We start from the raw sequence: 72,089 nt of genomic DNA on the forward strand, positions 1-72,089 counted from the left end.
TCATAAGTAAGACAGTAAGCGCTCTAGTTGTTCTTAAGAACACTCTGGGACATTCTATCATTGGGCTATACTTGGGATACATCTGGGTGATATTTGTGCTACATTTGGGCTCTTTTGTCTCTGGTGGCCATCTTGGGAGACTTATTTGTCATGAAGTTTCCTAATTTCCTCATTTACTGCAGTCTCCTCAGTAGGAAATACTTTCAGTTTTTTACTTTGGTTCCATCAAGAAGGCATTCAGATGTGTCACACATTTGCCATAAATTCTTAATGTTAGCACTCTTGTTGCTCATTAGATGACTGTAGTAAAGCTACTGCTCACCAGGGAAGTCTGCTGCTGGTATTCAAAGTGCATGTTTCAGTCTGCATGTCAGAATGTTTTAATGAAATAGAAGAGGGGTTGGGAAGTCAAAATGTGCCCTAATTTTTCTTTCTGCAGCACTAATCATAATTTCTATGGCATAATGAACCCCCTCATTTTGTTCCTTTCCAAATTAAATGTTATTAAGTGTGACCACTTTATTCCAATCAAGATGGCTTCAGGTGTGCCATACGTTTTTCACAAGTAAGACTGTTTAGCGCTCTAGTTGTTCTTTAGAACACTCTGGGACATTCTGTCATTGGGCTATACTTGGGCTTCTTTTGGGTGATATTTGAGCTGCATTTGGGCTCTTTTGTCTCTGGTGGCCATCTTGGGAGACTTATTTGTTATGAAGTTTCCTAATTTCCTCATTTACTACAGTCTCCTCAGTACGAAATACTTTCCCCTTTTTTACTTTGATTCCCTCAACATGCATTCAGATGTGTCACACATTTGCGATAAATTCAGAATGTTAGCACTCTAGTTGCTCATTAGATCACTGTAGTAAAGCTACTGCGCACCAGGGAAGTCTGCTGCTGGTATTGAAAGTGCATGTTTCAGTCTGCATGTCAGAATGTTTTAATGAAATAGAAGAGGATTTGAGAAGTCACTCAAAATGTGACCTAATTTTTCTTTCTGCAGCACTAATCATACTTTCTATGGCAAATTGAACCCCCTCATTGTGTTCCTTTTTAAATTAAATGTTTTAAGAGTTACCACTTTATTCCAATCAAGATGGCTTCAGGTGTGCAAAACGTTTGTCATAAGTAGGACTGTTAGCGCTCTAGTTGTTCTTGAGAACACTCTGGGAAGCTGCAGTAGAACACAAAGGAATCAACTGACAGTCTCTGCCCTTGTTGGATGAACATGTTTTATTGAGAATGTCAGACATCATTCTCACATGACTGAGAAAGATAGTGTGAATTTACAGAAAATATGCTCTCACTTTAGCTTATAGATCACCTTCCAAACCTCTGTGGGAAAAACATGAGAAAATAGTTTTCTCTCAAACATGATTCATGATATCCCAGCAGAAGGCTTTTTCTCATGGTAAAATCACCTTAGAACACACCACAATTCCTAAAATGAGTATGGTACCATCAACAAATGATTTATAATGTAACTAAAGTCTTAAAACCTTATATTAACTGCAATGCTTTTTAATGAGGTGCTTTCATGTATATTGGTCCCAAGATGGCTGCCAACACTTCTTGGATGAAGTGCTCACAGCCAATCAGATCCCACGATGAGATGTGTGGTTAGGCTCCGCCCAGATATATATATTTATTTTTCCATTAATATTTTAAAAACTACTGAACAGATTTACACCATTTATCTAAAATGCACAAAACTGAACCAAGGGCTACCTTTTTGCCAAATATGGTGTAATTACGTTCAGCAGTTCGGGCTGTAGCTACGACTAAAGGCTCCCATGGAAAATTGCATGGGAAAAACACGTTTTGGGACCCCCCTTTTATCTCGGCCCCCGCTTGACGAATCACCCCGAGACTTTCAGGATAGGAGCGAACCGGAGCTGGGCAAAAGTTTTGAACATTTCGCAAAGATTTGTCAACCGGCGCCAAAGTTATTGGGAATAGAATGTTGCAGATTTCCTATGGAAAATAGGTCCTAACTATAACTACCAGCTGGCGACTGCCAGTAGGTAATATATATATATTTTCCCCCCAGCCGTTACCTGTAGGATCCGAAGCCGAGCTCGGAGTGCGGCGTTACCGGGTCGGAGGACGCGGAGCAACGCATGCGCGTGAGTGAAGGTAGGATCAGTTCAAATATTACGTGCTGGGTGAGAAGTCTAGCGGGGACAAGTGACAAGGGAGATACTATGTGTTGAGCTAACCGAGTATGGACTCTCTGCTACTCTAAGTCCCACTTCATAATCTATATTGAACCCTCAAGCAGCAAGATGTCAGCCGACATGCTCCGCGATCGGGAGACAGCTGCCCTTGAAATGTTTGATGATGCACGTAATCCCTCAGCACGCGTTGCGAATCAAAGCACTACTTTAAACAACTTAGGAACTGGTTTAAAAGAGAAAATGCGCTGCCTGGAGAAATTGATGAAAGGTGAACAAAGTAAATGGTGGGAAGCCAAGTCTCTCCAGAGCTATTTGGATCTAGGAAGAGTCCCACGAGGGCTGAGAATATTAATAGCCCCCAGCTATGAGACCCCTGACCCTAGGATGATGAAGGAGTGGGCAGAGACCAACCTTGAATCTTCAAGAAAGCTGGTTACAATCCTTGTCAAATACGCAGAAAGTGACCGTCTCAAGACGCAGGAACAGATTGATCAATTAAATACAGAAATTGAATCAATGAATCAAAAAGATGAAGAATCAAAATTACGAGCTGAAATGATGAAACGCTTACGCAAGGAAGAAGAAAAAATAAGGGAACGAAAAACTTTTGAATTTCACCGCGACAAAGTCGATTATGAATGCGGACGCATTTTTACCTTTGCACGCAAGTATGATTCCCTTAGAGTTCCGAAGGACACAGGAGCACAAACAGTTAAACCAAAAATCACTGCAAGCACCAACCTAACAACATTAGAATACTCTTCCACTTCTGATCTCAGCTCAGCTATCGAAAGCGAAACCGAACAGGAATCAAGATCCAATAACCTGGCACAGACTGCAGTTAAACATACTCTTGAGCAAGAAGTTGGTTTTTTATGCGTGGAACGACTTCAAACGCTTCACCCACGGAACCACCAACAGATGCAACAGGAAAGACCAACACCATCAAAAGAAGGGAGAGGCGAAAAGCAAGACAATGGAAATCAAAGAAGGCAAAATCAAACGAAATGGAAGCGCAAACCGCAAAAGAACTAAGTGCGCACAACAATACTGTTGTTAATCTTTCCAATATTCATTTAAATGAATCAGAAAAAAAGATCTTATCTTTGGGGCTCTCAATTCAACTATGCCTCAACCAGAATAGATTTCTTTAAAGGAATTCTGGAAATTAAAACTCAAAAAATTCCATCTGATTAATAAGAAACCTGACACACCACCACATAGTGAGAGCATGACAAAAGATCAACCAACTTTGCCTCCCTTTAACCTTACAGGATCTGACATGCCCATCCTTAGAGTTATGGAAGACCTGGCTCAAACGATCTCTCAACCAGACATGATTCCGGTCTTAAGTGACATTGCCAACTCTGCTGGGAATCAGTCGAAGGCAACAACACCATTCAAACCGAAATCTACTTTCACCCCAATAGCTATGCAAGATGCAATTGACATCTTTAATGAACAGATTACGGTGGGCATTAAATCCCTGAATGTCAAAATACAGAAAACATCTAAATACAAAATCTGATATTCAATATCATCAACTAATGAAAAAACTTAAATCTAAGTCGGATTTGATAATTCGGAATGCTGACAAAGGTGGTAACTTGGTAATTTGGGAGAAAACACATTACATCGAGGAGGCCATGAGACAACTCTCAGACCGCAGATGCTATGGTCGTAGTGACAATTTGAGTCTGAAAACAACATACAATCTGTACTACATGAAGCTCCTATCATGGAAAAGTGCGGGACTCATTTCAGCTGACGAATACAAATTCCTCAAAAATGACACACCTACGACACCAGTCATATACTTTCTACCCAAACTACACAAAGACCCAGTTCGACCTCCAGGGAGACCCATAATCTCCGCACGCAATGGTCTTATGGAAAAGACATCTCAGTATATAGACTATTTTTTGCAATAATTTGTGCAGGGTCTACCCTCCTACCTCAGAGATACCAGTGACTTCCTCCTAAAAATCAATGACTTTGTTTGGCAAGAACAATTTCTACTCATGACAATGGACATTACGTCACTATATACCAGTATCAATCACCAAGATTTGTTAAGGGCTGTGCAATTTTATCTCAACAAAAGACCCCCAGAACAAGATCGACATAACAAGATGCTGGTTCAAATGATTGAATACTGTTTGCACAACAATATCTTTCTCTTTCAGAGTTCTTTGTTCCAACAGATTCGCGGAGTGGCTATGGGGGCCAGCTTTTCTCCCAGCTATGCCTGCTTACACATGGGCTGGTGGGAGGAGCCGGTCCTCAAGAGCCAACATGAGTCCACTCTCCGTAGCAAGGTAAAACTCTGGCTGAGATATATAGATGATCTATTTGTTGTGTGGGATGGCACAGTAATTGAAGCTGAGGAATTCATTAAGTCTTTGAACATCAATGATCTTAATCTTGAATTCACAGCTGATATAAATTCTGACAAAGTCATTTTTCTTGATGTTGAAGTGTACATCAAAGAAGGGTCACTGGTAACTAAAATACACAGAAAACCGACAGCGGGAAATTCTATACTACACGCGTCTAGTGCCCACCCCCAACACCTAATCCAAAGTATCCCTTATGGTGAGATGGTTAGGTTGCGGAGAATCTGTAGTAATCCAATTGACTTGTCAGCAGCACAGCAAGCAAGTAAAAACAGGTTCTTAGAGAGGGGTTACTCTCACAAATGTATTGAAAAAGCTATTCAGAAAAGCATGAAACACACTAGGGCACAATTGCTCCAGACTAAACCGCTGCTTACTGAATTAGACCCCTTACCTCCCAACACCACTCCCCCAAGGGGGAATTTCAGGATAATTTTGGGCTTTAGTAATCAGGAAAAAGAGATTTACCAGATTATTAAAAGGAATTGGCCTATCCTACTTAATGATCCAGTAATAGGCCATTTGTTGCCCATTAAACCTTCTATTACATACAGCAAAGCTCCTTCAATGAAAGACACACTAGTTCAAAACAACCCAGTTGACAAACCAACATCTAGTTGGCTCCAAATGCAAAACCTGTAAGGCATGTCAGAACGGTGTTAACACTACATCTTACACCACACCCTTCAAGACACAGGTAATCAAAATTGATAAAGCCCTCACATGTAAAACTGATCATGTGGTGTATGTTCTTCTGTGTCCCTGTGCTTTAAAATATGTGGGCAGCACAAAACTTCAGGGACACAAAAGAATCTTACAGCATATTCGGGCAATCAAACACGCTGATCAATCATATCCAGTGGCCCGCCACTTCAAGGATAAGCATCAATCAGATCCGAAGTTTTTAACTTTTTTTATTATTGATGCCATTCCTATTTCTAAAAGAGGTGGTGACAGGGAAAAAATCTCTGCGCAGACATGAAACCAGATATATTTTGGAACTAGATTCTAAACATCCAGGAGGTCTGAACATGACTGAAGACCTCCATACATTTCTCTAGTTCCAGCAATGGCCTGTTTAACTCAATTACAAAAGTTATTGTTTATTCAACTATATAATTGACCATGTTAACAGGCCTTCTTGACAGCTGTTCTCCAGGATCTCAGATTAATAAAACCATTATGGTACTTATTTAATCATGACATGTTTTTAAACATATTCATTTCTTTTAGCATACTATTTATTTATTTATAATAAATAGCTGCTTTGCACTTAACACATTTCTTAAACACTCCTATTTGGGTGATCAGCAATGCCTTGGCAAGTCTACATCCACCTAAACCAACTACTAGAAGGATGACCAATTTAGACTAAATCCCGTAAAACATTCTCACGAAGCAAAAATTGTTTAGGCACAAAAATACATCTCTTTTAATTATTATTTTTTTTTAAAGTTTGTATATAAAATCTCCATTTTAAACAATTTTGACTATCCATTTGTGACATCCAATACCATATTAAGTTGGGTTCTCATCTAGTTACTTTACATGGCATTTAAGCTATGATTTTAAGTAAAGAAACTATTTGTGGGCAATTTGGTTTTTAATTTGCAATGTTTGCACAGTTCAACTCAATGTCATTTGCACTAGGATTTCATTCTGTTTGCACTGAATTGCAATTTTTGCACTGAATTGACATTTATTGCCCCTGAAAAGATATTCAAACCCTTGATGTTATCATGTGAGTGTTTTTAATATTGACATCTGGGGAATTGTCAGAAACCTAACGCATTGTTGATACTGTATTAACGTGGTATAAAGCACTGTCACTTTGAAGCACACTTGCACTTTGAATTACAAAAAAAAGCAATAAGAAAAAAATGGTTTAAAAATCATGTGACTGATGATGAGCGCGTCATGTAAGCAAGGCCCTCCGGGGCTGAAATGCGTAATGGCTGCTACATCGCTGTACTGAGGGGAAAATAAACGCATTCTACCGCCAATTTGATGTGGTCTACGCTCCTTTGTGTTCGAAGGATTGAGAAAACTTACGAGGAGTTTGTGGATATATATATATATATATATATATATATATATATATATATATATATATATATATATATATATATATATATATATATATATATATATATATATATATATATATATATATAGTTTTGATGCCTGAGTTGCAGTACTGTCCCAACACACAGGTACGAACCTCTTAAATTCTTCAAGAATGTTGAAAGAAAGCCGCTTCAAACAACCGGGGTAGCTTCTTAGTTTGATTTATTCAGCCATTGTAATAAAAACAGACAAGTGTCCGCCCTGAACGCGTTTCGATCGACAAAGCGATCTTGATCTCCTGACGCGCCTGTGACGGGTTACCTTATTTAAATTACTTACAACCAATGAAAACCTCTCAACAATTAAGCCCTCATGGAGATTTAAAGCAATACCAGCATTTAAAGTGACACAAAGATTTTGACAGATCACTTCGAATTCAAAATAATTACAAAGTAACATGCGAAGTGTAGCAAAGTCTGGTGCCACACATATGAAAGTAAGTATCATAGAACTAAGATGCATAGTGTAAACAAATAATTGGTAGCATAGAACTCACGTGTAAATATTGATATAAGCAGTGACTGATAATTTTTGAAAAGTGAACATGTGAACACTGTCCCCCCAAATGAATTCAAATACAAATGGATATCTCAAACGAACAATTTCGTATGTACAGCCCTACAAAGGACCCCAGGACATGGATTGTATTATAACTAAGGCAAGTGCCTAGTGAAACATCACTGCAAATATAACGTGACTGGGTTCGCATTCCTATTATAAAGGCATATGCCCAATATTATCATTAATTACTTGAAATTAGAGAAAATGCATCAATGAGCTAATCCACCTATTTCTCATGTGAGACTATTACCTTAAATTGGCACCCGCTATTATTTGCTATGTATTTCTCAAAGCATGTTCATATGCCAGATTGTATCAATCTCCATAAATGAGAAATGTTTTTGAAAGGATAAATTAAGGTTGATTATTTTTTTTTAATTTACTTTGGGTGGTGCAGCTGGGAACAATATTTGTGAATTATAGATACTCGATATATAGCAGTTGACATATAGATAAGGGCATCTAACATAGAGGTTTAATCATGTGTACTGTGGCGATATTGGACAATCTCACTACTAGCCAGAATGGCACCAACTCCACACAAACAGTTTAGTAGCTTCAGACAGAAAAAGGGGTAAATCCCCATATTACATTGCTTAGGGCTTGACAGACCTCCATAAACATATGGTACCCATAAATAAAAGGTCTCCAAATACACGTATAGATTTTTTAACACATACTGTATCTCAATAAGTTTTGGAACTAAGACCTTTCATAATGTTTATAGAAAATGGTGTAAGTCCTCACTGGTGTTCAATCCGTGCGGTAAATGCGTATCCAGCATGAGAATGAACGAGGACTCCAACTGCCTCAATCTTTTCTCCCTGTTGCCTCCCCGAAAATAAGGAGGAATATATATATATATATATATATTCACTGAAAAATCCATAGGTTTCATGCACGTTATAGTTAGGAATTGACATTTAAAAAACCTTTGAAATTCACTGAAAAAACCAAAGGTTTCAGGGGCGTTATAGTTAGGAATTGGCATTTAAGAAATCTTAGAAATTCACTGAAAAAACCATAGGTTTCAGGGGTGTTATAGTTAGCTGGACATTTCCCTCATACAAAATCCTAGAAATTCCCCTGTTATAGTTAGTTCAGCTAACTATAACTCGCGCCCCCGCAATGCACTGCTGATGACATCACATATTACATCACTCATGACATGGTCAGTGACATCACTGATGACATCACTGATGACATCTCAAATGACATCACTGCATCTTCTCACACCCTAATTTAACCGTTGATACACCAACTCAAAATTTCAGACGTCCATTCTCAAAACCATAGATACTCCAATACCAATAACTACATATCCACTAATTAACTCTTAGGTCTACATACACCTCCACTCACTCACCTGTACAGTCACTCATACTTACAGTCACTCCGTACAAGACTATCATATACATTTATACAACTATATAGACTCTCACACACCACCAATCATCCATAGAGGTAATCTCACACCTAGTCAGTCATGCAAATAATTAATCATTCTCCCATTTACTCACCTATGCAGTTATACACACTCAAGTTCACTTACTCATAAAAATAGTACCACATTCTTACGCTCTTATACAATCATTGATACAAGCACACACTCATCCATACAGCCACTCTCACAATCACACACTCTCACATATACCCACTTATATACTCTTACACACATATATACTGCCTTTCACATATGTAGTTAGTCACACATGTACCACTGAGATATACATTCAATCCCTAACACACCCATACATACACTCACTCAACCATAAAGTTCATCACAGATGCACTCTTAAAACCATGCACCCATAGAATCACCCACTCACACATATATGCACAGTCACACACACCCTACCCACACAAACACTCAGGCACCCATACAGATACTCAGACAACCAATCAATAACCCATATAGACACTCATATAGCTATTCACAAAACCATGCAGCCACTTATACACCAACAGACAGACACATACAGACATTCACACAGTTTAGTCACTAGTCTGCAGTAAGATACATTTAATGATTCATTTATAGAGTCAGTTACGCACCTAGAAAATCATCCATTCACACACTTGCACAGCCACTCATTCTTCCACAGGCCTTTCACTATAAATATATAAAACATATTTAAACTTTACAGAAACACACAGTCACTGGATGACGTCATCAGTGATGTCATGAGTGATGTCATTTGAGATGTCATGAGTGATGTCATGAGTGATGTCACTGACCATGTCATGAGTGATGTAATATGTGATGTCATCAGCAGTGCATTGCGGGGGCACGAGCTATAGTTAGCTGAACTAACTATAACACAGGAATTTCTAGGGTTTTGTATGAGGGAAATGTCCAGCTAACTATAACACCCCTGAAACCTTTGGTTTTTTCAGTGAATCTCTAAGGTTTTTTAAATGCCAATTCCTAACTATACTGCCCCTGAAACCTTTGTTTTTTTCAGTGAATTTCAAAGGTTTTTTAAATGCCAATTCCTAACTATAACGTGCATGAAACCTATGGTTTTTTCAGTGAATTTCAAAGGTTTTTTAAATGCTAATTCCTATCTATAACTTATCTCTGAAGATATCATGTTTAATGATTTTGATTGGATTTGTATATTTTTCAAATTCAGTGTGTCAATTTCATTAATTAATTTTTTTTTAAATACTTTTTATCACTATTTTTTACAATTATTTTTTCAATTCATTCTTTTAAAAATTAAAAAATAATATTTGAACTTAATGGGCTTTTCAAACATATTTTTTTGTATTTTTCTAAATCTTTTTTTAACTATGTGTTCAAAACTTTATTTTATATATTTTTTTCAATGTTTTGGGATCCGCACACCCTATGCGCACCGTTCTCGATTCCTACTCGTTAGCATGCGCGCATGGTATGCGTCGGGTACGTGGTTAGTGCGTGAACGCAATGCGACCTGTATGCTACTCCCAGCCTATACGCGACACGTTCGATGTACGTAAAGCGACGTTTACGCGCTTCCGCGATGCGTCATCTGCGTCTATGACGTGGTAGGTGCGCCGATCCCGCGAAGTATTTAACATCATGTGAATATTAATTGAGGACAAACTCTAAACTAGTCTTAAAAGTAATATATTTTTACATCTAATCCTAGAATTTTTTTTTATTCAATTTCGCGGATGCGCGCTGCGTAAGCGTAGGGTGTGCGGATCCAATGTGACCTGCAAAAAAAGAGATTTGATTGGTTCATTACACTTCCTGTTCTAAGTATTGAAAGACCCCAGCAAATTCAATCATTCTTCTTTCACCTTCTTTGGAGGAGAATCTCTTTGCAGAGAAGAAGATTTTTTAGACTAAGTTTACACTTAGCTCTAACTTTTTTCAACCAAAAATGGCTTCAGGGCAGCAGGCTTCACCTGCATCTCCTCACTCATCTGAGGATGAATTTGTGGTGGAGGCACCACCCAAAGAACGTTTTTCTTCAGTGGTGTGGACATTTTTTACTTTTCCCGAGGGGCAGAATAAGACCAATGCCACCTTGGTCACGTGCAAGATTTGCAAAAGAGTGCTGTCGCGAGGGGATCCTAACAAGAAATACTCGTGCGGCACGGCAAGTATGATGAAGCACCTGAGGACCCTTCATCCAAACAATCTTCCATGACAAGAGTGCAAACAGATGAGAAACACTCCTGCTCCTGCGCCTTCCACCTCATCGCAGCCGAGAACCTCAAGAGTGCATCCATCAGCCCAAAATTTGGACATCCGTCCTCAATTTCAATATTTAAAAGTGCTCTGCACTAAGTGCAATGTGACTTTGTGCTACGGTAAGCAGTCGATCGATCTGATCTGCCACCGGCAAGAAAGTCACATTTGCTAGTTTTTTTTTATTTTATTTTTTTTATTGTTCCCTGAAGTTCATTGTTTGGTTTCTCCTGTTTTTTTTTTTTTTTTTCAGAAAAACCAAAAAAAATTAAAAATTGTTCAGAAAACCCCCCAAAAAATATAAAAGAAGAATGAAGAAAAAAAAAGTTCTTGTAAGAACTAACTTTCCTGGTTTCAAAAAAGAGCTAAATTTCTTTGTTAGTGTGTGAAAGTTTAGATGAATGTATGTGTAGTACGTAATTGACTGAATGAATACATTAGTAGCGTATGGTGAATGTATAAGTGCAGAACTATGAGGAAGTGCTGCAGCATCACACAGTAACCTCTTTAACTGCAGTGTGCTGTAGTACTTCCGAAGCACAGGGATGCAACATATGTACATAAATATGTTGCAAATCTATGCTTCTGTCTGCACAGCTGCTTAAACTGCAGCCTTGTGGTGACACAGGCACCCTTGCACCATAGTGCAAGGATATCTGTGTCATGTGCTGTTTGTTTTTCTACAGGAAGACACACCTTCCTGCACAAAAACAATGAGAAAATTCATTTTTCTCCTTCAATGTATGCTGAACATTTCAGCATGCATTGAAGATATAAAAATGTGGAGAAATTAAAACCATTCTCCTTGTTGTGCTATCCTACACCAATTTTAGAATGATGCACCATTCACACACATATCGAGATTTATGATTTCTGATAAACCTAGACATGTGTCTTGTTCTATGAGTATTAAGTGCAATCATGCACAACAACACTTATAGAACACCCTTTCAACACAAAGTGGTCTACATGATGAGGTTGTATTTACATGGAGTATAAAAAGTGCACAGAGTGCCTTTTCCTCTCTTTTTAAATATGAAAGAGTATCTTACACAATAACTATGTTACAAAAAGTGACATATTTCCGTTTTTAAAATTCCTTGCGAATGATAAAAGGTAAGCACAGAGTTTTGTCTGCAAAGCTGTTCAAAGAAGAATGATTGAAATAATTGCGGTCCTTCAATTGCTAAAATGGGAAATATTATGAACCCCTCAAATCTATTTTTTTTATTGTTCCCTGAAGTTCATTGTTTGGTTTCTCCTGTTTTTTTTTTTTTTTTTTTTTCAGAAAAACCAAAAAAAATTAAAAATTGTTCAGAAAACCCCCCAAAAAATATAAAAGAAGAATGAAGAAAAAAAAAGTTCTTGTAAGAACTAACTTTCCTGGTTTCAAAAAAGAGCTAAATTTCTTTGTTAGTGTGTGAAAGTTTAGATGAATGTATGTGTAGTACGTAATTGACTGAATGAATACATTAGTAGCGTATGGTGAATGTATAAGTGCAGAACTATGAGGAAGTGCTGCAGCATCACACAGTAACCTCTTTAACTGCAGTGTGCTGTAGTACTTCCGAAGCACAGGGATGCAACATATGTACATAAATATGTTGCAAATCTATGCTTCTGTCTGCACAGCTGCTTAAACTGCAGCCTTGTGGTGACACAGGCACCCTTGCACCATAGTGCAAGGATATCTGTGTCATGTGCTGTTTGTTTTTCTACAGGAAGACACACCTTCCTGCACAAAAACAATGAGAAAATCCATTTTTCTCCTTCAATGTATGCTGAACATTTCAGCATGCATTGAAGATATAAAAATGTGGAGAAATTAAAACCATTCTCCTTGTTGTGCTATCCTACACCAATTTTAGAATGATGCACCATTCACACACATATCGAGATTTATGATTTCTGATAAACCTAGACATGTGTCTTGTTCTATGAGTATTAAGTGCAATCATGCACAACAACACTTATAGAACACCCTTTCAACACAAAGTGGTCTACATGATGAGGTTGTATTTACATGGAGTATAAAAAGTGCACAGAGTGCCTTTTCCTCTCTTTTTAAATATGAAAGAGTATCTTACACAATAACTATGTTACAAAAAGTGACATATTTCCGTTTTTAAAATTCCTTGCGAATGATAAAAGGTAAGCACAGAGTTTTGTCTGCAAAGCTGTTCAAAGAAGAATGATTGAAATAATTGCGGTCCTTCAATTGCTAAAATGGGAAATATTATGAACCCCTCAAATCTCTTTTTTTGCAGGTCACATGATATCTGATTATGGTCAGATTTCAAAACTACATAGGTATAAACAGAGTGTTTTTAGAAACATGTTTCAACTTTGTAGCTTCTTGCAGACCTCCTCATTCTGCATATTGAGACTTAGTTAAACTTACCTTCACAGTAATAGGAATAAAAAATGGTACACATTTTTTTCACATTTTCATTCCAATCTAAATTCATAAAAATTGCTTATTTCAAAATTGGATCTGTGAAAGAAAAGGAAAAAAAATTGTAACATGTAATAATACATTTTTTACTACACAGCATAATTTCCACAAAGTAATTTTTTTGCCTTTTTTGCTGTTCTCAGAATATATTAAATTTGACTAAAAATAGTGATTTCAGTCGTACTCATCACTTAACAGTGGGCAAAAAAAAAACAATCTCAAAGATTGTCAAAAAAAAACCAACATGCTATTCTCAAACAAAAAAACAAGATACAAATCGAAGATATATAAACTTACAAAAACTGTAAATGCTGTCGATTTAAAATATTCACCGAATCTAAGGATGAATTTTTGGAGGATGCACCACGCCCACAACGTTTTCCTTCAGTGGTGTGGAAATTTTATACTTTTCATGAGGGGCAAAAAAAGACCAATGCCACCTGCGTCACGCGCAAGATTTGCAAAAGAGTTCTGTTGCGAGGGGATCCTAACAAGAAATACTCGTGCGGCACGGCAAGTATGATGAAACACCTAAGGACCCTTCATCCAAACAATCTTGCACGAGAAGAGTGCAAACAGATGAGAAACACTCCTGTTCTGTATCTGTAAAAAAGAATCACAAATAAATGTATATTAATAACTTTCAAATTTATACTATTCCATTACTGTGCAAACACATTTTATAGAAAAACTGACTAAGAAACTATAGCCCTGAAGCACAAGTGTGACGATCGTTAAAACACTACATGCATAGTGCATACTACTTTGAAGCAGTTCATGCCCTAAAGCCTACCTCACTAAAACACTACATGCTAACTGACTAAATGATTACAGTACTATAAGGAGACACACTGGGTGAGTGACAGGGTGTTTGCTAGAAGTGTATGAATACTAACTAGGGAATTGAAGGCGTGAAAGACAACTGTGTAGGTGATTAGAGGACTGCATCCATACTGGATAGGCTTTTACAGCAGTCCATGTGCTGAGGCATGAGTACTTGGGTACTGACTGAATGAATAGAGTACAGCAAGGAGAGTGCCTAGGTGAATTTATAAGTGGTAGGCTTTTCGCACAGGGAATGGATTAGTACTTGGTACTGAATAGGTCACTAGAGGAGTGCAAAGGGAGTGACAGGATGTTTGCTGGACTGTATGGATACTGACTAGGGAATTGAAAGTGTGAAAGACAAGTGTCTAGGTGATTAGAAGACTGCATACATAGTGGATAGGGGCTTGAAGCAGTCCATGTGCTAAGGCCTGGCTCAGTGCATGAATACTTAGGCACTGGCTGAATGATTAGAGTACTGAAAAGATAGTATCGTGGTGAATTTATAAGTGTTTGGGTTTTGGCACAGTGAATGGATTAGTACATGATGCTGAATGGGTCACTAGAGGACTGCAAAGGGAGTTACAGGGTGTTTCCTGGAAGTGTATGGATACTGACTAGCGAATGGAAAATGTGAAAGACAAGTGTATAGTATGTTAGAAGACTGCATGCATACTGCATAGACATTTGAAGCAATCTATGTAATGAATGGTTCACAACATGAGTACTTGGAAACTGACTAAATCATCAGACTACTGCTAGATTAGTGCCTGGGTAAAACTTTTACATATTCAGTTCTGGCACAGTGAAGAGAATAGTACATGGTACTGCACTTTAGTGTCAAACCCTGACTCATTTTATGAATGCATAAGCCAAGAATAGCTTCTAAAGCTACTAAAACTTGACAACATGACCAATTTTAAAACAGTTATCTGTCATCAAACACACTATGTTACCAAATGCTTCTCTCACAATCCTTACCCAAATGTACACAGACTCACAGTGTGATTTTAGACAAGCAACACTATCCCTAGCAGTTTACCAAAACTCATTCACTAGTCTAGAAGAGGTAATGCTACTGCACACAATCTACATATTTAAGTACAGCACATTAGTGTCAAAGCATGACTCATTTAATCAACGCATAAGCAAAGACTGGCTTCTAATGCTACTAAAACTTGACAACATGACAGGTTTTAAAAGAGTTATCTGCTAAAAAATACACAATGTTACCAAATGCTTCTCTTACAGTGGTTCCCAAATGCACACAGACTCACAGTGTGATTCTAGACAACAACCACTATACCTAGGAGTTTACCAAAAATCATTCACTACTGTGGAACTGATAAGGGAACTGCACACAATCTGCATATTTCAGGACTGCACTTTTGTGTCAAAGCCTGACTCATTTAATAAAAGCATAAGCAAAAACTGGCTTCTAATTCTACTAAAACTTGACAACATGACAGGTTTTAAAACAATTATCTGTCAGCAAATACACAACGTTGCCAAATGCTTCTCTCACAGTGGTTCCCAAATGCACACAGACTCACAGTGTGATTCTAGACATGCAACTTTATCCCTAGCAGCTTACCAAAACTCATCACTACTGTGGAAGGGGTAAGGGGACTGCACACAAACTACATATTTCAGGACTGCACTTTAGTGTCAAAGCATGAATCATTTAATCAATGCATAACCAAAGATTGCCTTTCAATGCTACTAAAACTTGACAACATGACAGGTTTTAAAAGAGTTATCTGTCAGCAAATACATGATGTTACCAAATGCTTCTCTCACAGTGGTTCCCAAATGCACACAGACTCACAGTGTGATTCTAGACAACAACCACTATACCTAGGAGTTTACCAAAAATCATTCACTACTGTGGAAGTGGTAAGGGAACTGCACACAATCTACACATTTCAGGACTGCACTTTTGTGTCAAAGCCTAACTCATTTAATCAACGCATAAGCAAAGACTGGCTTCTAATGCTACTAAAACTTGACAACAAGACAGGTTTTACAACAGTTATCTGTCAGCAAATACACAATATTACCACATACTTCTCTCACAGTGGTTCCCAAATGCACACAGACTCACAGTGTGATTCTAGACAAGCAACACTATCCCTAGCAGCTTACCAAAACTCATTCACTACTGTGCAAGGGGTAAGGAGACTACACACAATCTACATATTAAAGTACAACACATTAGTGTCAAAGCATGACTTATTTTATCAATGCATAAGCAAATACTGGCTTCTAATGCTACTAAAACTTGACAACATGACAGGTTTTAAAACAGTTATCTGTCAGCAAATACACGATGTTACCAAATGCTTCTCCCACAGTGGTTCCCAAATGCACACATACTCACTGTGTGATTCTAGACAAACAACACTATCCATTGCACTATACCAAAACACATTTCTTCATCTAGAAGAAGTACTTCATTTTAGTATAGAAACATAACATAACTCATTTCACAAATTCATAAACAATGACTGGTTTCTAATTCTACCAAAATATAAAAACAGCAGTTATCTGTCTGCAAACACATGAAAAACACAAATGCTTATCACAGAATGGTTTCTACATGCACACACACTGTCAATAAGATTGTAGAGAAAAAAAGTACTCCCTACACTGTAGCAGGAGAAATACATTAGTCTGATTAAAATCAAAATAGTCTACATACATCCCCTCACAATTAAATAACTCACCTTTCAAGTTGTTTTGTAGATTAAGAAGTATATCAGTCACACACCAGATTTTCTTTTACAGAATCTCTACACTGTGCACCTCTCAGCAAAAACAAAGAATGGAAAAGTTTCCCTTTCATTTTCCACACATATACATGTAAACATCAAATCACAATCCTTCACACATACACTCAAAAGCAAACACACATTTCTATTGATTAAACATTTCAACCCTTTCCAACGGAAATACATTTCAACCCTTCCCCCAATCTGCCTTCTGCCTCTTACCATAGAAACAGGCCATGAAACACTGCACTGAGCACACAGGTCACAAGTTCAGCACACAATGTTGCTAAACAAGACAGGAAGTGTGCTTGACTTTTCAACATATCAGCTTATCATATATAATGTTCCTTACAATCTGTTTTTGTTAACCAATAAGAATCATACCTTTAAAAAACAGAAATATACACCCTAGCTTTCAGTGTAGAAAGTAGTCATACAACCAATGATTTCTTGTCTTTTTTCCCAAAAACTTTCCGTGGATCCGCGCACCCAACACGAGAGAATCCATGCACCCAACGCGTTAGGATGCGTGCACCTTGCGCGCATTCGCCGTTTTTTTTTTTTTAAAAGTGGGCCCCCGGGGGTCCTTCTAGGACCCCCTAAGCACCTCTAGAGGTATTTCCACTCTGCCCCCTTTATATGTTTTACACACTTATTCCCCTTGCTTCTTCAGCCTCGCTTCTACCGAGCCAGAAAATGGCCAACAACAGTTCCTGGTTTCGAATGTAGACAGACACTCGACAGCCAATTAGCATTCAGCGTGCGATCGGGAGGGTGCGCGTTCGGTTCGGTGGGGGGGTGCGCGCACGGTGCGGGTAGGGTCCGCGGCTCCTCCCCGGCCATAGATATTTATGTACTTTTAACTCTAATTTTCTCAGGAACTACTGAACGGATTTACACCATTTATGCAAAAGGCACGAGTCTGATCAGAGGACTACCTCTTTCCCAAATTTGGTGTCATTCCGTTCAGCGGTTCGGGCTGTAGCTGCGACAACAGATCCTATGGGAAATTGCACGAGGAAAACGTGTTTTGGGATACCCCTTTTTTCTCGGCCCCGCTTGACGAATCACCACAAAGCTTTCAGGGTAGGAGCAGAGCGGAGCTGGCCAAAAGTTTCGAAAATTTCGTAAAGATTCGTCAACCGGCGCCAGACTTATTGGGAATAGAATGTTGCGGATTTCCTATGGAAAATAGGTCCTAACTATAACTATCTACTGGCGACCGCCAGTAGATAATATATATATATATATATATGTGAGCAAGGCTCGGAGGAGCCAAAATGTTATGGTTGTTTACTTTAAAATAAATTAAATTTGCACCTACTTGAGGTCCGTATCCAATGTTCGTTAACGTAAGGAGGATTCCTGCAGTCTCTTCGCGGCAATAAGGATATATATATATACATATATATATATATATATATTCATTCCCGCGAATTCCCAAAGCATTAACATCCACAGTGGCGCAACACCAGGGCACAGACTCCAGAAGCCAGTATGCAAGAAGATAGTTTATTCAATCATCAAGGTCCAAATGACGCGTTTCGGCTGCCAGACATGCAGCCTTTATCACATAGTACGCTGTGAGGTAATGGGTGCAATATATACAGGTGATAGTAGTAGTCTTTTTACAGTGTTAACTACAGTGAGTAGGCATTTTACTACACTTGGCTTGCTTTTGCAGGAGTGTTGCTTTACTGCTTTAAAAAAGGCAGCATCTAAATGGCACTGAAAAACATAGAATGACATAGTGGACAGACTATTAACATGTAGACAGCGATGTTCACAGAAAGGGATCACATCAAAATATGAAACACTGACTAAAATACTTCCCGTATTGCAACGTAACTAAATACAAGGTACCGCTGGGAATGTAAACCAAATTTAAACTCAGATTTGTAAATTCAGAAATATGTAAGTAGAAACTGTCACCATAACTCCGAAATTACGGGCCAAAGTGGCCAACGAATGACGGTGGGAGTCCGAGGATGACAGTGTCGGGTAAGTCAACGTTGTGTATATTAAAAGAATCATTGGGCTGTGAACATTGGTTAGATTAACCCATGTAGAAAATTCGGGTGAGATATGAAAATTAAAGAGTGGGTCAGAGGGATACAGGGAGTGACTAGGGAAGATGTGAGAAGTCGTGCGTGATAAGTGCGCAAAAATAGTGGTGATGGTGGTGTCCCATAATAAAAATCCCCTTAAATCTAAGAAGCTGGTGGTGTAAAATAAAAGATTATATAAAAGATTCTAGGAATGTGCGGTGACTGCCTAGGCAGTTCACGAAACAATGAAACACAGCATTAGGTAACATACTGTTAAAGAACAGATAATCAGCATAGCACTGATAAAGATATTAATACATTAATGCAAAAAGGAGGACAAATATACCACCCCACTATAGGATCAGTGGGATTGAACACTCAAATGTGTGCACTGTGTTATACTAATGGGCTGATTTCCTACTAAAACCAAACTGTACCAGGTAGACTAATTACCAGAAAAGTGTGTTATTCAGTTTACAGAAAGTTATGAAGGTCCTCACTTGTGTTGAGGTCGATCGGCGTCTTGGTGTTGAATTGCAGAATGTATTTACTTTCCAATTGGCGCAGCAGTTTCTCTCGGTTACCCCCGTCTCAGTGGGGGTATGTGTGGTGATATCTAGAATTGTATGATGTAACTGTGATGCAGAAGAACTGCACCACAGCTAAGATTCCAGGAATAACCAGTATTGGATTGTATTGCTGAAGGTTGCTGCATGTTAATCTACTTCCAAATAAATCTACTTTAAAAGACCTTTTTGGAGCTGTCTTGATTACTACAAATTAGGGCGACGAGGATGGGATAGTCTATAACTGAGTATTGGAGGTGGTCCAGATTGTCATTATGTACCTCCTTAAAGTGCCTTGCTATAGGGTAGGTGGGGTCACTGTTAACAATGGCTCTGAGGTGTTGTAGAATGCGCAAATGCACCTGCAGCTTGGTGCTTCTGATGTAACGAAGACCACATTTACATTCAAGTATGTAAATAGTGTATTCTGTTCTGCATGTTAGACTGTGTTTGATGACAAGTGGTGCTATTCTGAAGGTGGATTCTAGCTGTGTGGTATTCTTGTCAAATTTACAAGCTCTGCAGCTGTTACACTTGAAAAACCCTTTCCTATCAGACAACCAGTTAGTTAGCAGATTATGGATAGAGAAAGCACGTTTGTAAGTGATATCTGGATGTTGAGTGATCAAGGGGCCCAGGGTTGGGTCAGATCTCAAGATTCCCCAATCTTTAATAATGACCGATCTTATGGCTCATTGTTCTGTGTTGTGCGTGATGATAAGTCTGGTGCTGACTGTGTGTGTTTGCTTCGCTGATGAGCTGTTTACGCTGCTAGGCTCTGGTATGGACTTCCCTGTGAGGAGTTTGACAAGTGGTTTGGCGTTAGCTCTATCAATGTCTTTGCGGATGCTCCATTTAGAGTACTCATGTGTCCTGAATCTATTGAAGGCCTCCCTTTGACACTCAGTCAGATCTTCAGTGGAACTGCATATCCTACGTAATCGGAGCATTTCCCAATAGGGGATGCTGGCTATTAAGTGTCTAGAGTGACAGCGCGAGGCATGTAGAACCGAGTTACCTGCAGTAGGTTTCCTGTGTACTTTTGAGTGCATTGTACCATTCAAGATGTAAAGTGTGACGTCTAGGAACTCAACTGATGTGCTGCCGATGTTGGAATTGAATTTCAAATTGAGATTGTTGGTGTTAATCCCTGCGATGAATGCCCTCACACTGTCAGTGTTGCCTCTCTATATTACAAACACATCATCTATGTACCTGAGCCATGTAATGATGTTATCACGGCATGCAACTGGATGATCAACTCTGAGGGCCCGCTCCTCCCACCAACCAACATGAAGACATGCGTAGGTGGGTGAGAAGCAGGCCCCCATAGCCACCCCCTCAGCTGCTGGTACACGGATTTGTTGAACATAAAGAAATTGTGATTTAAACCCCAATCGATGAGACATAAAATAAATTCATTATGTTTGTGGCAATGTATAGGTCTTTTGTCAAGAAAGTGCTTGCAGGCTGCTAGCCCATCACTATGGGGAATGCTAGTATACAGTGACATGATGTCAAGTGATAGTAGCAAATAATCATCACACCATGGAATGTCTTTGATTTTTAACAAAAAGTCACTGGTATCTTTTAGATACGATGGCTGAATTGAGACCAAATCCTGGAGGAAAAAGTCCACGTATTTTTATATATTTTCACACATGCTTTTTCTTGCCGAAATGATGGGTCAGCCTGAATAGGAACAGTGTTCTTGTGTACCTTGGGAAGGAAATACAATATGGGGAGTACCAGTGAATCGGTACTTAGGAAAGTATTTTCCTCTTTACTCAGTATTACTTGCGATCTGAAGGTATTCAGAAGTTTTCTGAGCTCTTTGTTGCTGATGGCCACCTCTTTGTGGGTTGATATTTTGTAGCAGCTTGTGTCGGACAAATGTCTGTTAGCCTCTTCAAGGTACAATTGCCCAGGCCAGAGCACAATGTTTCCCCCTTTATTGGACTTGTTAATGATTACCTCATTTTTATTTTGTAATGTGGTCATTAACCTGTGATATATGAGGTTTTGCTGTCTAAGTCTGGTAGTTTTTTCGTGCTTTGGGCATAATATGTGTGAATGTTGCGTGTGGTTTGAAGGGACTAGGTATTCTGGGGAGGGTTCATGATACCTTAATCTTGGAACATTTGTTGTGTGGACATGGGCACATTGGAAGTTTCCAGCTCAACCAGGGTACGGATTGTAGGGATATCAGAGACAGTCAGATTGTCGACAACTGGAGGTGTGATCGCTGGTAGGGATTGTTGGATTGTGTTACCTTGTTTGAGTTTGAAGAACTTAATTAGTTTGTGTTTTCTAATGAATTTGAACACATCAATGCTTGTACTGCTGTAGTCAAAACTGCTTTTGGGGCAGAAGGTGAGGCAGAGACATAGGAGTTGCTTTTACGCCTCAGAAAGATTGATGGTGCTGAGGTTGATGATAGTTTTGGTGTCAGCAGTTATTTGCGTCTCCAATTTCCTCTCTTCCTGTTGTTTGGTTTGGGTTTTTCTCCGTTTCCTTCTTTTGCGCCTCTTGCGGTTACGTCGGTGCTGTGTTTCTTTGGCAGCCGCGGCCGCAAGGTTTGTCTCCGGTCAAAAACTAAAAAATATATAGATATGTATATATACACAAACACAGAAGAAGGATTTCAAAGCCCATGGAAACTCTTAAATCCATACTGACACGTGACATTGCATGCCGATATGCAGGCATACAATCTCACAATGCACCTGTAAAGCTAATACATTAATCCAAGCTGTAAAGTCATATAAACCATGCTTAAGAGCGTTTAAAATCAGTTGTTTATTTACAAATCAAGTTAAGTGTGGCAGCAAACAAATGGAGCAAGGATCATATGAAAGAAACACATCTCCGAGAAAAATACAAGACTTTTTTATTTCCAATTTTTGCACTTGCACATAACGTTTTATATTGAGACTGTGATGGTTTTAAACGCTATTAAGCATGATTTATATGACCTTTACAACTTAGATTATGTGTTTATGTATTTGCTTTACAAGTGCATTGTGGGAGTTGTATGCCTGCATATCAGCATGCAATGTCAGTTGTCAGTACCCGAGTGAACAAGGCTGCATGAGAGAGCCGAAACGTGTCAGGGAAGGAATGCTGCGAGTCTGTTTGGAAATATATGCCGGTTTTCTGCAGATTTGGGTTTTGAAATCCTTCTTCTGTGTGTGTTTGAATGACGGGCTCTCCATGCACGCAAAACAAAGGCAAAACTGGGACTGTCCAGGGAAATCCAGGAAGTCTATTCACCCTAATTAAGGGTACCACAGACCCACAGGAAAGCCTGACTTACAGCTCATAATAGCATTTTCAGACTGTTCAAATGAGATGGGTTTAAAATGTAAAAGCTTGCAAACGACTAACTGAACTGGGCCAGTCGACCTGGTCTCAAGTATTAATGTGGCCGTAGATGCCCAAAATCTAGTCTCAATTTTTATGATTTTCTCTGTCACACAGTTCAGGAGAGGCAGTAATAGACTGAGTGAAGGCCCTGGGATGCAGAAAATTCTTTGCAATGTGAAAAATGTCACAAGGTCTATTTTAAGCATTAGCAATTTTGCCATCAATATAAGGACTTAGAGCTGTCTTAATCACTGCATGCCATTTACTGAAGGCCTCTTTGTAATTGGTCTTGTCAGCTGGCAAATAATGTCTCCTCCAAACTCTTTCAAGTTTCTTACAGCCCTTCTTTTCACCAGCTAGTTAGGTGGAGAGCTAATGTGCTGATGGGCAACATTTAAAGTTAGTGCCCATTCTCCAGGGGGACAATTTGTCAAAAGCTGGCCAAAGCCAATTATCTGTTGCCTCCACGTCTCTCTCAGTATCACCACAGAGTTCTACATTGAATGGGTATTCACTGCCTCTACTGAGCTGATTTTGCTCCAAGCTTGAGAAGAGGTTGAATTAGAGGAGGATTCTCTGTTAACACTGCCCATGTTACACCAAGAAAAAGGAGTCACAAAATGATCAAACCAAACAACCACAATTGGCTCCTTTATTGACCATGGGTTGTTAGAAAATATAAGATCAATTCTGTGACCCAGTTGATGCGTAGGGGTGTGAACATCTTTAGAAGTTTTAGATGCAGCCAGTTTTTTCAGAAGAAAGGAGGCGTGAAGGTCAGCTACAATGTCTGCGTGTAAATTAAAATTCCCTAGTTTGGTGAAATTAGAATATTGTTGCCTGGGCTAATGCTTGACCATCTAAATTAATACATTTCCCTGTGATAGATTAGTATCCCAGCTAAGCCCACATGGAGGGAGGCCAAGATGCAAAACCCCAAAGATTCTGCTCCTCTAAGACCTAACAGCATGAAGCTTTCATACTTAAAGCTGTTTCTAAGGAAAATGGTAACCCCCCTTCTCCTGTATCTATTCTATTGTTGTTTATATAGGCTCTGCTTTCTGGTAGGTTCAGCTCAATGTCTGGTAAAAACAAAACATTCCTCCAAGTTTCTGTGAGACAAAGGAGGTCCAGCTTTTTCTCATTAAGGAGATTGTTAATGGAGAGAGCATTATGGGGAGAGATCATTTATTAATTAGTTCTGCTCTAAAACATGAGTGTAGTGAGGTGACCTACTCCTTGCCTCCTTGCCCCTATCCAAGAGTATATTCTCAAATGGCATTAATGTTAAGCCCTGCCAGCAGGATGACGGGCCCACGCAATTAAACAAAGAAAGCTTGCCTAAGCAGGTTCTATGAGGTCCAAGATTTAAAAGCACCTTGGACGAGTATCGGATCTTCCTGCCATGGTCTGCCATGAAATAAGAAGCATAGCCATGGATGAATGCAGACGGGTTTACCTTTGGAGCACCTTCGCAGTACCAGCACCATGCATGCTGGGCACAGCCATGACCCTCCGTTTAGGGGGAATGCTCATTCCACTCCAGGGTCAACTAGATTGCAGCTGATTGCAAAATAGCACCTCGAGGTGGCTGTAAAGTTGAAAAATGGCCACCCTGATAACAACTCTCTCTGCAAACTCAAGAAGCAGACCAGAGACAACTGAAGAAAAATGTAATCTCAGTCAGCAGCCAATGGGCTCCCAAAAACACTTTAATGGCAGTAAATTCAATCAATTTTGTATATTTTATAGAAAATACAATTTAATTCAGGCCAAATGCACACAATTGGTCATTGCCTACAACAAAGCACCCATGCCAAACTCAGTTAGCCATAATAGTGACTCAATTAAAATGCAACTTGAACAAATACTCAATAAAGCAATCAACAGTAGTAGCTAAATATATGCACGACAGCCATGAAAAGAGTTTGTCAGTTACCATTCCCCAGGTACATATGTCCTGTGGCCCTCCTTTTAAGGGAATGCTCATTCCATAGCCTATCCCAAAATGGTGCCTTTGGTCAACAATATGGAGAGAAAATTGCAGCCCTGATCAGTGCTCTCTCCGCAAACTCTAGAATCGGACCAGAGAGCAACTGAAGAATAAAGACCCCTAACACACACACACTACTCAATACTAAACATTAATTTCCAAATATAAACATGATGGCAGCTTAAAATACCTTTGTTCGACACCCTCTTAACTGTTCACACCCCGAGTGAGCCCTGAAGCCTAACCTCACAATACATCCACATGTTAGACATAATGTAAACAGGGTGTAGTTATCAAAAGGCAGGCCTACTGACTTTGTCAAGGGGCAATAAAAGTAGAGCTGTCTCACTGTAGGAAAGTCATCCTTTTTGCTCTGGTCACCCACATTTATTGCTTTTGACTGATGCTGGTGGTTACTGACTCTGAAAGTGCCCTGGATTCTGCTAACCAGGCTCAGGGCCAGTGCTCTGTCCTCTAAAGGTGTATTGTAATTGAGATAATTCTAATAGGCGAAGGCAACCTACCTGTAAGTCCCCAGTATATAGTTGGGCATACTGGTTTTTGGGACCACAGTGGACAAAGTGCCCAACAAGTATGCTCTGTTGTGGTGTCTGGTGTCATTTTAAAACCAGGCCTGCCTTGCAGGATAATTTGTAAAGAAAACTATGTCCAAATTCGATTTTGTAATTTTAAGTACATCCAAAGCCCAAAACTACATTTTTATAACTTATAGATCATCCCTAAGGTCTGCCTTAGGTACCCCAATGATATGCTGCATTCTCATAAAAAGCAGGGGCCATGGTAGGTAAAAATAAGTTTGGCTGTAGTGCTGCTTGACCCATAGGCTAACATAAGAAGGCTTTTTTAAACTTAATAAAGTCTAACTTTTGATTGATAGCTAGCAATTTCATATAAAGTATCAAAATAATGGTTACAATAAGTCCAACAACTTGTTAAAGTTAGATGTATTTGAACTATTACAGGAAATTAGTTTTACAATTTACTATCCCTAAGTTAGCTAAAGCAGCCCTGTAGTAGCCGCTGCTGAATGGTCACCCTTTCATAGACTAAGCCAGGTTGCTACTTGAGTAGGTGTGATGAGGTCTGGGGCTGAAGCAATACAGCTGTTTGATAAGAGGAGATTTGCTTACTTGAGAAGGCAGTAAGAGGAAGGGGGCTGGGGATGGTAAGCTGGACTTTAAAGGCTGGAGAATATCCCAGTATGCAGGTCAGCCCTTACTTCCTTGATCAACAGCCAGAAGCGAGCCCTCACTAACTAGATTAGGAGAGGGTCTGGAAGGGGAGTGTAGTCAGATGGTAGCCACACCTTTTCGTTGGGTTACACAGACACACACACATAGGAGAGATTTTCTCAATCATGATGTTTGAGAAAACAGTGCATTCTGGGTCAAAAATATGGCAAACTTTGCAAGAAGTGATCATAGCAGAGGGAGGCCCCCCCTCTTGCCAGCCCAGAATTAGAGATTAATATAGGGGACACATGCCCTATTTAGATGCTCAGGGGTTCATGGATGAAAGATCACTGACAGTTAATCTTGACCGCGTCGAAGGAGGGATAGGCAAAAGTGGCTGTCGGAAGAAGGACTGCCAGTTTCCCCAACGGGACACTCATGATGTGCCTTGTCACTACGTGACTGTGGCGTTATAATCTCCACAGTGGAGTTGGTTGAATAGAAGAGATATAATGCAGAATCTCACCTTTTCTCACATACACACTTTCTGTTCCACCATAGGTCCGATCTTCTAATTCTTGCTACTGCTGCTGCTGCTTGATGATGAGCAAAGCCGACAGCGTTGTGGATGCAATCAACACTAAGCTCAACTTTTACCTGTTACGCCAAATCAGTCTTTATTTCGATCCTTTCGATCATAAAAGACACAGGTAATAATGACGATAAAACATTGTGACTGAAAAATGTGATTAAGTTGCGTACAGTATTATGGTACAGCAGTCATGTTAAAAAGCTGTCGATGTGAAATATATACAGTTATTTTTTAGACAAGGAAAATAAAAGGAAATTTAAAAACAGACAAAGAAAACATTAAAAAAGTTATTGTGAGTTGATAATTGATAAAAACAGTGAAGCACATCAATCAAACTTCTCATCATTAGCTACCATTTAGATACAAACTTTTATTTCACCATAAAACTAAAACATTCTGTGAAATAGGACATAATCCTAATGACTATGTAAACAGATCCCAATAGGCATTATACATTATATTCTTGGGCAATAATCATAGTGCTTTATAAACGAGGTTACCATTCGTTGTGTCTTGCTTCTTCAGGTTGTTAGCTTGAATGCCCTACGTCCAGCTCAGAAATTTGGCCATGGCTATCGCTATGTGCTCTTGCGTATTGGTCTTCAATATTTGAAGAGCTGGAGCACTTGATCTAGTACCCATGTTAGAGAAAATTGGCTTAAGCCGTTTATCTCTGGGAGACTTATACGCTGGACAAACAAATAATATATGGGGAATTGACTCAACCTGCTCTTGACAAGATACACATTAAATGTCCGATGTGCTGTGCCATTTTGGAGTAAACAATTTGACTGGGAGTGTGCCGACCCTGAATTGGTGGTACAGCTTTCTGTCATAGGGTTTTCGATATAAAATCCCAATCATTCTTAAACTGAGTATCATGTTTATCCTCCAGGAAAATGCCTGACAGAGAGGAGTTTTTAAAAGATGTGAGACAATTTACTCTGACCATATTCCAATAAGCTTCCTTAAAATCTTTTTTAGAGGGAAAGGAACTACCTACTGGATCCTCCCACAAGTGGCTAAGCCACCTATTCACCAAAGTGCACTTTATTTTTTGTGACCAAGGGATCTTACATGCTGAGTCAGCTTCTCTAACATCTTTTAGCGCATTTACCTGTTACCTATTGACTTGTCTGTTAACACATGCACAGGACTAGTGCATTTATAAATCTTTTAAAAGCAATACCATATGAATGTATATGTTTGTAATGTTGACGTTCAAGAAATCTAAAGAAACACACCTGTATGATCACATTGTATGTATACATTTTGTGGAAGCTATCATCAAAAACATTGACACTTGCACAAAAAAGGATATTCAAGGAAAAATCAAAACATCACCATACAAGTGTGCCTGAAGAAATTCCTAAGATTCCCACATTAAAAACATTTGCAATACATATCATAAAGATATGTGCAGTGTAACATAATGTGGAAATTGCACTAGACAAGGTGAAACCTTTATCTTAGAAATTAACTCTAAAATCAATGGCAGTCACAAATTAGAAGTATTCAACATATAAATCCATGTAACATTTCCCCTTGTCTAGTCCTGGAAAAGGGCCTGGGATTTGTACCCACCAACAAGATGGACAAATTTAAACTCTGTCTTGAAATAAAGGAATTTATGAAGAAACTGAACCTACATGCCTTCTTGTCTAATGCAAGTCCTGTACTGTATCCAATTTCAATAGTTACAAAATATTTCATACTATTCAGTTATCAAGGTGAAACAAACACACCTGTAGTACCACATCCAGATAACATTTTTAACATCAATAGTTGGTGCAAGTGGATAGTACCATAATGAATGCCTGCACTTAAGTTCAAATGACCATCACATTCTATGTTAACCAGTGTATACACTAACTGGAGGAGGCCTCCGAAAATGATGTTGAGGAGATGGCCACCTCTGTTGCAATCCCCTTACCATCCCTGCCAAGGTTTCCCTCAGTGTTGGTGGTGTCCTCACCCAAAACCACAGTGGCCAGCTGCTTCCCCACCTATATTGGCACCTTCATTGTCTGCTCTGGATGATGCTGAAATGACATATACAATAGTGTTACTAAATCTGTGTAAACAGAACTAATCATGACCTTAGATCACAAAACAGTTTCCAAGTTTTTGGTTTTCACCTGCTTCAAGGTTTTCAAACATTGCTTCTACATTAGCATAAGCTAATGTATGTATGCGACATTTCCAGGACTCTCATTTGTGGTTCTGGCACTCACATAAATAAAGGATTCATGAGGAAACTGAAACTACGTGCCTTCTTTTCAGAAACATTAGAGACTACTGAGGAAGAGACATGGGACACTGGACTCCGACCCAAGTCAGCCTTTACACCTCTGGACTCCACACTGCCAGTCGAACTTCTCACTTTTGAGAAAGCAGTGATGGAAGAAATAACGGGTCTTTCAGCCGAAGACAAGCACGTCTTCCAGAACACGACATGACAAGAGAAACAAGCCCTACAGGAACTAGCTAACAACACCAACCTAATAATAAAACCTGCTGACAAAGGGGGTGCAATCGTCAGTCAGACAACACACAACTATGGTAATGAGTGCAGGAAGTTGCTGGATGACCAAAGGAACTATGAAATCATGCTGGATGATCCCACTGAGGAGATACGGATACAGATTGCTGGGATGGTCGAAGAGGCAACAACACACAATTGGATATCTATAAAGGAAGCCAACTTCCTAATACAGAAATCACCAAGGACACCACACTTTTACACCCTCCCCAAATTCCACAAAATTCTGGAACACCCCCCCGGGACTCCCGATTGTGTCTGGGATTGGCTCCATACTCGAGCCTCTCTCTAAATTTGCTGACGCATTCCTCAGGCTCCTGGTTCAAAAAACAACTACCTACCTGAAGGACACTAAGGCAGTAGTACAACTGATAAAAGACCTTGAATTCGACCCGAACCAGCACCTCTTACTTGGGCTTGATGTCGAGAGCCTCTATACGAGCCTTCCACACGGCGACACTCTCGCAATCATAGAGGAAGTACTACACACAACTGCATGGGATAACCATACTCCACGCAGCGTAGTCATGGAGTGTATCTCACTAGCACTGACAAAAAACTTTTTCCAATACGAAGGGGTACACTACCTACAAAAGCATGGGACCAGTATGGGCAGCACTTTTGCCCCTAGTCTGGACGGACTATACGTGTACCATCTGGAGACAACGAGGATATTGCACCAGGGAAATCCATTCCATTATGGCATCGTTGTCTGGAAACGATACATCGATGATGTCCTAGTGATATGGAAAGGGGACACCAACTCTGTAGAGTACTTCATGTCATGGCTCAATCTACAAAACCCTTCCTGAAACTTACTCATACAGCCTCCAGCGACAACCTTAACTTGACCTTAATATCTACCCTGAAAGTGGCAGCCTGAAGACACTGACCCACTTCAAACCTATGGCGAAAAACTGCTTGCTATTGTACAAAAGCTTTCACCCCAGGCATCTACGTGATAATCTTCCGTATGGACAATTTCTGCACCTACAACGTAACTGCTCGGAAATCAGTGACTTCAAGAGACAGGCCTCTGACCTGGAAAATAAATTGTTGAAATGCAATTCCCCAGAACGTATTGTGAGGAAAGGGCTAAAGCGAGCAACAAACAATAACCGAGATGCTCTCTTGGAGAATCACCCCCCAAGGGAACATAAGACGAGACCCATCTGTGTAACCACCTTCAGTAGCCACTCTTACCAAGTTTCTAAGGTCATAAACACACACTGGAGGATACTAAATTGTGGCAAACTAAATTTTCCCAAACCGATGTTTTCCCACAAGAGAGGCAGAAATCTAAAGGATATGTTGGTCCACACAAAACCATGACCAATACAGGTGAGGGACCCACCCTCCATCAACTTGGCACCTGTCCAAGGACATCATCCCTGCGGAAATTGTAGCACATGTAGACTCACCAAGAGGAGCTGGAGTGTCACTTTTGCCAATGGAGAAACCTGGGAGCAGAGAAAATTAACTAACTGCAATAGCAGGAATGTGGTGTACATCATCACATGTCTGTGCAATTTGGAAAATGTCGGCATGACATCGAGACCAGTGAAAATATGCATAGGCGAGCATAAAAGTAATGTACGCTGCAAGAGAAGTACAACAAAAATGGCAAATCACTATCTGTCTTTGGCCCACACAGTGGATGATTTGAAATGGACCATCATTGAGCAAATCCGAAATGAGAAACATTTATTACAAAAAGAACAAAGATGGGTGTTCCGTCTGGGGACCAACGTCACAGGCCTCAGTGATGACATTCCGTGAGTGCAACTGTCCTAGAGGGAAATGAACCCAGTTTCACCAGCAGATGATGAACTTGAATATGTAATCCACACTCAAAGATCTTTGAACATACTCTACCAACGGTATCAAGAGGTTTCCATGGAGCAACCCACCACACACCACCTGGGGTGCCTGTCAACAAGTAACCACGAGCTATGGACAACTAGGCTCTGTTTCGAGTAAACTCAATTTAATTGCTAAATGAGTGACTAAGGTACAGAATCAATCTCCGCTAGATTTAGTGTCTCTCTCGAATCTGTAATACCATCTAGCCTACTTAGTAATATGAGTCTCTCTGTATAATAAACAATATCAATAATTTTCCGATAGTGCTACACACCGTAAACCACTCAGGGTGCGTGAAACCATGTAAACCACAACCTGGTAGTTTCTCCCCATATTTAACTTGAGTTCTCCTCTATATATATACGCTATATGAGTATATATATATATTTTTCTCTTAGTCTGAAAAAACACCCAGTCTTCTAAGTAAGTGAGTGCAGGGGGCTTTGCCCTACTGAAATCCTCTTTCGATTGTCTACTTATATACGGTACTCTTACAGACCCTAGGCTGGTTTGTTCTAGCTGGTAAGCCTCCCTGTAATTAAACGAGCGCACATTTGCAAACCCACTTCTCTTTCCCCGCCTACAAACATACGCATCACAATGACATCGAGATCTGACGCTTGAACACAGCAGGAACTCATTAAGTGAGCACTTCAAACTCGCGCTCTAGTTTCAGAGTGTAAGTTTACTCTCACTTCTGCTAGTAAGAGCATGTCGCCATGACAACCCACAAGGACGCTGGAAACTGCAAACCATTTCCAGTTTCGGGTACATGGGGGCGTTTACTTCCTACACAGGTGTGGTCATTTGAGGCTAATAGACGCTAGCATAAATATGCCCGTCCCTCGGTTCTTTCTCCATCACGGAGCCGCGGGTTGGCGTTATTCTTAGGCGAGGCTACATCCACCGAAACGTAAGTACGGCACAGCCGCTGATGACTGCCCTTGTATTTACAAGCATGGGATCATTGCCTTGTTTGAGAACGTAATGAGCGGTTGGCTCTGCAGGCGTTTCACCATCGCCAGCAATATACCGTTACTCTCCTATACCACATATATGCATTTATTCTTTACTTCTCAACAGAACTACGTTTTGGCGATTTCCTTCCCTTCCGGTTATGAGAGGCTCATGGAGTATTACCTTCCACACTACATAGTATGTATCATCGATGTGACTGTTAACACTTTTGATGACTTATGATGCAGATAGCTATTACCCTAGCCACATAAATAGAGTGTGTGATTTTTGTTCTATGTGTGTGTGTCACGTGAGTCCTTTGTTTTTTCCAACAGGTCTTCGCACTGAAAGACCACGGTATCAATAATACTAGGAACATGCTACAGTCACTTCGTGGTTGTTTCACTCTTTTTAACCAGTATCTTTCCACAGATCTCGAGTGTTTGTGCCTGAGAAAGCGCTAATAATTGTACTTTCTCTTTCAGATTAACACATATATGATACTAGTGGGTATCGTATTAAGTGCATAAATGTCATGCATTTCATTTCATTTTCCTTTATTTTCACATTTGTATATAGCACACCTATTGGGGATATTCAACATAGTGAGTACTGAGGGGATCTTTCAGTCCTGATGAAGAAGCCTTTGCTTCGAAACATGTTGACTTTATAGGAGTATCCGCACATTATAGGCAGGACACCTCCGCATCACTTTTTTAACAGGTCCAGCCTCGACGACCTATTAAAGTTTTTTAAGTCAATGAGGCCAGGTCCTTTTTAATCACTTTAACCCATACTCACTCCCGGCCTCTCCTCTCACTACCCAATCACCACACATAGTGTAGTTCAACAGTGTTCCCACATAGTCGTTGGTCGTAGCATGCACCATCCCGCACCGGGGCGGGAAGACCCCTATGCTGAAGCATGACACCAAGGGCCCTTTTGGTGTGTGAGGGGTATTTAAGCAAACACTGTGTGCCTCCTCATCTGGATGAGCGACACACTTCCTAGAAACATTTCCCTTGAACACTGTCCGATCTATTTGTACAAAACAATGTGTAAATAAAACATGTGAAATATATTATTTAAACATTTTCTTAAATTATTTTAGACTATTAATGTAATTTGGAAAGAATAAAGAACAAAAAGCAAATATTTTGTTAAAATATGCAGTAAAACCATATATATTGATTACAACTATATGACTTTAGTGTTAAAGCTCAAATATTTTGCTGTGGAAAATGTTCAAATGTTTTACCACTGCAGAGATATGAACCCTCGAAGAGTGAGGAGACGACAGCCTCAAGTATACTGCTGATTTCCAGACCTTTCCACCATGGAAGAAAGGGATATAATCGAGAAGTTCAGATTCAATAGGCAAACTATGCTGGATTTATGTCATCAGCTGAAGTCATATCTTCAGCCTCACAACCAAATCCCCACATTTACTACACCAATTGTAAACTCATGGCATTACTTCATTTTGTGTAGTATTACAAAATAGGGACCCTAAAAAAACAATTAAGGAGAAGCAAGTCAGGGGAAACAGAGTATACTTCAAAAAAATGCCTACTCAACTTGTTTCATGTTAAAGTAACTCACACATTTTAACACAATGAAATATTATTATTGAGCCAGGACATTCATAGTAACCATTTATTACGGAAGTTACTTTTTACTTTTTGTAAACATTATTCAATGTTTTGTCTCATGCGACAGAAATGTATTCTTACATTTCAACTTAACATATTCAATTTGACAAAACATGATGTACACTATGCAAGATCAACAGAAAATTGGCGACCCAGAATTCCACTCATACTGAAAAATGTACATCAATACCACATATGTCTCAATCATACCCCATTCAACCAAACCCACACAGACAACAGACCATTAAAAACAGTAAGGATTGTCAACCAAGATCATGCATTTACCATAACTTGATTTGTTGCCTACTCCATTTATTGCAATATGATTCTGTCATATGACCCAAAAATAACCTTCAAAGTTTGTTGTAAATCAAGTCGAATTAAAGAATATACAGAATACTATTTTCATGCTAAGTTATTGCATCATAACCATGGTTTCTTATTTGTTTTGTAGTCTTCTTTCTTGATCCGAAATCCGGCTTCCACAGCGCTGTGAAACAAGTCAAGTAGGCATGTTTGTTTATGTATATTACTTCGTGTTGTGGCCACAGAATCCTTCCAATACACTGTGGCAGCATCTGGTGGAATGTCACACCCAACTTTCAGTGGAGTTGTACAAGAAATTATATCTTCAATGATGAGACACATCAACAGCTTCATCCAGTTTCCACGGCAGCAGGATTTAACTAATATGAAGGGGGACTTTTACGGTTTGGGTCGCCTATCACATGTAGTTGGAGCAATTGATGGCACGCATATTGCCTTAGTGTTACCACACGGCACAGAACAGGTCTACCAGAATTGGAAACACTGCTTACCGGATTTGTACATTACAAGAATCTGTGTGGGTTCCCTGGCTCTGCCCATGGTCCCTTTGTATTACAGAACAGCTCCATACCCCTGCAAATGTCACATCTTGGGCCTGAGAGGGCCTGGCATATTGATTAGTACAATCATTCATAATATTGTTTGGGGGATTTCTAGTTGAAAAGTCTGAACTTGTGTTACTTTTTAGCACTTCTTTTGCCTTCCATCTAGGAGCCTCAGCTTATCCCAACTGACCATGGTTGCTGGCATCGCTGAAGAATCCAACAATGCTAGATGAAGTCTGCTTCAAAGAGGGCCATGGAAGAACACAGCGGCCTAAAAGCAAGATTTCATTGTCTAGACAAAACTGGTGGAGCCCTCCACTACTCACTTGAAAAGGTGTGCCAAATCACCATGGCCTGCTGCATGCTCCACAACACTGCTGTGCGATGGACCATCCCTTACATCACAGAGAATGGAGACCATGGAGAGCCACTGGGTAAGGATCCTGAAATGCCAAATGAAGATGAAAGTGGTAAAGAGGAAGAGTTGACTTATGTCAAGATGTCATTGACAACTTCTCATGAGTGTAACTGTATCTTTACATGTTATCACTTTCTCCGCTACTCCAACTACTGATGATGTGATGAGAGATGTAAGTGGTTGTTGGACTTGGCCCTTCTGGCAGGTTCACCCCTGAACTTTTTGCTTTTACTGGTGACCTGGTGGTAATGATTTTTTGGTTTCTGCGCACTTTCACTGTGTCCCAGAGTAAAGTGCGTGCGCACTCTGAGTGCATGTGGTGAGATAGGCCTGCCCTCCCATAGGAATGCATGGGGAATGTTTGTGTCCCTGGTAGTTCCTGATGCGTGGGGTGTGCAGGCTCGAGTTTGGTATGTGCAGACTCGTGTGATCGAATCCTTCGCAATGATGTATAATGCGTGATTATGTCATGTGCGGAAGTGCCACTTCTAGGAGTTGGCATATTAGTGTAAAATGTGCAGTGACTGCCTGTCGCGTGATTGGTTGAGTGAGGTCATGTGACGGGCTAGGGAATCCCCAGAGTTAGGAGGAGTCACCCAGTGGTGAATGGAGAGATCAGCAGCCAGATGGGTGGGAGGAGTACACCTAGGACCTGAATAGGGCTGGGCTTTCCCCACACAATGCGGGCTCCGCCCCCTGTGGTGCGACTGATGACCCTGGCCTGCACTATGAATAGGGAGAGGGGCTGAGCAAAACAAAGTGCTCAGGAACCAGTTGTAACTGGTTCGCCCCTTCCCTGCACCTTGAGACAAAGGAAAGCTATGTATAAAAATGGGGCTGTGTCCCCACAGAATCTGTTCTCTTCCAGGATCCTATCTGAGGGGGGCTGCTGCTGCTGCTGCTGGAGGCCAGGAGGAACCGCCACTTGGGACTGCCTTCCTGCCCTGGAGGGCCCAGTGAGCTGGCCCCTGGCCCAGCCTTGCCCCCCTGCCTACCTTCATAAAACTTTGCCAGGACCTTTTACTATCTGGACTTTCTCTAAGCGCCTGGAAGCGCTTTTTATTTCACTTATAGCGCTAGGAGCGCTTTATTTTTGGCCCCAGCAGCGCTATGATAAATTCACGGGGGGAACCCAAACATAGGGATTTCCCCGTCTTTGCCGATCGAGCGAGAGCCACCCCGCTTATTTAATTATTTAATTGGCGGGTGCCCACCCCGCATTGTGGTGTGCTTGCGGGTGCCCACCCCGCTTATTTGATTATTCTTACGGCGGGTGCCCGCCCGCCGTATATCGCATATACCGAGGGAGCCCACCCCTCTTATCGCAGGAGAAATCACCGCTGCAGCCCGGGCCGAAACCCAGGAAGTCAGGCAGCCTTTTTGGGACATGGGCGAAGCCTGACCCAGGAAGCAGGAAGCGGACGGGAGCCTACCCCACGCTCCTGCGCACAGAAGAAGACCGGGAGAGAAGGGACAGTGGCGGCGGCGGCTCCTCGCGCAGGGCTCCCGTGTGTGGAGGGAACCCTGCAGGTCTCCAAGAAGAGTGAAGCCCCACCTCGAGAGGAGGAAGCGCCACCGGAGTCCTGGTGAGTGGGGCTCTGTGTTGTGGTGGTTGGGGGAGTGTCGGGGCACAGTTTCGGTACCCGCCCCGTACCGCGTCCCAAACACTGCGGGGGCAGTGCTCATTTCTCTTTCCTGCTGCCCCGCCTGGCAGTGGGCAGCGGCAGCAGTGTGGGGGACCTAGTGGTTTCCTACGAGCGCGAGTGCGCTCCAGCGAAGGCCCGCATTGGTTGGTTCTCGAGCCCTGTGAGGCTCAAACGTAGAGGGTCATTCTTTGGTTGTAGTAGTCAGAGCGGCCCCGGAAGGCAGCGGGCCGCTCCAACGTTTCCGTGAGGAGGACTACAAGATCGGGGCACCTGGTCTTCGAGCCGAGACGGCTCCACCGCGGGGGCATATGTGTTCCGAGCCCCGTGGCTCCAACGTCGGGGGCAATATTTTAATAGAGCCCTGAAAGGCTCTAGGGGGCATTTCATTGGTCTAGAGCCCAGAGAGGCCCCACGTGACTGTGATTTGTGTTACAAAGGCACAGTGGTGCCCACGCTCCTTTTCCCAGCTACCCAGCACTTAGTGGGCAGCTGCAACGTTTAGGTTGTGGCCCTTACGTTTTGGCTTGCGCAGCCTGCGCAGCCTTGCCCTGACTCTGCTGGACACAGGGCGTCCTAGCCCCGACAAGGCCAGTTGGCCTAGGGACTGCCACAGGTGGTGGCTAATGTGAGTTTTGCGCTATGGTTCCTAACCTGCACCTCTGAATGTGTTTTTATGCGTCATGTGCCTTGTGTTTACACCTCTGAATGTGTTTTTATGAGTCATGTGTAATGTGCTTTTACCCCTACAGGTATTGTGATACTTAGGTGGTTGTTTTCTCCTAGTACAAGTGGTGCTAGTGAGGTCCTGGTTCCCTGCAAGATATTTTCCTAAGGTGGTTAGGGTTGCGTAGGTGGTACTTACCCGTTACCAGTAGTTACTGGTTGTGTGCTACATGTGTTATTTTGTGCTACAGTAATTTTATATCTTATGTTCTAAGTGCTATGCTCTAAAAGTGCTAATTCCGGACAGTGGTCCATGTGGCCCTGTCCCCTGTACATATAATCCCATGTAAAATTCTGCCCAGTGCCAGTTGGCACAGTGTAAATTGTGTGAATATTATCTAATGTGTTTTGGTATAATACAAAGGCTATTTTTATATATAACCTTGTGTGGAGTTTCCTTTGTGGTGGGCCTTGGGTGTTGTTGCTGGGTGCGCGCGCAAACGCTTTACACATTGCCGCCGAAATAAGCCTGGCTGCTCGTGCCAAGCTACCAAGGGGGTGAGCAGGGGTTATCTTTGGCGTGTAACTCCCCAGCCCTGACTAGAGTGGTGGTTTCATCCTGGCTTTGGCGCAAGCCCTAGCCAGCCAGAAATCCCATTTCTAACAGTGGTGGTAATTGGTGAGGAAGGCAGATTCAGGGAAATTAAGGCTAAAGGTGTTTGTCGTTCAAGGTTTTGACACATTGACTACAGTGTTCAGCTGCATTGTTAATCTCTGATCTTTCAAAAGTTGACTTTGTAATGTGTCTAATATGTTATGTTTGATTGGTAAGCTTTTTGCTTTGATCTGTTTTAGGTTCCTTCACCATGTTATCTTCATTTGGATATTTCAGAGTTGTGACATTTGCAGGTATATAGGGCTGTTTCAAAGTACAAAGGGAACATGGGTTGATCCCGGGAAAGACAGACACAGACTTTGGTTGTACAAATCTTGCACCAAGGCACCTTGCACTGTGATTGAAAGGAAGTTTTGAAGATTATATTGAACTTTCTCTCTGTTGTGTGTTGACACTAAGGTAATATATGTGCCATTAGTAGCTCAAATCACATGTGGTAGTGGAGCCAAATCATGCTAATCTCTCCTCACATTGGCAAAATCCTCATTGCGTAAAGTGTATGAGGCTGTTGATGTCTGTCATCATTATAGGACATACTTCTTGTGGCACAGCACTGAAACTTAGTTGTGGCATTGCACCATACAATGGAACAGTGGATTGGAACTATCCTGTGTTTGCAAATTGTGGTACTGCAATGTTTTTGTCTATTGGTGTTATTGATATGGGATTCCTTATGTGAAAACAAAACACAAGCAGATGATGGACGGGGTACTAAACCTTAGCGTAAAATTCCGCTCCGTCACGGAGTTTGTGGAGTTTTGGCAACTCCGCGTTCTGAGTAGAACGCAGAGTGGCTCAAAAACAAATTTTTTGCACGCGCAGGAGTGATTTACCGGGTGCCTGCAATCACCGATTAGATTTCCAGAGCAGTTTGCGAGCACCACGAGATTTGCTAGGCGGCCGCATAGTCCCGCAAAAGTTTGCAATAGCAAACACGTCATTCGAGCGCGCCATCGGATGTCTGGCAGAAGTTTTGTGAACTGCAATCTGAAGAATGTTTGCTCCTGAGCAGCATCAAAACCTTCTCGAAATGACAATTTGATTAAGAAAAATCCTTAAATTAACATTTGGCTGTACTTTTTTGTGCAAGGAGTCCTTTTTCTTTTTTTACTTTTTTTTCAAGATGAAAGAAGTGCCCCCGATCTCCAACTTCCTGTTCCTGACCAGCAGGCTCCTCCCAGTGCTTTGTCTATATCCTTGTCACTTGTCATATGGATTTGAAGCTGGAAGGATCACTCTTTGTGTCTGTTGTATCATATTTCATTTGATTTGAGGACTTTGAATTTGAGATTTCACAAGTAAATTGGAAAATTGGTGCTGTTTGTTTGATTGGGGCGAAGCACCTAGATTTATTTGTACTTTTCATTGTTTTTTAAAAATGTATTGTGGTGGGTGGCCTGTAGTTTCATTAGGGGCCTAGTTGTTTCTTTGTGTGTAATTTTTATTCTTTTATAAAGGAAACACGTTGCACAGTTCACTACATTTTTCTTCATGTTTTGAAAACAATTTGCAATATTTATTTAAATCACTATGAGGCCCAGTAGTCTGCCAAAAATAGACCATTCTCAGACAGTAGGCCCAGAGCTACTCATGGGTGCATCAAATAAGTGTCTGTAGAATTTAAATTTTACTAACATCATTTTGGCCATAGATGGCACTGGATTAAAAATACAAAATGTTTTTTTGGGATATTTCTCGTTTTTTCATGTGTGTTAAATTAAATGCCTTTGTTGGATGTGTGTGGTTGTAACTTTTTGCAAACCTTTTTAGCCCTGTGGATTTTCATTTTTGGCATTGTTGCATTAAAGATGTGTTGTTTAGCATGCCTCCTTTGTCTGGTCATTGTGTGAGTGTGTTTGTATTAGTGGGCCGTCATTTGCTTTGCCTGATCCTTCCCATGTGGCCAGGTGCCACTTTGTAAAGTCTGTGTCCATACTCCATATAGGCCTGCTTGAGTTCATTGTTTTTCAGGCCTCCTGCTTGTTGTTGTTGTCTGACCATGTGGCTAGCGGCCATTTTGTAGAGGCAGTTAGTTTGCTTTTGCCATATAGGCCTGCATGTCTGTCTTTCCTTTGTTCCCCTGCCTTATTGCTTCCATTGTCATTTGTCAGCTGCAGCTCCCTGAGTGCTGCATCCCACGTGATGCACAATGCAAAACCGTTACATTTGTAATATTGTTGTTGTTCTTCTTTTTTCCTATCCTTCCTGAGTGTAGTGTAAACAGTACACCATGAAAGCCCTTGTTGTTGTTAAAGTCTCACAAATGGTTACACTGTATGGTTAATTGTTTTATTAACTGAGGTAATAACACTAACAAGTGCTACCACACACACTAAATTATATTATATTTGTTTGTACTAGTATTTGAACCACAATAATGCCACGTTTCACTGAAGTTCTTCTTGATTCTTTGCTTTTAGGTGCAGAAATGAGGAGGAGACAACATCACTCATCGTAATGCCAGACAGAAGGCCTGCCCTGTGCAGGATGTCACGTGACGTGTGACCACAGACAGACATCTCTTCAACTTGTGCCACTGTGTGCTAACTGACATCTTCAAGATGGCCCCAATGAAAGGTACCAGGTCCAGTATCAAGAAAGTTGCAAGTGAGAAGAAGGCACTGCCACTTAGAACCAACGGTATGTTGCCCAAGACCTTTTTTGGGAAACCAAAAATTGTGCCTGCAGCAGTGGTCTCCGGGGAGCAAGCTGGGAGCAGCACCCCGCATCACTGGACTCACCTCACCAACCTAGGCCCACGCCCATATCTGTCGCTGAGGCAGACAGTCTAATCACAACCATGCCGATGAGTATTGATGTTGAAATTGACTTCTGGTTATAGCAAAGTAGTATCCAATCAATGTAGGAAACTCAGATAAGTGGGCAACACCAGATCAACCACCCCCAATAGTAGTTGTTCCTCCCAAAGTAGGGACAGTTCAGGAGATCGAGCTTCCTGCTGAGGAAGAAGAAGAGAAAGCCACTCTTCCAAAAGATCCATTGTCTTCCAGATCCTCGGCAAGAAAAAGGCGGGCTAGTCCGTCAAGTTCTGATGATCCAGACGCCACTTGGATCCCACCTCAGTCTGAGAGTGAAACATGCCACAAGACAAAGATAGGGAAAAGGAAGGTTCCAGAAACCCTATGGAGGTAGATGTAGAAGAGGAGGATGATGACAAGCCTGTCATCATGGACATTAGTCTCGCCCCAGTGGAGACCGACATTACCCCATCCCAAATTGCTGTGAGGATTGTGGCACAGATACCATCAACACAGATGCCACCAATACCACCTCCAGCTGACATATTTATAAAGACCCGCAAGGGAACTACATCCACCACAACCACCTCAGTACAAGAAGGTACTGCAGAGAGTCAAATGTCACGCCCACCTACCAGTTCATCTGACATTGCTAGTGGCACCAGCAGTGTCAGAAAGTTGACCTCCCTAGTTTGAGACTTTTGTGTCGGTGAGCAGGAAGGAGGTGAACATTGCTATAGGCTCTATTGTGGAGTAGGTGTTAGTCGGGATAAGCTTGGTAAAAACAATGGTACCGGAAGCTGTACAACCCATCTGAGAAAACACCACACGATCCAGTGGGAGGCTCACCTTAGCGGCCAAATATCTGCAAGTGTTGTTGGTGGAGGGGGATGAAGAAGATTCGATCACAGTGGAAGGTGTAGAAGAGGGGGACATTTTCTCCAGTGCACAAAGCATCCCTGTCCCCATCAGTGCAGTGGTAGCACCCACATCATCATCAGCAACATCACAATGGCACAAGAGTTAGGCTGAGACACCAAGGGGTCAAAGGCAAGAGAGTACCACAATGAAAAAACAATCATTGAACCTAACATCTGGTGTCAAGAAGTCACCCGCATCAGTGGCACCAGAAAAGAAAAAAATCCAGGCTTCCATTCTCAGCATGTTTAGGTCGGAGGGGCAGTACAAACGCAAACACCCAACAACATGTTTGTACAACGCGAGGCTGGCTAAAATGTTGGTGCTGGACCTCCTCCCTTTCTCTTTTGTGGAAGGGGTGGGTTTTCTTGAATTTGTGGCAGTCATCTGCCTGAAATGGAAGGTTTCCAGCCGGTCCTATTTTGCCAGAGTTGCTGTTCCAGCACTACATCACGACGTGCTGGAATTGCTTGGACAAGCTTTGCAGCAGAGTGCTGTTCACACTATCCACCTGACAACAGACATGTGGACCAGTTGCCTAGCCACTGATTACATGTGCATCACTGAACACTGGATCTTTTTTGTGTGGGTTAGAGAAAAAATATCCGCAGGTGTTGACACTACTGAGATTTTGAATGCCGCTCCGAAACCTGCAGCAGTAGCAATGTTCGCCATGGAGAAATCTCATACTGCTGCAAACAATTTGAAAGACTTTGACAACAAGGTCTTTGAATCGCTGCGAACAAGAGGGCTTAACCCCTTCAGTGCCACGCCCTTTCCCCCTCCTGTGCCGGGCGTTACATTAGTGGGTGGGGTTCATGATGAGATAGTCTCGTCATGGGCACAGCGCAACCGTGCTCCATGACGAGACTATCTCGTCATGGGCACAGAAGAGGTTAATATTGGTTTTGTTGCCATGGACAATGGCAGTAATATAGTTAAGGCCATTGCCGATGGTGGCTATTTCAGGGTACTATGTTTGGCGCACTGCATTAACATCATTGTTCAAGACTTTCTGAAAAAAGAAGAATGAGTCAACAACTTACTGACCACCTGCAGAAGATCTGCGCACATTTCAGCCATTCTTTTAAAGCCCGGAAGCAGCTGAGGATCATTCAACGTGATAATAGAATGCCAGTTAAAGCACTCATCCAGGAGGTGCCAACATGTTGGAACTCAACTTATTACATGCTTGAACATCTGTTTCAGCAGTACAGACCAATCAATGAACATGTCATGCAAAGAGGGAATGCTGCTGTGAAAGTCATGATTATTGAGATGGACCAATGGGGCCTAGCTAAATGCCCAACAGAAATGCTGCTTCCTTTCGAGATCTTCACACATGACCTCAGCAAGGAGGACTTTACCACAGGCTAAGCTATCCCATTGTTTCACATGCTACAGGAACAGCTTAAGGAGGTGTCTCCAATGTACACAGGTGTGGAGGAAAAAAAGAAGCATATGAGTTGGTGGAGAGCTTAACCCTTTGCTTAGCTGAAAATACAAGGGTGCAAAGAGGCATTATGTCATCCAACCATTACATTTGTGCCACAATTCTTGATCCACGGTACAACTCATTGCTGAACACTTTCATTAATTTTTCAGATGAGGATGTTGCCAGCTAAAAAATTTGGACAGTTGTGAAAGCCCTTCAACTAGAAAAATAATGGCTGAGAATTAGAGACCCGAACCTCCAGGGCACAACAAGAACTGCAGGGAAGTCTTCAAGTTCAAGTTCAACTTCAGTGTGGTTGGCTCACAGCAGCCAAAACCACCAACAATACCAAGAACAATATCAACAATAACAAGAACAGGAGCATCAGCCCCAAAATCGGCACAGGAATGGTTTCTACAGGCAGGGCTTAAGTCAAGCGCTGAGGCAAAGGCAAAAGAGGCCGAGCAAAGTGGAGTACCCATGACCATTGAGCAGATGGTCCAGGCCTATCTGGATGACCCAACAGAGCTCTACTTTGATCAAAACCCATTGCTGTATTTGTATGCGAAAAGGTGCCAATGGACAGTGCTATCTGGCTTGCCCCTGTGCCAAGTGTCTCTGCTGAGCGTGTTTTCAGTGCTGCTGGTGCAGTTCTCACAGTGAGAAGCACTGGTCTCTCACCCCAAAACATGGAGACGTTAACCATGATCAAAATGAATCACCACTTTATACCACCGGATTACACCAAACCTGAAGTACCACACCAAGAAGATGATGACGGCCACTCAGGTCATGGAAGTAGTGTGTTAGGTGACCTACTTCTGGGTGAACCACCAGAATTTGAGGATCAGCTCTAGTTTCCTAACAACTAGACTTTCAAGTAACTTTCTTTCTTCCTGTGACACCCCCGAAAAAGCCTAAAAAAGATATAGCTAAGGAACATTATTTACTTTATTATTTGTGTTTGTCACTGTCTTTCTGGTTCACAACAACTTCATCTCCACTGTCTTACTCTTTTATTGCTGGATTGCAGTTGCTACTGTGTGCAGTCAGTGAAGAAGTAAGTCCATTCCTCCTGAGTACTGACTCGCCCTAAAGCCATTTCCCTCAAGCCAGACATTGTATGGCAAATACAACAAATGTGAAATGTGTGCCTGCCTCCAAACCTGGGCCCTGACTATATATCTATCCTTTTCTAGCCTAGAGGGACTGCCCCGGAAGAACAGGTAAATCATAGCATGCATTGCATGCTGAGAGATTGTTGTTTGTTGTAAATGATGCCTACTATTCTACACACAAAAAAGTGACTCAAGTCAATCTTTCCCTTCTTGTTGTTCTATAAAAATTGTACTACTACAGGCTGTTCCATTGCATTTTTGAGTCAGGACGATTCTGGGACTCATTCGGCAGTCAGGACACTGTTCGTACGGAATTGGATACCATACGATACGCTCAGTCAGAGTCAGGAGTAGGATCAGAGATGATTGATGGAATAACTCAGGACATGAAGGGCCGAAAGGTAAACAACTACATCAGACCTACATGTCTGTTTAGTGGTGGTGGCGAGTGTGGTATGACTGACAACAGTGCATTGATTTTTTGCTTAATTTGGAAGATGCTATGTTGTTGTGTGTGTGTGCTCACTGTGCTGTCTGGCTCAAATTCGAAGTTAAGTGGAGGTTGCATGGGAGGCTTGTTCTTGTTGCTGGAGGTAACTGCCAGAAACAGACATGAGTTAGCCAGGCAGCCTCTGAAAGTCTTCTTGCTGCACTCCTGTTGTGAATGATGTCTACTATTCTACACACAAAAAAGTGACTCAAGAAAATCTTTCCCTTCTTGTTAAATAACAAGTTTGTACTACTCCAGGCTGATCCATTGCATTTTTGAGTCAGGACGAGTCTGGACTCACTTGGGACACTGTTGGTATAGAGATGGACACCATACCATACTCGCAGTCAGAGTCAGGAGGATCAGAGATGATTGATGGAATATCTCAGGGCCCAAAAGGTAAACAAAAACACCAGACCTACATGACTATGTAGTGGTGGTGGCGAGTGTGGTGTGACTGACAGCGGTGCATTGATTTATTTTACTTAATTTGGAAAATGCTATTTTGCTGTCTGTGTGTGTGTGTGTGTGCTCACTGTGCTGTCTGGCTCAAAATCGAAGCTAAGTGGAGGCTGGGTGGGGGACCTGTTCCTGTTCTTGGAGGTAACTGCTGGAAACTGGCATGATTTAGCCATGCCACCTCTGAAAGTCTTCTTGTTGCACTCCTCCTTAATTATGCAGTTTCACTTTTCTCCTTGATTTTTCAATATCCCTTTTATTTTTCCATCTACAGGCCCTTTACCCTGTGCCATAGTGGAAAAACAACTCACACTTGCCTTACCAAACCGCATCCACCAGGCACCCAAGATTGATGGACGGACAGTCCAAGGAAGGACCAAGAGGAATGCAGAGATGCAACTCTCAATTTTGAAATGATACAGTATTATTTTTTTTTCTCTTCAATCATTACCATGACTGTGTATGTTGTTTATGTTGGCTTATATTTAACTCCTACAGATATTTTAATTTTATTTGCTATCTTTCAAAGGAAGCACAGTACAATAGAACATAATGTATGTAACTCGGGCCTCTCTGGGGGCAGACAGACAATTGCATAATAAATACTGCCCTGTCCTAGTCTAGTACTACTCATCATCATCATGCATGCATTTCCTTTTTCTCCCTTAACAGATTGAGGATGGTCGGCTGCCAAGATGAATGTGTATCCATGGGTAGTGTTTGTCTTTGTCAAAAATTTCCCTCAAATCCCCTTCCCAACCATTCATCAAACCCTGACCCACTTCCCCCGGGCTGTGTGATCTGATTTATTGAGGTGTGACTAAATTATATATACACCAATAATTGATCACACACTTGCTGGGACGGATGTGGTGAAAGCAACACTAACTCAAGGCAGGGGAGGATTTTCTTCTGCTATAAGTAATTTTACAGCCCACACTGGCAATATTTAGAGATTAGATTGCCCACCCATGCACTGTATTCGATATTCAACTGGGACATACAGAGGGAGAGAGCCGTGCACAGCGGGTCCCACGGACTCCATCTCCCAGGCTCCTCCACTCCTTCGCCAGCAGCCAGCAGCCAGAAGCCAGCAGCGACCGGAGGTGCTTAAAATCAACGCCGGGCTCCCGCAGGGCGGGTGGCCCAGGCAAAGCCCGGGCCAAGGGCGGGCCTGTCCGCGACAGGAGGAGACAGGGCAGGGCCACATCTCTTGGCTGTACCCAGGAGCGATTGAACAGATGGGTAAGCACCCACTTGTTATGGAGATGGGAGGCTCGAATTACTTTTTATTTGCCATTGCGCTGGAGCGCGTTTGTGAGCCGTTTTGAGGGTCGGAGTTCATTTCTTCGATTTTTCTTTGCTTTCGCACTGGAGCGCATTTGTGAGCCGCTGCGAGGCTCGTAGTTCTTTTCCTTTTTTTTTTTGCCAAGGCACTGGAGCACGTACGAGAGCCACTGTGAAGCTTGCATTGGTTCATTTAGTTTTCCACTGCCATCGCGCTGGGGTGCATCCCAGAGCCGTTGGGAGGCTCATAAAAGCCTTCTTTTTTATTCTTGAATACACGCTGGAGCGCATAAGAGGGACGTAGAAAGGCTCCGGTTATTAACCTTGTGTTCTTTTGAGCATAAATGCTGGAGCCCTTATAAATAAACGCACTGATTCTGCATTTACAGCATGGAAGCTCCTATTCTTTCTAGACGGGCGCGCTGGAACGCTACCCTCTAGTCCTGAAGTTTGAACACTGCTGATGAACAGACGTATCGCTTACTGGGATTCAACGATATAATTGTGCTTGCTGTCGGCGCTGTATAAACGTGTGTGGGACTTACATGCTGATTGTGGATGTTAAGGGGGAACACCAATCTGACTCGACTTGAGTTGTGCTGAACTTTCACTTGAAAAGCTGCAGTTCATACAAGACACTGCCCTGTTCCTTTGGCACCTCCTCATTTTTGTTCATTGATTTTTCACGGAGAGATCTAGAGGCCTTAGAACTTGCTGCACACTGGCCTCTTCTGAAAGGACTATCATCCTAATACTGTGTGACAGTAGTTCGTAATACAGACTTTTCGCTAACTCTACGGTTTATGGTGGGGAACAGTATTGAGGGATCTTTCCTGAATAATTCTGCTGTGAAGGTCCTTAAATAAGCGTCATTGACGGTAAGATCGAAGCATCCCGTCCTTTGACCTACTGCTCTGCCTGCCTTCCTGGTGGTTCCTTTCTGATCTCACCTCTTCTGAGGGGTATTAGGCGACCTTCTGAGTGTGCCGCTCGCAGGCGCAGGACCTTGCTTTCACTCAGGCTCATCCAGAACTGTTTCCCGCAGCGGACCTTGGCGCGGACAGCACGGATTTCCACTAAACTACACGGGGCTTTTAATTGTGACTTTATTTAATTTGCGGGACTGCGAGGACCAGAGTGCTTTCTTTCCTGCTGATCACTCGCACCTGGCTCCTCTTCCCGCCCCTCACTCCGGCCAGTATTTCACGCCTCGCGGCCCCCGCTTCGCGGGAGCCGCTCGCAGGCTCAGGACCTTGCTTTCACTCAGGCTCATCCAGAACTGTTTCCCGCAGCGGACCTTGGCGCGGACAGCACGGATTTCCACTAAACTACACGGGGCTTTTAATTGTGACTTTATTTAATTTGCGGGACTGCGAGGACCAGAGTGCTTTCTTTCCTGCTGATCACTCGCACCTGGCTCCTCTTCCCGCCCCTCACTCCGGCCAGTATTTCACGCCTCACGGCCCCCGCTTCGCGGGAGCCGCTCGCAGGCGCAGGACCTTGCTTTCACTCAGGCTCATCCAGAACTGTTTCCCGCAGCGGACCTTGGTGCGGACAGCACGGATTTCCACTAAACTACACGGGGCTTTTAATTGTGAGTTTATTTAATTTGCGGGACTGCGAGGACCAGAGTCCTTTCTTTCCTGCTGATCACTCGCACCTGGCTCCTCTTCCCGCCCCTTACTCCGGCCCATTTAACCCTCGCCTGTTCTCGCGTTAGCGGGACGCGTGCGGGGCGAAGCCCGGGCCAAGGGCGGGCCCGTTCTAGCCCGTTACAGACCGGGCAAGACCGGACCGGGCCATATCTCTTTCATTTGCCTGAGCGTTCCGGCTACCCATTGGTTGTCTCGTACTGCTGTAACTGCTATCTCCAGTGACCATAGCTTAAAATGGCAGCAAGGGAAACTCGTAGTAAATGTCTTGTAAGCAGTGGATCTGTATCAGGGACTTTAGATGCTTTTTAATATGAGCCAATTCTCTATTAAATAATGAGATAACGGTTCTTGAAAAGCGCCTCTCTATAGGCATTGAAAATGCCAAAAGATCCTCATTGGGTCATATCGCCCAGGCAAGGACGCCTGACAATGTTCCTCTGCCCGGTAAACAGACACTATCTATTGTTATTCCTGCTACTCCTGTTTTTAATTCCCCTATTGATAATGAGTGTCCTCACAGAATGATTAATGCTAGGATATCGCCCGTGAAAAGCCCCAATCCCAATCCCACTACTAAAAACAGTTTGGTTGGTAGGAAGCGTTCTAGAGCTGCTAGGGAGGGAGCCATTCCTAAGAAGAATAAAGGCCCCCCAATAAAGAGAAATAAGTTGCACAAGTCATCAGTTCTTCCCCCTCGCACTGATACAGTTCCTGAGAGCACTACAAACTTTAGCGCTTCTCCCATCGCTATAAGCAGATCTGTATCTACTATGACTACTTGTCCAGATCAGGTGGCCTCCCTTCATTCCTTAGCTACCCCTACTTCTAATGCTAATATGGGCATAAATATTGAACCCTCTTACAAAGATGTAAAGGCTTTATTAAAATCTTTGCTTGATCCTCTTTGTTCTAAACTGGACCAATTGGAGGATAGAATAGCTAATTTGACAAGGGTAATTGAGTCTTACTCCAACCCCTCCATTGTTCCATCTTCTTCTGAAAGGGGGCGGGGTAATGTCGCTGCATTACAGAGTACAAGCGCTTCAATTTCACAATTACCTATACATACTCCCGCACCCCCGACACTGCCAGCCCAGGTTTCCACACTCCCCATTAGTAGCTTTATCCCTCCCTCCTCTACGGTGACAAACATAAACTCTCTAGGAAGGGTAGAGCCAGATTTGCACCAGACCATTATCACTAATGCTCCCATTGCTGGAGTATATCTTCCTCCAAATCTCCCCCCAGAGGCTGCCCCGCTCGTTGTAGTTCTAACGGGAGTCCCTAAACTTACCGAAGGAACCACCGAATCCTTCTCATCGCTCAAGAACAAAGTGGTGAGTTGGCTTACAAACCATAGACCCCTCCCCCCAAATTTTTCGGGTGAGATTTTGATGGTTCGTAGGGTCCACTGGGTGGGCAATACTAAGAAAGGTCTTACTGGGGATTGTGTGATTATAACCCTGAGGGATAAGGGTGCTGTTTCTTTCATCCTTAACTCTCCCCACGTGGGGTCTGAATCTTTAATAAAGCCCCTCCCACTAGCTTTTTTCTATCCCCCTCCCAGAAGATACCAGGAGCATGATTATGATCAAGGGTGGACACGTGTGGGTCGCAATGGATTTTGTAGTGGGCATAGTACTAGATATGAACCACAGGGCTCTTCCTTATATCTGGGGGATTACAATCGATTTAGATGTCTTAGCGAGGTTGATTGACTGGTCCTAAATACATGTTCGATCAGTGGGTCGATCCACGCTGAACCATCTACCCAAGGAGAACCAGGCAGGGGAGTTACTAAAATTACATCTATGGTGCCACCAAGCCCGACTTTATACTCAAATCCGGATGAGGACTTTAAAATTTTACCACAGACTGTGTCTCTCGTGAACTCCCCTACTGTCCCCTACACCGGGGATAATGTCTTTGCTTTATGTACTAATCCTCCTTCTATAGCTGATTCCCCAAACCTAAGTATAGATGCCCCTACCATAGGAGAGCCTAAAACTGATGTTAACCTTATCTCTTGGAATGTAGCGGGCCTAAAGAACAAACAGATATGCAATGAGTGGGGTAATTTTATGGACACCTTTGATATCTGTTTGTTACAAGAGACATGGGCCACGGAAAACTACCAACGAGAGGGGTTTGCCTCTTTTGGCATTCTGGCTTTATCTAGTGGCAGGGGGAGACCTTCTGGAGGTCTTAGCACCTGGGTTGCAATTCACCTGGGTGCTAAAGCCAGGCAACTTCAAACAGGATCTGATGACATTTTATGTGTTCTACTGGACCTGCCTGAGAACAGGCATTTGGTTCTCCTAAATGTCTATTCTAGACCCTCCCCAGGAGGAGGCGAATCTAAGGTCATTACAGCTTTGAATGATTTTATTCTGACTTTAGATCCAGATTATTCTGTTATAGTAGGCGGCGACTTTAACTGCCAGTTTGAGCCACTTAGTCTCTCAGCTCAAAATGACCCTGTGGCGGAAGACACACATTTAAATATCCCTGATCCTATGATCCCTACGGTCAGAGCTTGGACCCCATTAGTACTCCAAATTCTTTCTCTTACCCTCTCTTTATCATTGAGGGCCTGTAATGGCCGATTTAAATCCGACCAGCCTGGACATACTACTTTTAACAGAGCTGGGCATTTGTCGATCTTGGATTATATCCTGATCGATACAAAATCATGGAATAAGGTCCTAGATTTTAGAGTGGTCGTTCGTGATGATAGCGACCACAATGCCCTTACCCTGAAATTAAAATCAGACCATTGGGGATTTTCAACGTATGCCAGTGGGGTGTTCCCTCCTTTGCAATCTTTAACTCTTCATAATAATAAACGAAGAGTCAAATGGTCTAGCATCCTCATGCGTCCTGAGAAACTGGCAGAAACTTATAGATTGGCACTTCCCTGCCTTAATGAAATGGCCGGCGTTGTGCTAGACTGCTCTTCCGCGGAAAGTTTATCCAGCCCCGTTATTATCCACACTCAGTTATCAATGAAAATTCTGGACGTTTTTTCTCGTTCAGAGGTTCCTAAGGCACCTGTGCCCAACAAGCAATCTTGGTTTACAGGTGAATGTAGGAAACTAAAAACTGAGTTGATTGTGGCAATAAAAGCAAAGGATAAACTTAGAACTAAATCACTCCGTGCCCTTTATAAACAACAGACCAACAGGGCAAGGAAGTCTTGGGAAGACGATATGTGGGAGGAGCTAAGAGTATCTTTACAGAATAAGGATTTTAAGACTTTCTGGGCCATTGTTAGCAATGGAAAGAAAGATTCTGACGCCATCACTGGTTCTAATATTGCCCCTGCAGTGTGGGAAGGGCACTTCGGTGGCCTATACTCTATAGCGGATCTTAATTTACTTTCCCCATTTGACTCTTCCCCTAATACAGCTTGTCGTGCTGCAGTTATCCCACAAATTAAAATTAAGGAGGTTGAAAATGCCATCTCTATGCTCATACCTAACAAAGCGCCGGGCCTGGACAAAATCCCAGGCGATCTCTTTAGGTCTGAACCTACGGTGTGGGCTCCTTACTTATGTGTCCTTTTTAACTCCATCTTGCATGGTGCAGAGCCACCAGTAACCTGGCGTGGCGCAGAGATAGTGCCTATTCACAAAAAAGGCTGTCCTCTACAGCCCTCAAATTATCGCCCGATAAGTCTAATTGATACGACCCAAAAACTATTCGGGCGCATAATTTTGAATAGATTGCAGGCCTGGGAAGAAGAAAATAACGTTTTAAGCACTTTGCAGGCCGGCTTTAGGAAGGGTACTTCAACCCTCGACCAGATATTTCGTCTTCAGGTTATATTCTGGAAGACTGTGAGAGTAGAGGGTGGCAGCCTCTACCTCATTTTTGTTGATCTAAGGTCAGCATTTGATCTGGTCCCGAGAGAAAAGCTCTGGGCCGTTCTGCAAATGCTCAACATTCCCCCCTATCTCTTGGATGTTTTGAAGAACTTACACAAGGCCAATTTCGCCCAGGTTAGATGTGGGAAGTATGGCGAACTCTCCGACCGCTTCCCTGTTAGCCGAGGAGTTCGACAAGGATGCGTGTTAGCTCCTACGTTGTTTTGCCTATACATCAATGGACTCATAAAACACCTTGTAGCCCTCAAAGATATTGATGTTCCTAGGCTTGCTTCGGGCAAGGTTCCTGCCCTAATGTTCGCTGACGACACCCTGCTGTTGTCACGCACTCCCATGGGAATCCAGCGAATTTTAGATGGCTTTGTTGACTTCTGTGGTGACAGGGGCCTTGAGATCAACCTAGCCAAAACGAAATTTATGATTCTCAACCCTCCTAAAAGTACTCGCCCCAGCCCAGTTCTGAATGGTATCCCCCTTGAAAGGGTGAAAACGTTCACTTACTTGGGGATTACACTCCAAGAAGATCTGGGGAGGCCAGGTGGTCAATTCTACACTTAAGTTGACCCAAACCACAGGAGGTATGGCTAGATTGTTTAGTGGCACGGTTTTTAAACCAGCGGCTCCAGTGGTAGAAATCTTTAAAACTCAAGCCCGACCTGCCTCTACCTATGGAGCAGAACTATGGGGCCATTCCAAAATAGATAGTCTAACGAGGGTCGAAAACTCCTTTATCAGGAAACTACTAAGTTTACCCCCTAGCACCCCGCTGGTCCCAATTAGACTAGATCTGGGACTGCTTCCTATTGAAGAAGTGGTGGCGGCCCGGCCTGTCCACTATTGGAAGAGACTATGGTCTAATCCAGACCTGGAAATTTTTAGAGATGAATTTCTGGATCTCTGGCCTACACTTAAACACATGAAGATTCCATGGTTAACCCATGTTAGGGAAACTTGTTTCAAGATTGGTCGCCAGGAACTCTGGGATACCCCAGAAGGTTCCTGCCTATCTGTTTCTAAAACCAATCTTGCTGAAGAACTAAGATACTTTCATCTAACACGCCTGCACATGGATCCTAATATAGGCAGGCTGACTGAACAGTTTCTTCAGATTAAACCGAACTATGGGAGGGAGGTATTTTTGGATCTGATTTTCCCTCCTGTAGCCAGGAAATTATATGTTCAATTTAGAATGGGTACCCTACCACTCAGGTCCTTCACTTCTAGATGGGACATTAACAATAGTATTTCATGCCCTGCATGTGGCTACAAACTGGAGGATGAAATTCATATGTTCTTTGTTTGTCCAGCGTACCTTACCCATAGGAAACGTTGGGTAAAATCGATTTGTAGGAACCTTGGTTTTAGAGACTGTGTTAATGCCCTGCGAGTCTTAAAATACGACACCCATCCCCCAATTGTGTTCGCAGTTTCACGTTTTCTTAATGCTGTATGGTTTCAGCGCAGGAAATTTTCCACCAACTCTTAATAATGTGAAAATTTTAATCTGACTATTTTACTCTGTCCTGGTGGTTAAAATGTGATCTGCTTTTGCTTTTGACATATAAATTGTTGTATTGTATTCTTGCTTTTATGGCCCTTGTGGCCGAAATAAAGTTTTTGACTGACTGACTGATATTCAATTTTTTTCCAGAGAAACATAATCCATCATAATTGATTTCCAGCATCATCATCCTTCCAGCACTAAAGGTTACGCTTGTCCACTTCCTAGCTCTAGTTGACTTCAGTTTGTAACTTGTACTAGGCTAGCCCACCATTCTGTTTTATTTTACTCTAGCATTGCTTATCGTCATTGTTTCTTGTTTCGCAGTCTTCTTCTTGTGTACTGTACTTCCAATAGTTGTTCCCTAGTCTCCCTTAGGTGACTGTCTCATTTTCTTTTTTGCAAATGCTCCTGTCTACATGTACTACCACTACCATGGCACCTTGGGAAACCAAACAATCACCATGTAGCCATCGCTTTGCCTAATCATCCTCAATCACAGGTAAGATAAGTAGTGTGGGGGATGCAATAATGTATATACTATGGAAATTCATTAATTCACATACCTTTCCAAATCCATAGGGGTTTTAGTTGCAGACTGCATAGACCTTGAGGAGAGACTGACAGTAGTAGGGCAAGTGAGGATGCCACATATATCTGTTGGTGTGTTACACTATAGGCATATTTCAAAAACCGGCTGTGACCCTGCAGCAAGGGAAACAGTGAGAAGTAAAAGTAACCCCCCAAAAAGATTTACACCATATGTAAAACTATAAATAATGTATTCCCCTAACAAATCTATAAATAATTTATTCCCCTAACAAATATAAACTAGAAGGAAAGAAAATAACAACACTTGGCCCACCCATCTCCCTAACCCAAACAATGTCCAGTAAAATAACGCAGTCCAAAACAAAGGTCCATAAAAGAAAATACCCATAAAAAAAGCATCCAAGTTTTCCATAAATTGCACATTCCCACCCTCTCCCCAACAAGTCCCACCCACCAAAATAAAGATTAAAAAAGTGGCAAGAGTCAAGAGACTGAGGTCTAGTGGCAGGCTAGCCAGATCTTGCGCTCAAGAAGGTGGAAGCGCTCCTCCATCCTGCCCTCTAGGTGCATCATGTAGAGGAGCATGCGTTGCTGAAGGTTTTTACAGGAACAACAGGGGTGGGCAGCAGTGGTTGATTTGCAGCGGGGTGCTGCCAGACAACAGCGCTGTACCAACGGAGGCACTGGGGGGCCTGGCTGGGGCCCGGGGCATTGGAAGCTGCAGCTGCTGCCTCCTCATCTGCCAGAGCCACCAGCCTTTGATATTCATCCCTCTTGGCCTCCAGCTTCCGTTGGTGGCTCTTGGCTGCTAACTGCTGCCTATTGGGTTGGGAAGGAGTAGTTATATCAAGAAAAAAAAAAGAAAATTTTGACCAATACTTTTAGCAAAACAGTAACAAAATTATACACATAAAATTATAGTGGCACAGTAGCAATAGCAGTGCATAACATTTGTGGTATCCTCGCTTCCTCGGCCCCTAGGATTTGGATGTGATTAGAGTTTCAGGTATTAGGCACTATGGATGGAGCAGACAAGTATTCATCTTCTCTCTCTTGTTTAGCTTAATTAATCTTGTAGTCATGCCAGCTCAGTCAGCATGCGCTCTAGACAAACAAACTTCTGTCGCAGACTCGCCTTAGTTTGCTACTGTCTGCAGGTGGGTCAGCTGTACTACACAATTATCTATTTTTCTATTATGGCCATGCTTTGTTAAATCAATGTCACATGCTCAATTTCACTTTCACCCTTACTACTACAAAAAGGCAGATGAAATGATTACTAATTTGAATGATTGATGATATGCGTCACAATGTCACGTGATGTGAGGTACTACTATTGTTTGCTTGTAACCATGCAGGCGACAGCGATAGACCATTCATGGCTGGCACAGTCGAAATAACATGGGTAGGAAGCGGGAGTGGACCTCGGAGTCAGAGGGAGGCGATTGATTATGAGTGGGTACATATACAATATATATACTGTGATTGCAAATTACTGTGAGTCAAGGGAGTATTCTGAAATACAACCACAAACCTTAACATCAAAAACCTTGAAAAAAAACAGTCCTTGTTTATTCTTCTTCCCAGGGATTTTTCCATTTATCATTCCATTGCTCTCCTAGATCTATTTTTATTCTTCACCCTAGGCTTTGCTACTCTGGCACAGTATAATTTTCTTTTACATTCTCTTCACCTATTCTTCACCTATGATACCATCCAGGCATCCATAAATCCAAACATCGCGATCATTCTCAACAAACCGCTTTCACCAACAAGTACAACATACATTTGTCATTTGATTTAACCACCCATGCGTCCTTGCTTGCTTGCCTTTGAGTTTGACCCATCAAACCCCCCGGGGGATTTCTTTCACCCATACAGTTTCACCCACCCACCCAGGCAGGCATCCTTTCTTTCACCTTTCACCCATCGTTCAACCACCCATGCATCCTATTAGCCACCTATATGCACCCCAGGCCCCCTTCATTCACCCATGCATCCTTCTCTGCCAGTCATATATTACATGTCACCCGTCCTTCCTCCTTCCATCCTTATTTCCTTTTTCCATCAACACATCAAGGTCATCTGACTCTTAGTCTTCTTCATAAAACTTTCTCTGCTGAGTTGAAGATAGAAGAGGCGATTAGTTACTCAACTCCTGCTAATGCTAATGCTAAGTAAAGGGTGTCTTCTTCAATTGTTTACAACAACTTAGTCGCAACAGTACAGTGTACACCCTTGCAATACAAGTGTATTGTCAATAAGTAAGGAATATGACTTACCACCACCAGCCACTGCTGCTGGCTCACCCCCTGCAGCTGCCGCATCAACTCCTTCCTGGCTGGCGTCGCCTTCGCCGCTGGCCCCGGCACTGGTGGCCGGTACACCTAGAAAAAACATTTGACATTTTTTAGATGCCATATACGCATCCCCCTATTTTATTTTTCTCACTAGCAAGATTGAAAAAACAATACATACATCACACTCATTACTACAATTCAGGTACTAGAGTAGAGTAGACAGTCCGATTGGGCATTTTGTTGATGGCAATTTTTGAAAAGCCACTCATGAAGAGGACAACCCAAAGGACTGGACTGAGTGACTAGAGCTGTTGGTGAATCTGAGTTTTTGAAAAGAAAAAAAATTGCCAAGTAAGCTAACAATCGGACATGAGGTCTGTTGGTTGGAAAATATAATGGTGCCGTTCTCCTACTCCTCATACTTCCTTCCAGCCATAGTGCACGGTAATCAGTTGTTCACCATCAACTGCTGCTAATATAAATAGTACTAGGCCTAGACGAGAATATGTAAAATACACAACTTTGGGGTGTCTAACGTGAGTGTGACCATCATTTACTGATTGAGCATGACAAAATAAATGAAAAGAAAGCCTTCTCATCTGAACAAACATGCATAAAATACCTTACTTGGGCATGCAATCTGCACAGCAGAGTCGTAGTACTAATACTAGTATTAGTAAGGACCAATGGGTTCTCTGAGTCTTACAGTACAAGGAAGTCCACAAAATATATAAGGTGAGAGGAAAAGCTGACTGAAAAACCAGAAGAAAGCAAGCTACGACAGACTATAAGAGTCAGAGCAGAGGCTTGTTTGATTTGATGTAACAAGAAAAATGGACCCTGGAAATTTATAAATAACTACGTTGATAGGTAATGCAGGGGTAACAAACATTTTGAAACAGATAGAATGAAGAGGATTTGGAAAAAAATAAAATTAGGAAACGGAAATAATAGTTTAAAAAATAAGGAACGGTAAAAGTTGGGGAAATATTATATTAATATTAACAAAAGGAAGACTTACTGGGGCCAGCAGGGCCATCTGCAGAGGAGCACTGTTCCTGATGGGAGGCACCTCCAGGCCCCACACCTGCCTTGGAAGACCTAGTCTTCTTCTTTGCCCTGGATTCTGGTCATGTAAAACATAATTAAAGAGACAAAAAACGATTGGTGTTAAATAAATATTAAGTATCATTGACCTTTCCTAAATCTGATTGACTAGTAGAAGACTGGTATCGCGGTCACGGACCATCCTATCTTTATTATTCCACAGTTCAATTCCGATTCCTGAATCCTAAACCTACCTAGCCCACCTATTCCAAAGACTTTGGAAGGAATTACAAAAAAATTATATTTGCTTCTAATTTCAGAATTCCGAACTCATTTACAATCATCATTCTCAACCCCCTTTGACGAGCCAATTCACTAAGTCTGCATTCAGTCTTCTTAAATGCATAGATGGACGCATGCATAATTGCATACACCAAATTGGTTGGTTGCTATTCTCTCACAATACGAACTATATAAGGTTCTACTATAATTACTAAGGTGTCAAGGACTGAAGTCATGTGAGAGGAAGCGTCACAAGGGCTGCTAAATTACCAACTAATACTAAGTAACTAAGTAACTAACTACCAATATCTTAGTGACAGAACAAAGGAAAGGAGTCTCTCTAGTCTTAAGTTCTCTTACATAATCAGCCCAGGCGAGCGCAGATTAGGTAGCGCCAAGTACCTGTCTAGAATAACGATCACTTAATATTTAAACATAATGTACCTGCATGTGAGCAACAGCATTCTTGCTATTTGGGAAAAAAAGTGTATTCGCCAGCCATATGCAAATGAGTCTTGAATATGCGCCTCATGGTAACAGTCCAGCCCAAACTGCCAGGCCAGGTCCTCACTGGACCGGAAACAAGCATCCTGGGACCTGTTTCAGGATAACACCCCTCATCAGCCAGGCTAGCTTGAATTCAGTGGCGAAGTGAGCAAGGGGCCCACGTCTGGGCATACCCTGCCAACTTAGGGCGGACACAGCAAACACAAGTAGATGATGGATGGAGTACTGAAACTTTTCAGACACTCACCCCAACTCACAGGTCTGAGTTGAATCCATCATAGTTCTTTAGCTCACTTAGCCACCTCAGTTTGGACCCAGCCATATGTAATTCAGTCTTTACCCTGTGCCCCATGGAAACAGTTCAGCCCAAACTTCCAGGCCAGGTCCTCCCTGGCCCAGAAACAAGCATCCTGGGACTGGTATCGGGATAACACCCCTCATTAGCCAGGCTAGCTTGAATCCAGTAGCAAAGTGAGCAAGGGACTCATGTCTGGGCAACCCTGCCAACTTAGGGCAAACAAAGCAAACAAAGTGGATGATGGAAGGAGTACTGACTCTTTTTTGACACTCACCCCAGTCACAGATCTGGGTTGAAAACATCATCGTTCTTTAGCTCACTTTCCCACCCCAGTTTGGACCCAGTTATATGTAATTCAGTCTTTACCCTGTGCCTCATGGAAACAGTTCAGCCCAAACTTCCAGGCCAGGTCCTCCCTGGACCAGAAACAAGCATCCTGGGACTGGTATCGAGATACCACCCCTCATCAGCCATGCTATCTTAAATCCAGTAGCAAAGTGAGCAATTGACCCACGTTTGGGCATACCCTGCCAACTTAGGGCGAACAAAGCAAACACAAGTAGACGATGGACGGAGTACTGACTCTTTTTGGACACTCACCCCAGTCAAAGATCTGGGTTGAATTCATCATCGTTCTTTAGCTCACTTTGCCACCTCAGTTTGGACCCACCTATATCTAAATCAGTCTTTACCCTGTGCCTCATGGGAACAGTCCAGGCCAAACTTCTAAGCCAGGTCCTCCCTGGACCAGAAACAAGCATCCTGGGACTGGTTTCGGGATAACACCACTTATCAGCCAGGCTAGCTTAAATCCAATGAAAAAGTGAGCAAGGGACCAACGGCTCGGCATACCCTGTCAACTTAGGGCGGACACAGCAAACACAAGTAGATGATGGATGGAGTACTGATACTTTTCATACACTCACCCCTAGTCACAGATATGGGTTGAATCCATCATCGTTCATTCGCTCACTTCGCTAGCCCAGTTTGGATCCAGCCTTATGGGAGCCAGAAGATCTGGCTTTAGCTGATGACATGAGTAAATGACAATTTGCCCATTCAGTCTGATTGTTTTGGATATATCCCCTTCTTAAATGTTGGCAAGGTCTGGAACTGATAATGTGAAAACTGGCACTGAGTAATAATGTCATGTATGGATTGCTGGGTTAGTGAAAATGTTGACAGATAATTATAGGTCAAATAGAATAAACATAGTAGTAGATGATTTGATGGTATATGTTTGGGTAGTCATGTTTGGGAACTTGAGAAAAGCATTACCTACTTGCAAATTATCTATGTTAAGCAATTCTTTGATTTTAGTCCTTGTAAAGTTATGATGGAAGGAAACAAATCCATTGCTAGAGTTGAGATATATAACAGCAGTCTATGAGTTTTCGACCTGTGAATTTCTTGAACTAAATGTGAAGAAATTAAACACAGTGAAAATGATAAAGAAAACCAAAAAGAGAAGAATTCCGTCATGGTGAAGAAAACTATAGTTGGAGCGCCAGAATTGTTTGAAGTCCAATTTTCAAAATACGACCAGCGTCAGAAAAGTAAATTAGCCCAGAAATAGTCCACAGGGTGAATGCTAGTCAAACATTGGAGCAAATTAGGTTAAGGTTTTCTTACCGGTGTTGGCAAGGTCTTGCCATCCTTATCTCCTGATAATTTGGATGGACATCCCCTCCTGCGGGTGAGGGGGGATCCGCATTTGCAGGGACAGGGGTCGCTGCAGATGGTTCTTTTAATGGCAGGGCTTCCCTTCCGGTGGCTGTGGTTGATGTAGATGGGCCAGATGTTGTAGCACCACAGGAAGGGGTAGGTGGTATTAGGAAAACCCTGAAACATATGGATGTAAATGTCCTGTAGCAACCCAGTCAGGGAGCACATAATGGAGTTGCGAGCCTCCATCTGATAATTGAGATACCTCCGCAACTGCTTCATCTCCCGGAGTTTGGTGAGTACGTGGCCCATCATGTCTTGGGACTCATGATAGACTCCAAAGACTTGGTCTATGGTGGTCTGGGTGAGAATGACCCCAGTGACCTCACTGTGCTGACCCACAGAATCCCTCCCACAGTCCCTAACCCCCACTATCCTGTGCCCTAGGCCCAGTGTGCCCCATCTGACTTGATCCTGGGTGAGCTGGATCTGGTGGTACTGTCGTTTCAATATTACGCAGGAATGGGGGGCACACAATCAGTGTTTCAGTGGTAGGAACACACGGAGTGAAGGCTTCGGTTAGCTGAGGTGTTTCAGCTGGAGTGGGAGGTGTCGGTGTGGGCTGACCAGATGGATCAGGATCCTTATCATTATCCAGATTACCAGGACTGTTGTTCTCACTGAAGGCTTGATCTACTGCTAGCGTGGATGTCTCTGCAGTGCCATATTCCTGGCCATGTGACCTGGCACTTGGACCTATTGAGAAATTGAGAACATTTTTATTAGCAAATCATCCAAATCTTTTGCAACAAACAATGTAGATACCTAGAAGTAAAAAAGGTAGAGATTATTTTGATGATAGCTTTCAGTGATATTGAACATATTAACCTACATGTTAGCACCTTCAAACAGTATCACTTCAAATAAGCTGTCCTGAAATGTTTATGAAGTAATTAGGAAGTAATCCAAACATCTCCCAACCATTCAATCCAACAAAGTAGAGAGGTGAAATGTGTACTTAACAATTCCAAGGCATATCTGACTTCAAAATAGACATTTACACAACTTGGACACATGTTTGGCATTAGTCATCAGTGAACAGTGCAGAGTACATTTTTGTAATTTCCACTTATATTCAGCACAGCAATTGTCATACTTTACAATTTTTGGGTCAACACAGTTTGATTTGTGAAACTCATGACATTAATTCAATTGGTTGAGAAGAACATGATAACATTCAGAAAACAACACAAGCCATTTTCATAAGAGATCATTGGATAGGGATTGATCACTACATGACACTTCACAATATATTGAAATATTTTAGACAAAAGAGAATGAGCAATATGACATAGGTATATTCTTATGAGAAAATAGAAACATGGCATTATGGTAGTTGTAGTCATTTCAAAGACAACTTCCTAAAACTGGCAAATAGTTAATGAAACATACCTGTGGACATTATGCCTTTGAAATGGGACAGACACTTATAACATGACACACGTATGGGTAATGGGTTATTTGGTGTTGTAACACTTACAGGCACTATACCATCATGTGGCATGTAATTGAGATTGACAACTGTAATCTTACATACAACACAATACATTCATACAAACAATACAAATTATCTGATACTGATAGTTTGATGTTTCTATTTTGTGAAAATATGTGCAGAACACATTGACAATAGCTGAGTTGAGAAAAAACAGGAAATTGAGGCTTACAGAGACTTTGCAGAGTGTAACTTACCAGACTCCACCCCACCAGGTATTCCTGTCAAACCTTAAGGATGTAGAATCTGCAAGAATGTCTCCTGCCTGGACATGAGTTGTAAGGGGTGATTGGAAGAATCACCACCAGTCCTCTGGTTCTCCATGTGACGCTTTGGAGTCTAGGGAACACACCTTGCCCCGCAGGTCATTCCACCTCTTCCTAATTTCCTCATGTAAGCGCAGGTTGCATTTACCGTGTAGACTATTCTGGCCCACATTTGCCTTTTCGGAGATAGGGGTGTTTTGCTTGTACTTTGGCTTCAAACAATTGTGGCTCTACTCTTATGATTTCATCCACCATTACTGACAATTCTCCCTCAGTAAAATGGGGATTTGTGGGGTCTGGCATCGTGCAAAGAAATGTGATTCAATCCAAATAATTAACCACAAGGTAATAAATGAAAGAAGAAGGGACAAGAAACAGGGCAAAGGAACAAAATAACCTCACTTAACTGCCAAAAGTTCTGCTAGAAAATGTTGTGGTGCAAATGTTTGCATTGCTCAGCATTTCGTCCATTATCTTTTCCTTTTGCTGCCCTAAGTGGAGAGGGTATGCCTACACTTGGGTCCCATGCTCACTGCACCACTAGATTAAAGCTAGCCAGGCTGTTGAGGGGTGATGCCTCAGAACTGATCCCAGGATGCTCTTTTCTGGTCCAGGGAGGAGCTGGCGTGTAAGTTCGGGCTAAACGGTTCCCATGAGGAGTAGGGTCAAGAATGATGTGCATATGACTGGGTGCAAACTTGGGTAGAGTGGTGATCAAAAGAACGATGGATTAAACTTAGATCTTTGTGACTGGGGTTGAATGTTTGCAGGGTTCAGCATTCCGCCCATCATTTGTTCCTTTTGCTTGTGCTGCAGTGGAATGGCAAAGGATCATGGTCTTAAATGTAGTGTGTTTTATAGTGTCGTATGCAGGTATTTCCTTTTGCTGAATGGACATCAGGTGTGTTCTACTAGCATCCATCCAATGGACACAGTGATAGTGCATTGTTGAGCACATACCACAAAGAACTCCCTCCATCAGGAAAACGCTGATAGGAGACCACCAGTACAACTGTAAAATCTAAATCTGCTTGGCTGGAACCCATCGCATTGACAGTGACAGAGTACTATTCTTCATCATTGAAGTCTGCTGCGTTGGCAGTGGTGTGCCACAACCATTGCGGGAAACCCTTTGTCTACGTGGATGGCGAGTCAGCCTGCATGCATCTAAATACAGCGGGCAAAAGAATGTCACTTCAATAGAGCACTTGCGGCCACAGCAGGATGGCGATAAGACCGTCAAGATTTAAATCAGGCCTGAGGGCCTGATTTAGAGTTCAGTGGTCCGGGTTGCTCCATCACAAACATGATGGATATCCCATCCACCGTCTTATGAGTTCATTATATCCTATGGCACTTGTAATACGGCAGGCGGGATATATGTCAATTTTTTGATGGAGTAACCCATCTGCCAAACTCCAAATCAGGCTCTAAGTCAGTCTCTATATGAAAGCCAAATGTCACACTACTTAGTTCAGGACATTGGAAATTTGGATCCTGTTAATCTTTGTCTGCAAGGAATGTTCCTCTTGAAAAAGTCTAGCTTTCTTATAGTGGATAATGATAATCTTTATCAACAAGAAATATTCCATCTGAAAAGTCTAGCTTTCTCATGATGCTGATTAATATATTTCCGACAGTAATGATGTCTCGTTAAATATCATTTAAGACTTCGCTAGCAAGTTGAAAATGAAAAAAACACAAGATCTGTCAGATGTTGCACAGATGGATTAAATGATGGCTGAATTATTGACAAGATTCTGAAACAAAAATAGTGCTAAAACTCTTACTCAAATCTCTTATCAAATTACTAGCTTGAAGACGGTGCTGAAAATATTTTAATTTTCCAAGCCTACTCATCTTTCTTAAAATGACATTTAGAACAGTTGAACTATTGAAGAACTACGCTAAGAATATTTTCCAAATGTTTGCTAATCCTGCCTCAGATGTATAGTACACTAATCTGCCCCCCATTTCATAGGCAGCAGCCTCCCAAATAGTCTAAAGAGAATCACTTACCAAGTGACATGCCTTTAATCATACCATTCAGTAGAGCAATATCAGAATGGTAACCCATTTACAGAATGGTGTATAGAGATTAGGAAATGCACTAATGAAAGCTATCTGACAATATTGATCCCTAGATCAGCTGCTATGACACAGGACAAGACAATCCTTAAGAGTACTAGAAATCAAGGAGTGAGCGTAAACGTTTTAAAAGGAGCTATCAGTCCCCTATTTAATCCAGTACTATGCTCAGGTATTGCAATTACAAATTCCACATTGGAATTGCGTATCTTGAACAATCACAGAAAAAGGTGGGCTTTATTGATGATTGGCTACCCTCAACTCTTGCCAAGGGAAGATCTTTAGGGAATGACTGATAGGCAACCTACCTGGCAGGACCAAGAAAATCTATCAACATATACTCCTGGAATGTTCATGGTTCGTCCAGACTGTTGGATAGATGGAGATAGTATAACCTTCCTGCGTACCTTTGAAATTCCCATGCAACAGGAAACTTGGAAAACCCAAACCATGGACTTTATTGGCTTTCAAGAACATTCCATTTTTGCAACTCCTTCATCTACATATGAAAGAGCTAAAGGTAGCCTTTACATTTATGTTTCATTGGATATAAATGCCTAAAAACAGGTCATTGACGTTAAGGTAACATGGCTATTATGCATCAAAATGTATTCCCAGATCCCGATCATATTCATAAATGTATACTTGAGTACAAAAAAGATCGACCAAAATAACCCAACTTTCAATATTCTGGGAAGTAATCAAACTTTTGATACATCAACATCCTGCAATCAGTTTGGTTATTTCAGATGACTTTACCATGCATATGGTCCCTGGCAACTTTCCAACAAATCCAAGCTTAAATATAATCAAGATGTGCCGTACCCAGATGCATAAATGTAATCTATTGCTGCTGCAAGAAGATCCTCAGCACAATGTACCAATGGAACCCACTTATAAACACAAAACGAAATTCTATAATCGACTACACTATCATCTCAAAGACTTCGTAACTGGAATAGCCGAGTACTATGTAGTCACATGTGTGGAAAGTGATTAAAATCCACAAGTTATAATGCTGACATTAGCTGCATTATCTTATCCAAAGTCACGAAATCTCTAGCAAATTCTAACTGTTTATAATCTAAAAAGATTGACATGGCAGTCATCCAAACAATTTGAGATTATGGCTTTTACAGAGAAACAAATTAACTTGGCTTCAGTCTGTGTTCTTCATTAATTGAAAAATCTCCAACTAAAATTTCATCTAGGAGTCACCATATTGATCCAATGCACAATAGAATGAACTTGCACAACTTATATTAACAGAAGAAGGCCCTCAATAAAGCAACAAGGGCAATATACAAGCAATCTAATTGCTAACTCTTATTTCAAGGATTGGGAAGAACATATAAAGAGGAGATCTGGAAGGCTACGAGGTCCCACTATGAGGAAATATTGGAAAAGTTGCACCATACCTGTAAAACCTAAATGCCTTCTGGAGAATAATCACTGACCTGGAACATGGGAGTATGAGGGTTAATAGCGCAAATATACCCGAATCAGGATGGTAAACCTTCCTTTCCAAGTTGTATGGGGCCCTACCTGAAACTGATATGAGTAATAATGTGCACCAGACTATTTCAGCCAACTCAACCGATACTAGTTGTGGGAGCAAAGAGAAAGAAATCCCTTGTGAAAAAAATGTATTACTATTTTAATCTACAAATGAGAACATTTTGTAAACAAAAATAGGAAGGATTAGAGCAAATGGGGCCCTGGCCTCAGTGACATACCTAATGCCATTTAAAATCTAATATTGACCTATCAGCAAGAATTCTAACTCCATTATTCAAAGACATGGTATCTTCAAAACAGGTCTGGAATCCTGGCAAGGAAGTATTATTCAACCAATTTACAAGAATGGCCCAGCAGATAACCCAGTCAATTACTGGTGAATTGCCCTAACAGATGTGGAGGCAAAAGTCTTCGCAACATGCCTACTTAAGGATCTGAAACAGTGGGCCACATTATCAAATATAATCCCACTCAACCAAACTGGATTTCGAAGAGTACAATCAACAAGTACAAACCTATTGTCCCTCACTTCGAAAGCAGAAAGGGCAAAATATGTTATGTTATGTTATGTTATTAACACTTATATCACACGCGGATACTCAGGAGTGTCCCGGTGCAGGAGCCAACTGCCAACGCAACGGAGCTGAGAGGAACTGTGGATTAATTAAAAAGCAGGGTCTTTAGCTGCTTCTTAAACAGCCTGGGGTCTTGAGTATAACGCAGTTCATTTGGAAGGGAATTCCAGACTTCAGCTGTCTTAAAAGATAAAGAACTGCCCCCCAATCAAGTAAGGCAAAAGCGGGGTATCACTGCTGGATGCTGCACGGCTGAAAGCAATTGTCTTCGGGGACGTAAAAACCAAAGCGTCTCCTAAGATAAGGCAGCCCAGATCCATGAAGATCTCCATGGGCAATAGTGAGGGCTTTAAACTGGACACGTTGTGCCACAGGAAGCCAGTGTAGTACCCGTAGATGTTGTTTTATGCTCAATCTTCCTGAGATGCCGAGCAGAGCTCTAGCTGCAGCATTTTGCATAGTTTGCAATTTTTCAGCTGGTATCCAGGCAAGCCACTATACAGTGCGTTGGCATAGTCAATACGTGACAGGATAAGGGCACGAGTCACCGTTTCCTTAGCTGGCCTGGGTAGTGGAAGGAACTTCCAGAGCAATTTCAATGTACCAAAGCACACTCCAGCAAGTTTTTTTATCTGCGTGGAAAACCGGAGGTCCTCACTAAACCAGACCCCCAGATTCTTAACAGGATTACCAACAGAATTAAAACAACAATAGGTGGGATGAGAGCAAATGGGGTCCTGGTCTGAGCGGCATTCCTAATGCCATTTTAAAAGCTAATACAAAAGCCAAAAGTTATATGTCTGTTTTGTAGACTTTAAAGCTGCCTTTGCCCTTGTTTCCCGCAATCTACTCTGGTCAAAGTTGGCAGCATGAGGTGTTCCGCAGAAACTATTGAATTTATTTATATTGTTATACACAAATACATGGGTTCTGGTAAAGATGGGCAATGGTAGACGTACAACCCATTGTTTTGAAACATTTAGCGGTTGGAAACAAGGCTGTGTATCAGCTTCATGTCCTTTTAATTTGTTTATTACAGACCAACTTCTTTATTTACAAAAAGTCAATTCCCACTGCCCAAATTTTGGAGGAACCATCATAAAATACTTACAGTACACCGATGACACCATATTGCTCAGTCATAATCCAACAGTCTTACAACGCGTAATAGATACATTTAGTAACTATATTATAGTCAATAGCCTACAAATGAATTTAGAGAAAACTAAAATAATGTCACTAGGCTACTCCAAACATGGTCAGAGAGAATGGAAAGTAAATGGCTCAGCGATCAAATCTGTTAAAACTTATAAGTATTTAGGAATCACATTTGATGATAGATTAACTTTTAAAAATCATTGTAATATTTTTTTGCTCAAGTTAATTTTACTGAGCTTTTCACAAAATGAACAGAAGTAAAAGCAGTGAAAGAAAATACAGTAGTAAGCGATAAAATAACCATAAAGCGGACATAAAATACAATGAATAAAGGAAGGTTCCGTTTTACAGCCATGCTAAAAGAGAGAGGCTTAAAATGCACAGTGGATATCAAGAGGACCTATGATAAGTGTACGACCTAGAAGTACAGTAGGAAAGATGACATCATGGCATTGTGTTGATCACTGTAGTAAACAGGTCCAACTGATCAGATATATAAATACAGAGTGTTTGATGTCTAGGTTCACAATCTTAACATACTCAATCCTATCACATTATTGTTTCAATCTGAAAACCTTAATGTAAAGCACTTTAGTATGGATTGTATAGCATTTCTAGTTTGACATAAATTCCAAATGGTGGAACGAAGAAAGAAACCATGTGAACCAGTGTGTGCCTTAAGGGGAAATAGACAGCATTGCCCTAGTAAACATTCGCATATTGTTATCAAGTGAGACTGGTATAATGTATTCCCCGGGTGTGAGCTTTACTCTATATTCACGGGGGCTCGTATTTTAAAAGCAAAAGCAACATCTCTTACATTTTGTTTTAGAACAGTGCTAAATAAGGTACTATGTCCTAGTCACGAGTTCTTACTTAAAACCATGAAGGTAAATTGTATCCCTACTTTGATCCATGAAGCAGTATTTTTTTTTAATTAGACCTGAAAGTCCTGGACAACTTGCAAATTAAAGTGTTCAAATCTATTTTTAATATTCCGAAAAATATTGGCTATGCTACTGTACTACTGTAATTTGGCTTGACTAGTCAAACCATAGTGAGGCAATCGGCATTTTTAAAACATTTCTACCGCTTGTATTCTTCCGAACCCGGTAGCAAAAAAGTGTTGCCAAGAAATATTGAAACATAACTACATAGAGTCTGGACAAACTATTTCACACAGAGTCTTCTGATTTTCAATCTTCAGCCTTTTGGCTGCTCGGATATAAATACAACTTTGCTTAAGGAGATAATAAATCGATCAACTAATATTCAGTCATTACTGTCGGACAAGGAGACGCTTGTGGGGAAAAAGTATGACTGATCGGTCATCAATGAAAGTAAAAAGTTAGAGCCTCAACCGTATCTATTGACACGCCTTAAGCTATTCACTAGGGACCAATTACTCAGGCTAGGATTTGGTAGATATTCAACAAAGGATGGAACTCCAGTATGGATACAAAAAAGTTTAACTAACAGCTGCCATCTCTGTGGTGCCCAGATGAAACCATATTAGACATGGTGAACATCTGCCCACGTTTACTAAAAGAGGGGCAAGTCCTGTTTAAACCTGCTTTTATTAACCAGGGAGTGTGAACATGCCATCAAGCTATGACATTATTTCCGGTCAATCAGCTATTTTAACCACATTTTAGATAACATGCTGAACCAGGGCTTAGAACCCACAGAGCATTGTGCACATTTAGGCACATAATTCACTATGTAATAAGTGCTTACAACATAAAGCAACTATGTACTTTACAGCTCAGGACCTGCCTTTGCACCAGATTTAGGTAGACTGCTGCATAGTATCGTAGGATTGGTAGCTTTTTCAAGATTATTAATATGTTTACTATATTATAATTGTAATTGTTTTATTTGATCTATGAATTATTTTTTAATTATGTTATTATAGGGTATCAACACACTAAATGGCATGCTATCATATAGAATTTAATATACAACTTTACTCTGCTTGATGTTGATGTGTATACATGGTATCATGCTCCCATCACATCATGTTACTATTAAAATTCATTACATTTTTAGCAATATCGCGTTGAGTTTTATGGAAGTCCCTTGGTAATTTATATAGCATTCCTTCTGTAATTTTTTTCTAAGAATTAATGTGCATATGATTTCAATTTAATTAATCAGGCAATACAGATCTTATGTTTAATATCAGAATGGCAACCCCCAATCTCCCTGTATGACCCCTGCACAGTGCTTCATGACCAAATGTATAAACTCACATATTCCTCATACTGGACTAATAAAAGTGCCTTAGTGATCTATTTAGGTCTTATCTTAACTGGAAACTACTCAAATAGATATCTGAGAGCAATGTTTTGGGTGCTATGAACTGCATGGTATGTTTAACTCACTGTTAGGAAGCCTCTCAATAAGACTATGATGAGAGTATATCAATCTAATATTTGGCTGGCCCGGCTCCTTCCTAGAGAGCCATGTAAATTTGAATAAATTGGAAACTACATCATGTGAAGGGGCTTTTCCATACCAGTCAAAGTAGAGCCACAATTCTTAAACTGAGATTATGTAGCTTAAGTCAAGAAGTTGAAACAGCAGGAATAGTAATTTTATTTACAGTAATTAATGATACAGCTCCTGTTTTACATATACTGATAAAAAGGGAAAGTTCTTGGGCTCATAACACATGTTTCTATTTTACAGTATTTGATAAATTAATATCAGAATGATTCTAAACAACCAGTAGTTTAAAAAAGCATTTTTCTCCTTTTGAGAAGAAATTCGTTAGGGGGAATTCTATAAGAATATTCTTTAGTGAGGACAAAAAGTATGTGGGCACACATTCCTACTTGTTGGCACTTAGTAATGATATAAATAGCATTGCCCTTAGCAATTATCTGATGTGGTTATGTGTTGGACCTGGCCGTCTCTGCAATTCATCCCCAAACTTTCTGCCTTCACCCCTACTATTTTTCTAACTTCGCTTTTGTTAGCCTTAGGACTCTGTGCACTTTACCACTGCTAGCCAGTGCTTATGTGCTTGCGCTTACTCCCTATGGCATGGTAAAATTGGCTTACACCTGACTGCCATATTTAGTTTACTTATAAACCCTTAGTAACGTGGCATACCATATACCTAGGGGCCTGCAAATTAAATGATACTAGTGGGCATGCAGCAAGTATTGTGTCATCTCCTTAAGAAGCCTGCCAACAGTTTTAAACTGCCAATTAGACTGGGCAATATAAAACCCTTGCCAAGTGAAAAACTACCTTTTTATTACAAATAAGTCACCTCTACCATAGGGTCTAAACAGCCCATAAGGATGGGTGCATTGGTACTTTTATGTATTACATGTCTTTGCAGCAGTGCTTAATTTGTGACAGTGTTTGCTGGTGCTCATTACCGACACTTGTTTCCAAAACAACCACACTTATTTATTACACTCCACCACATGGTGGGCTGTCTAATTCAAAACAGAGCTCATAAATAAGAAAAGGTGCTCAAGAAACTTTAGAAAATGATAAAATTGCAGGGGGAAGCTATCCCTACAGTTTGAGGTGACCTGTGAATCCCTCAGGCCCTGGCACTTATCATTTCACATATTAGGCACTGCATGCTAGTGAAAATGCGCAAATTAGTTTTTCACTACTGGGAGTCCTACCTCTCTCATAGGATAACATTGGGTTACCTTAATACATTTATTCTTACTATATACATGCTATCTTTTGATTCGGAGTAGGTAGAAGTCAAGACGGTTGTCTGAGCAATTGTAATTTAAAATCCTATTTAATGGTAAAGTTGTATTTAGAGTTACAATCCTAAAAATGCCACTTTTATAAAGTTGGCGTTTTCTTGTCCTAATCATTTGGAGCCTGAAGCCTGTCCCCGAGTCCCATGAGTAGGTGTAGTTGGGGTTGGCCTTTGAGTATTCCTACCCGGCAGCATCAAAATAGAGGGTCTGAGTGCTTCTAGGATGGGCCATCATGGCTTAATGGGGGGGGAGCTGAGCTGTCACCTCCCACACTTTCACTTCAAAGTCACTGGCTCAGCTCACACACAAAGGACTCTACAATAGCCTATTGTGGTCCCAAGCAGACTGTGACCAGGGCAAGGCAGGAGGAAATGCCAGACACCTCTGTAGGGGAAAACTCCAGAAGTTTCTCCCACTTCAAAGTGAGCACCAGGTATAAATATTGCACCATCAGACCCACTCATCAGATCACTTCTGGATCTGTGAAAGACTCAGAAAAGGATGACTATAAAAAGCTGTAATGTTTTAAATATATCTTTTTTAAATTAATTTGAATCATGTCATACATTTAATATTTTTTTTTTGTGGATGTTTTGTCTTATAAAGTGATTTGAATAACAATAATCTAAATGAAGGAATTGTTTGTGATGCTAAGCATCTAATGCTAAGAACACAAATTTGTGTGATCTATAATAAAAATTAACTGTTTGTGGGGCAAGATTGCTCGGAGAATTCATCTAGCTACATTATGTACAAGGAAATCTGACACAGTAATGTATTTTGTTCATTGAATGTTCAAGCTCACAGGACTACATAAATGTCACTAGCTGGTGGTCAGATATAGATTAAGGGTTTCAAAAGTGACATTTTTGCAAAACTGAAAGAAGTATTTTACTCTTTAGTTATAATCTTGGCTTGACAGCCTAATCAGTTTAGCATTACAGGAACAGATGTCCTACCAACTCTGAAACAAGGATAACTTCAA

The sequence above is a fragment of the Triturus cristatus genome, chromosome 7 (assembly GCF_964204655.1).
Source record: "Triturus cristatus chromosome 7, aTriCri1.1, whole genome shotgun sequence".
Taxonomy (NCBI): Eukaryota; Metazoa; Chordata; class Amphibia; order Caudata; family Salamandridae; genus Triturus; species Triturus cristatus.